This window comes from Rhipicephalus microplus, unplaced genomic scaffold (assembly GCF_043290135.1).
Source record: "Rhipicephalus microplus isolate Deutch F79 unplaced genomic scaffold, USDA_Rmic scaffold_15, whole genome shotgun sequence".
Lineage (NCBI taxonomy): Eukaryota > Metazoa > Arthropoda > Arachnida > Ixodida > Ixodidae > Rhipicephalus > Rhipicephalus microplus.
This window is the reverse complement of record NW_027464588.1, coordinates 11,881,006-11,950,407: the sequence shown is the minus strand read 5'-3', so window position 1 is coordinate 11,950,407 and position 69,402 is coordinate 11,881,006. Positions and strand designations below refer to the sequence as shown.

The following is a 69,402-nucleotide window of genomic DNA, read 5'->3' as shown; positions in this document are numbered from 1 at the left end:
GTGTGCGTCCGTTCATTCGTGCATCACTCCTTTCATGCGTCCGCCCGTCCGTCTGTCCATGCGTCCGTTCATGCGTCTGTTCGTGCGTGCTTCCATTTGTCCGTTTGTGTGTCTACCCGTCAGTCCGTGTGTGCCTCCTTCCATCCGTGTGTTCGTCCGCTCATTCGTGAGTCCCACTCATCATCAGTCACCTCGTGGATATGCTGTCATTTTTTTTTCATTTTTGGGAGTGGCATCACCAGATGGAAACGTTGACCGCAAGCCGAACCTAATGAATTTCCTAAACATTCCGAGAGGAGAACCGACTCATATATATATATATATATTTATATATATATATATATATTTAAAGTTTGAGTGCACCGCACCCACGGCTCGTAGAGCTTCCCCGGCTGGATTGGTTAATCACGACGACATTTAGAACTCGAAGCGTGCAGGTATGTCAAATGTGAAAATTGTCGTAGCAGACTTCTCTTTCAGAGTAATAAACAATTAGTGCAAGAACGTATCTTGGAGCCATTGTATCTTAGGGCCAGCCCATATCTTAGGGCCAGGCGGTTGCAATTTATGTTGCATTATATATTTTCTTTATTGGTGTACATGCTGTATCACATGTTTTGTTTTCCTAAGTATGGCCGCCTCATGGTCCATCACACACTCAGTTCAAACTCTTGAGGACATTGTGTTCCTGCAGCTTCTACACGAACCAATTTTTTGTGGGCTGAGCACTCAAATGCTAACTTAGAGTCAGAACGTCATGAGTGCTTCATCACAAATTTTCCCATAGTCATGCAAGACTACATGTGGATCTTCACCTGGTTTTATTCTACCAATTTTTTCAGGCAGCATCATGGTCGTGATAAGAACCACACTATCAGAAAGGCTGGTGGTTCAGTATCGCGATGCGCCAGACATTGAGAACTTAGTCGACGCACTACAGCGCTACCTGAAGTGCTGCGGAATGACACACCAGAATTTTCGCGACTGGGAAAATAACATGTAGGTGTCACATTTTGCAGTCCCTAATTGATTGCCGTAAGTGCTGTTTGCAAGCCGTGAAAAGTGCAAAGCTTATAACACAACGATGCTCTTGTTGCTTTATATTGGCAATAAGTGGTCATGCACTCCACTAAAATCCCTGAGAAAGGCTTCAAAATGCCACTACACGAAAAACATAATGTGGCGGTTATTGTTCCTAAAAACTAAATATGGTATGCTGGGTGCACCTTTTTTATTATTGCTGGTGGACAATAGTGCAAACGCATTTGGTAAAACGTCCTTCTAATCTTAACCCCAAGCAACCGAGTTGTTTCTCATTTTACGGGGAAGGTGTTAAGGCGAGGAACGTGTATAAGCTCTGAAACTTTACCCAGATGAAAATGTGACGGGTAGAGTGACAGTGGGGCTGGTCTATGGGGAGAATACGTACTAGTTATATATTTCTGTAAAACCTGACGAATAGCAAGGCCGGATATTATATCCGACGATGTCGTAATTTTTCACACAGTTCCTAAATAGAAGCTCCTAAGTCTACAGAAGAAACTTTTGTATTCCTTCACCCCCATGAAGGCAGAAAATGTAGACGGGGAAACAAACTACATCAACTTCGGTTCGTTTGGCGGAGTGACACTGCGCTGCAGCGGAAAATTACCACCATAACTGATCTCAAATTCAATAGCACTATATATTTACGTGCCCGGGGCTCAAAACTTCTAGACTATTAGAACATAAGTAGGTGGGACAAGCTTTTGGCCGCAAGCAGGCGATTCTGTGATAAATAAATGAAAAATAAGCAAGAAAAATTATAAGTAAAATATAAGTAAAAGAAACGGTTCCGGTTATAAACAGAAGAAACTCATTATAAAATTTCAGTAAAACTGCAGCATAGCAATAAAAACTGCAACGCTTTCCTGGACAATTGTTCTTCGCTTTTTATAAACACATGGGCTTCATCGCAGATTATTACACACTTGCGCAGCCACGCAGTTAGTGGGACGACACTGTTATTTTACCATAATAGTCCACAGTATCTCTGAACTTATGACAATGAGTATTTTTAGCAACTAGCAGTTTTTGTCAAATATGATTGTTTTCGTCTATTTTCTGTTCAGTTACGGCAAGGCACTGCTGTTGCCGATGACGCTTCATTCGCATGTCCTCATATTATAGCCATGAGTAGGCATGAAGCCTGTGAATGTTCTGCAGCTGTATAGCAAAATCATACGAGTTGTGAAACTGCCCACAGGCTCTGTGTATCGAAATTTGAGCACGCCGTTGGCTGAGATGGCTGGACTGCGCTCATTGTCGTGTCACTCGTTGATCAGCAAGCCGACAATTGACCGCTATATTTTGTGTTTTACGTTGCCGCTACCAGATGACGCGACAGTCTGCTAGTTTACGTAGGATTGGCCAATTGCGTGTGCAGCTTTTGGAACGCAGTTTCGCAACTGGTGTGATTGAATAAATCTGGCTGAATAGTGCAGTGCCTAATTTTACGCTCAGTTGGAGCCACTTACCCGTTTCATGGACTGCAACAATTGCGTAGGCACAAAATTTCGTGCTGCGCTGTCTCATCACTGGCTGAGGGCCCACGTACCTTATATAGCAGGGTGAACAGCTATTAAAACAGGATGTACCCGCCACCTCCGCAACACACGCGCTCATCATTTCCCCCTTCATACACACGTGTTTTGGCGGTAGCTCTGTCGTTGATTTTTTTTGTCGCCTGTGAAGCTGACGGGGAAAAGTGACATTGTAGTGCCATCATCATCACCATCATTTTCTTGATCACTGCGCCGCGCCTCTCGCGCTGCTGATGCTAGCTTGAGCTGCGCGAGGTAGAGAACGAGCTTCTGGCCTGGCGGTTTGGACTTGGACAGCCACCGCGGCTCCGCTTCAGGCCTGGAATAAAGTGGCGAGATCGGCACGGCCCCATCGGCCGCCTTCGACGTCGTCTCACGTCTCTCTTCTCTCGTCGCTACATTGGTGACCCGGAGAACACGCCCTTCGCCGAGCGGCCCGCTGCCATGTTCCCGCAACTCTGCCCGCCAGTGCCGCCGTTCCAATCGACCTACCCTAAGGTATGGTTTATGCAGCTCGACGCCGTTCTTGCGGTGAATGGGACACGACCTGTGGTGGGACACCACGTCGGACAGGCCGAGTAGGCGCCTGCGCCGTCTTCAGGGCCGTGACCGCAACCCGTGGCCGCGCAGCAGGGCGGCCCAAAAGTTGCCGCAATGTGTGACGCCAAGCACGCCGTCATCGCCGACGTAGGGCAACGGGTGGCAGACACGCATGAAGCATGAGCGCCGTCGCGGTTGTGACACACGAGCTGGCATTGTGGACACACGTCTGGCCGTTGCCGTCCGGAGGCAAAGGCTCCGGAGAATGGCGGTGGTGGAACCCAGCCAGCGTGGGCTCTCCCGGAGCACTGGACGGGACACCTGTGCTCGTGCAATGACCTCCGGCAGTCCGCGCACGAGGGCCGGCGTGCAGGTCTGCACAATTGATGGCCGCCTCCAGCCAACACCCCCCAGACTGCCCCACCGCAGGCGCTGCATGCCCGGTGAGCCCCGTCCGAAGCGGACCGGGCACGTCGTCCTCAAGCGCGTCAGTCACAGTCGCAGCGTCTTGGAAGCCTGGCCGTGGTTGATGGCTGGCGGCCTCAACCTCAGCTGCGGGAAACTGCGAGGACGATGGTGGTCGTTGCCGGCAGGACGTGCAGAACACTGAGGTTGCTTGACAGTCGCCTTCGGACATCGGGGAGAGTGAAGGCTCCGCAACCGCGAGGTGAATAGCAGGCAGATGGACGTCAGCGCCATGTGAATAATACTGACTCTTGTAAACTGGACTGGATGTGACTGATTGATGGTAACCAGAATCATGGAAGCTGGAGCTTGCAATGGAAGACAATGACAGTCTCCGAGATATATATGGGTCCCTCACATGAACCACTTGGCCAAAATGCTTGATTTCTCTTTCAATCTTCTCTTTGGTGTAAACAAACCTTGCTGTTTTGCTCAGCTCTTCATCATATTTACGTTCAACTACAAAATGCTTAATGTCATCTCGTAGCTCAGCCAAGCTCTGCTCAGAGAGTGAGGGTGCAGTATCACTACGTGCCTTCAGCGCAGCTACATCATTTGAAGGCAGGGTGCTATGAAGACATTCAAAGCCCACCTCTGGAGGGCAAAGCAGCTACGACAACGAGAACGCGTCTGATGGGGTGTGTGTTCCCATTGTTTCCAGGCACCTTGCTATCCAGTATGTGATTCTGATGATTGTCACATAGTTTTATTCGTAAAAATGAACAGTGAGCTCTATATGCTGTATGTCTTTTGCAAAATTTTTTTCCAAATCTGCGTGTTACACCGCAAATGTAGTCGAAAGACGATAGTCTTGCGTCTGGAGAGAGTGAACAAAACGTTTATTTGATGTTCTGAACAAGAAAACCTGTGAAGGTTATTCTAGAGGAGCTACGTTAGAGTGCTTCGAGCGTGCAGCAAAGGCGAATGAGCGCATCGAGGCACGTTAGACACGAGCGCCATCTGGCCCAACGCATTCTTCGAAAAGGAAGGCGTGCAGCCCGCGGATAAAGGTGCGCGCCAGACCCGGAGGTGATAAGGTGTAGAACGCAAAGCGACGGGCAGGTGCCACCACCATGACGTCGTAGCAAAGCGTTGGAAATACCTTTTTGAGCATCACGTTGCACTTTCGGCGCAGCGCCATAAACGCTAACTTGTGTTGTGCCTCTTTTAGTATAAAGCAGACATACAAAACTTCGAAGTGTTGTTATGGCGCCTCAGATGTACGCAATAATTGCTATTCAATTGATTGCACAAACATGAACGCTAAACATTGAGCAATATTGGTGAGTGCTGTGAATGGGGTTGGCCGTTTGGTGCCGTTTGAGGTATCGTTAGGGCGGACAAACACACAAAAGTACAGACAAAAAGAACAAAATTTTTCCGTGGAAGGTCCCCAAGAAAGTCTTTAAAAAAGCAAAATATACCAATTGTATTTAATGTTTTATATGCTGTTTGGCCCCTAAACTACCCACAGAATAAAATTTATTCATGACGTTGCATTTACACAATAGTCTAAAGCTAACGCGTTCATCGGCTAATCTATCCACTTGTTCGAATAATTTTGCTCAGCGTTCGAGGTGAAGACGCCATGAGCTAGTGCATCTAGTAACAGAAAATGACGCTAGAGCGATCATTGTGGTAATTTAGGGGCTGAGCATTTTGTTTGTTTGTTTGTTTTTGCCCATAGAGACAAACTCATTGCGGGGCTAGAAGTACAGAGCTTCGGTGTAAGAATAGCTTGACGCGGTTGTGTTGCACTCAGTATATTAGTTCTTCAAACACATTGTTTCAGCAGCAACTTCCACTGTAACTTGTCCAACCCGAGCCACGAGCGCTGCTCGGTGCCGCCATCGTGCTGCCGCGCGGACTCCAGTTACCCGGGCATCTTCTGCGGACGCGATGTGCTGAACCTGCCCGACCACGAGGCTTGGCTCCGCGTGCACACAGGAAGCTGCCCGGACGCAGCTAATCGCTTTCTGAAGGAGCACGTCATGATCATTGGCGGCGCCTGTCTAATCGCCGTCATCGTGTTGGCCTTCATCGATATGGTCACAAACGCCGTGATCGATGAGATCGACATCATCCGCAAGTTATACGACCACGTGAGGTCTGCTTACAGTGGGACGCCGTATAGCAAACAATCTGAATTGCAAAACCAGGAATTCGTTTAAGATCCATTTTTCTTCCCGGAGCTTTCTAATAAACTAATGTGGCGTTATTCTGTGAACTCAAGGTTAAATTTTCTTAGAGTTTTGAAGTGACCACTCTCAAACCTATATAAAGAAGAAAACCATATATTGTATAATGGCGCAGAGAACAGACATACATTGTCATGTGTGTAGTATTTTGGTGTCTATGCTCTGTCTTTAAAAAAATAGGCAGATCCGACGTACCTGACGAATCGGTGTTATGCGAAATATGCAGGCGGAAGGGGAATACGTTTTAGTTCTTTTATTGACCGAGACGTTATCAAGCAGCGGTAAATATATGTACAAATATACGCTCACACATACGTTAAACAGCCGCAAAAGTTTCATATTAGCAGTTGTTTACAGTAATGCCAAAAGCAACATGGATCTTAGCAACACCGGAAGATGGTAAGCTGATATGAAGCGCTGGTGTTTGTGATGGTGCGCGCGAGGATGATCTATCTCAACACTGCTACACAAATCAAGTTCAGCGAATGGCGGCTGACTACAATTTACGTTGATTGATTGGTTTGTGGGGTTTAACGTCCCAAAACCACCATATGATTATGAGAGATGCCGTAGTGGAGGGCTACGGAAATTTTGACCAGCTGGGGTTCTTTAACGTGCACCCAATTAACGTTAACCCGACATCACGGCTGTATTATAGGAGTACATATGTATAAAAGGGAATAGCCAGTACTGCACCCACAATTTACGCTACACGAACCTTAGGGCCTATTTGAAAAAGTATACTCGACACCTGATGTGGCTCTGTGTAGGATACTTTGTTGCCACGCTGAATGCTAGAGTCCGATTGCAGCTGGGACCCTAACATTTACTGTTCAAATTGATTCGATAAACGCTGTATATGGCAGGTTTTCTTAAATCTCAAGCGTAAATCTCAAGCGTTAAAGCTACCCTTGTGTGTTCACAGAGTTCGTGAGTAGATATAAAACATCTATCATCATTCGAGCAAACCCGCATCCCAGTGCACATACGCGTCCCTCGATACGTGCTACTGTTTTTCGGAAAGTGACGGCGTACGTGACGAGATTGTGACGAGATTCTGTGTTGCGTGTGAAGCGCTAGCCCGTAGCAGCCTTCGTACTCATGTGCTTGATCTTCGACGTCCACAGTCTGTGCTAGACGTTGTAGTTTTACTGTGAGTGCTGCTTGTAGTAAAGTGCAAGTGTTTGTACAATAAAATGCCACTTTTCTAAATTTACCTTTGGTGTTTTTGTTCTTAGACACTGCAATTCGTATATTATTCTGGGTCTCTATTGATATTTTGCAGGAAAAAGCGCACAAGAAACGAAGACGAAGTTGGAGGGAAGGCACATAGCACTGTTTAAATTTTTCTTTTTTTGTCATCTTTTTTTTGTCTGTTCCAAAATTGACTACGCACCAACTTACCGTTTAACATAGTAAGGTCAGTGGCAGCAGTGTAGCCGTGGCACATTGAGCTCCTTAACACCCCCGCATCGCGAACAATCTATATTTGCCATGGCATCATGAAATCACACGCGACCACAAGTTCAAGCCCCACTTCAAGAGAGGCAGGTGCCTTCCCCGAGCCCTTGTCCCCCTCCCCCCTTAAAATATTATTCCGCCAACGCTCCCGGTAAGCGGTGCCATCGTTTCGGTAGGCTGTACAAGTGACAATTCGTAAACATATAAATATGAATGGAACGATGTACAGATAAAAACGAGGGCGTGTGATATTACCGATACCATTTTGCTGTTGAAGCGAAGACAGCTTCTCTGCTATTTCGGCCACTACACGCGCAAAATGATGTTCATCAGCAAGGTCCCTGGAAACTTGAACGAGTATGGCGCAAGATAAGTTTAGTGATAAGCAACTTTCAGCGGCGCGACCACTGCGAAATGGGATTAAAGATTCTGTGTGGTGCCTGAATGCTGTCGATCCATCAAGCACCACTCAAGAATATCGCAAGGCGCTGTGTAGAGCACACAGATAAAAAGAAAAAATGACCCGCCCCCCTCCCTAATGGGGATCTTCTATACGGCCAAATGGCCTCTTGTTTACGACGCTTTGACATCTTGCTGCCCTCCCTAACTCAATATGCCGGTGAAACCATCGCGTGAGCCGACAACGCACGCCAGTTCACCTGCAACCGTCTAAAGGCCTCACAGGAGCACCAAAGGCAGCTCGACGATTCTCATCGTAAAAACGTGCACTTTTCACCGTGTTCTCTTGTCCTTCTGTTGTCACCCACTCGGCGCGTTGGTCTCTCAAAAACTGCTCGCTAAACTGGACCATACCGTGTCGTTTGCCAGGTGACTGACATTACATAAGACATCGTTCCACCCGATCGAAGTTTGTCATCGTCCACTTCGAGCAACATCATGCACATAGCTTGACTCAAGCCTTATCACCATCCTTCGACTCATCATCATCATCAGCCTGACTACGTCCACTGCAGGACAAAGGCCTCTCCCATGTTCCGCCAGTTAACCCGGTCCTGTGCTTGCTGCTGCCAATTTATACCCGCAAACTTCTTAATCTCATCTGCCCACCCAACCTTCTGTCTCCCCCTAACCCGCTTCCCTTCTCTGGGAATCCAGTCAGTTACCCTTAATGACCAGCGGTTATCCTGTCTACGCTCTACATGCCCTTCCCATGTCAATTTCTTCTTCTTGATTTCAGGTGTGATATCCTTAACCCCCGTTTGTTCCGTAATCCAATCTGCTCTCTTCTTGTCTCTTAAGGTTACACCTACCATTTTTCGTTCCATTGCTTGCTGCGTCGTTCTCAATTCAAGCTGAACCCTCTTTGTAAGTCTCCAGGTTTCTGCTCCGTAGCTAAGTACCGGCAAGATACAGCTGTTATATACCTTCCTCTTGAGGTATAGTGGCAATCTACCTGTCATAATTTGAGAGTGCTTGCCGAATGTGCTCCACCCCATTCTTATTCTTCTAGTTACTTCAATCTCGTGGTTCGACTCTGCGGTTATTACCTGCCCTAAGTAGACATAGTCTTTTACAACTTCAAGTGCACTATTACCTATTTCGAAGTGCTGCTCCTTGCCGAGGTTGTTGTACATTACTTTCGTTTTCTGCAGATTAATTTTAAGACCCACCTTTCTGCTCTCCTTGTCTAACTCCGTAATCATTAATTGCAATTCGTCCCCCGAGTTACTCAGCAATGCAATGTCATCGGCGAAGCGCAGGTTACTAAGGTATTCTCCATTGACTCTTATCCCTAACTGTTCCCATTCTAGGCTTCTGAAAACCTCGTGTAAGCACGCGGTAAACAGCATTGGGGCAATTGTGTCCCCCTGCCTTACACACTTCTTGATTGGTATTCTGTTTCTTTCTTTATGAAGCACTATGGTAGCAGTTTATCCCCTGTAGATTTCTTCCAGCATGTTTATGTATACTTCATCTACGCCCTGATTCCGCAGTGTTTGCATGACGGCTGATATTTCTACTGAATCAAACGCCTTCTCGTAATCTATGAAGGCTATGTATAGTGGTTGGTTATACTCTGAGCATTTCTCATTACCTGATTGATAGTATGAATGTGAAGAGACCTCCCACATGCTTTCGTCAAATAACTCACGGCCCTCAGTCCCCAGCAGCTGCGAAGCAACTGACCACGGCGGCGGTCAGATCTGCAACGCAGCAGAGGGTGCTAAGAATCTCAGGATCCGGACAGGCCGCCATTGGAACCTGAACTTGGCAACGTTTACCGCTAGAACCTTATCTAGTGAGGGAAGTCTAGCTGTACTATTCGAGGAGCTAGAGGGTGTTAAATGGGATATAATAGGGCTCAGTGAGGTTAGGAGGACAGATGAGGCCTATGCGGTGCTACAAAATGGGCACGTCCTTTGCTACAGGGGCTTGGCAGACAGAAGAGAACTGGGAGTGGGGTTCCTAATTCACAGAAACATAGCTGGCAACATAGAGGAATACTATAGCATTAATGAAAGGGTGGTAGGTATTGTAATTAAACTATCCTTCGACTGCATGCATGTAGATCAAGCACTGAAACGGAGCTTATGCCGTGGGCGAGAAGAGGGTTGATACAGAACAGCTGTCGCAGCTTTAATACATGAAAGTGAAGGACAACGACTGTTGCTGGTTTTTGTTGGGCTGTTGCCATCTCGTTCACCCATGACTCCGAAAAATAAATGACCTACCTGTAACATTATTATAGAAATACCCTAAACTTCAAGTGGCTTTGAACAAAACCACATACTTTATACGCTATAAAAATATGGCTTTTATATCTTCCACTGTCCTCTCAGAGCTTTGTTGGCAAAGTGCAGTAATCCATGAAGTAGTTCATTTGATAAGTTCCTTCTAAGGTTCCTTTCTAATTGTCCGTCCCGTTTATCATGTTTCCAGTAGCAGAAGAGCAACTTTTTTGACGTCTTAACACTTCACCTGTTGGGGGCCTTACCACGAGCATCGACATCGTTCATAGCATCCATTCATACAAAGAAAGCTGTGCAACCTCTAGAACGCTCTTCTTCCGCCAGGATGTGGCTACACATTACCCACTTTCGTTGTTCCCACGAATAATTGCGGCGGGCTAAAGGGAACACACGACGCGTGTTGTGTTTACCACTGGTCAGGTAGTAGGGTTTGATAACTGTAATATGCCACAACAGGGCGACCTTAAGCCAAGTTCGGCTACCAATGAGTGACGCTCTTCTGGCTGCCGCATCACTTTTTCTGGTAACACACTCACTGTTAGTATGCGCCTTAGAGTCCCGCGGATATCCGCGGGATGCCGATCGGCGATTTGCGGACGAACAGTGGACGACCGAGACATCCTGAAGCGGTTGTCCAGTGGACGTCCATCGGTGTTTAAATGCCCATTGGGTAACTACTACAGCTGCCACACGCATCTGTCACCACAGAGGTTTTATTATTTCTTAATCATTGACGTTATTCTGCGAGAGGTAGAAGAATGACTAGGCGTTATTGTGAATGCATCCACGTTAAAAAATAATTTAGCTGCCTAACATTAATCGACATTGCGCATGCTCTTTTATATCATTGTATATTGAACTACTTCTGTAAAGACACGTTTTACTTTTGTGTTTTCTCGATTCCTTTCAGGGAGGGATAAATCATGTTTTTTTTTTCTCAGGTTGGTACCATATATCACCTAACCCCTTCGCGGCGCCACTGATAAATAGCGGATGCATATTGTCTCGCTGGCGAAGTGCAGCGTCCGTGGTCAGTCAAGTTCACCAGCACGGTTATATAGATGAACGCGTCTTTCAAAGTAAACCTCAAAGTTCACTGTGTCAACGAAGAACGTACCATTTCATCATCATAAGTGTGAGCACTGTTCCCTTTGAAAAAAATTGGCAACATATCCACGGAGTGAATGATGGAGAGTGGGGCGAAGCATTCGTCCGACCATTCGTTCTTGCTTCCTTCTGTCTGTGCGACCGTCCATGCGTCCATCCGCCCGTCCCTGCGTGCGTCCGTTCCTGCGTTCGTCCATGCATCCGCCCCTGCGTCTGTTCATGAGTCCATTCATGCATCTGTCTGTGTGTCCGTTCGTCCATCTATTCAACACTCCAAGTACCGCCATCTCGCAATTTTTCATCATGTATTCCCCATATAGAAACACCACCATCCAGCGGACATTCCAAGGACTAAACGAGAGGTGGCACACGCATACTTTCTAACAGCTTGCGCTTCGGGTCTACTTCCCACGTTTAACCACCTCGATCTCATGGTATATACTAGTTCACTGTCTTCATGGCACTGCGGCTCATAACTCGCTAAACCTTTCTAAAACCAAGGAGGTTACGCCCAGCGAGTATAACGTAGCAATCTTTTCCTGTCAGATAGAGCTCAATGTACATGCCAATGGCTGCATGGGAAATGAGAGACAGCGAAATTCCGCTTTTACTTTCTTACGGCTTGCACTTCGTACCTACTTCCCACATTTAACTACCTCGAGTTCATTCATGGTATATACTAGTTCATTGTATTCATGGCACTGCGGCTCAACGCTCGCTAAACCTTTCTAAAACTAAGGTGGTTACACCCAGCGGGTATAACGTAGCAACCCTTTCCCTTCAGATAGTGCTCAATGTACATGCAATGGCTGCTAATGGGGATCGCAGCGTGCACGTTAACTAATAGCCGAATGCTTCTGTCTCTCATACCTTATTATCAGCTATTGGCATGTACATTGAGCACCATTTTTTGTTGTTCAACAACGCACAGAAGGAATCTCTCACTGGCACCACCTTGGAGGTCAAAATGTTTGCAGGTCAAAGCGTAAGACTGGTTACATACTACGCGGGACGAACGAGTGCCGCTATAAGGAACTTCGCCCCTAAAACAGATGGGGAGGGGGGCGAAAGCAAAGTGCAACAACCCCTTAATGCTGATGTATCAGGCCAACTTTGTGCCCCCTGCCCTCTCAAGTGACTTTGACAGACGTCCGTCCCTGTACTGCTTCCCCACATGCAGTCACCTATGTGCATGTTCGTAAACTACATCTACTGCATGGCGCCATTGTAAAGCGCTTGCTTCATATGCCACCCACAACAATAGAAAAAATATCCTGAAATGCAGAACGTTCGATGTGGTGCATCAGCCACAGAGCCAAGCTAAGTTTGAATGTCGACGTATTCGGCAGTTGCCTACGCTTTCGCTCGTAGTATAGTATACTTGCTTAGTATAAAAAATAATTTGTTTTCTTCCGAAGGCGAAAAGCGCCGCACCGGCTGTTTCGCTGAGAGCAGTCAATCGAGCTCATGGCCTGCCACTACAGGAAATGCCTCAAGATCAAAGATAAATTTTAAAAAAGTATTGTTTCAGCCGCGTCAATTTAAAATGAACCCCTCTTCTCAGCTCTCATTACAATGTATTTCACAAATGCCAAATCAGGAGCTTACGCGACAATCGTAAATTTTTAAGGGTGAAGCTCCTTAGGCCATGGATAGTTGCCTCGTCCGTATGTAGTATGCCACCTGTAGATTATGCCTACCTAAATAGTCGGCGTTGCGTGTATATGTCCCCTGGAATATAACTAGATGTCGTTATAGTTTTCACAGCATATCCACAGAGTGAAAGATGATGAGTGGGGCGAAGCGTCCGTCCATCGATCCATCTTTCCGACCGTCCGATCGCCCGTCCATCCGTGTTTTCTGTCCGCCCGTCCATGCGTACGTCCTTCCGTCTGTCCATGCATGATTACGTGCATACGTCCATCCATGTGTCCGTACTTCTGGCCGTTCATCTGTCGGTTCGTTCGTTCTTGCTTCCGTCCGGCCGTGCGTCAATCTATTCATGCGTGCATTCATTCGTCTGTGCGTCCATTCATTCGGATGCACGGACAAACGAATGGGAGAACGAGTGGACGAACAGATGAATGAAGGCTTCGCCCCACTCGTCATCATTCTCTCTTTGGATATGCTGCGATTTTTTATTCACTAATCACGCCCCTCTTAAGAGAACCAAGCATCCTAAGCTGGCTGTGTTAGAGTTTCTGGACGCCTAGAACATACACTTTTGTTGATTATTTTTCACGTTCTGGGCTGGGACAAGGAAACGAGAAAGAAGAAGAGCGCGAGCGAGGGACGCGGGGACGCTCAAGTGACAGCAGAGCGCTTCCGAACGCAGTTAAATAAACAAGTATTTTTGCCTTATACCTTAAAGACGGAGTTGAGTCTGATCGCATTGTCTGGAACGCCATCATCTAAACACTTTACTTAATTTGCCAGCTGCGTTGTCAAAGTAATATATTTTTGAAACTATTTCTAACCAGGAGTATATCGCCTTCTTGATTATTACAAGAAATAAATGTATAGCCTCCGTGACGTGAGTGCCAGGTCAGGCAGCACACCACACCGTACCGCTCGCAACACAACAGTAGGGCCTGTAAATGTTTGTCACTCAGTATCTGCCCATAGATCTGTTACGTCCATTTTCTAAAGGCAAAGGCATTGTTGTTCGATGATTCATAGTTGTAGAAGGTTACATCTGGTGAAGCCGGCAAATCCAATAAATTGCAATACAACCCGTTGCAATCTCTGAGGCCGTTGCTAGCTGCCCTGTGTGACGCTGCTGTATTTTCTTGCTTGTGGTTCGAAACGTGGTCAGTCTAATGAAAACATGCATTAGTTAGCACCCGTCAACGAAACAAGAAATTGCCACCCGCACCTTCCCACAAGGGGAACTTGAGTAAATGCGTCATATAGTGGGGGGGGGGGGGGTATCGCATGAATTTTGCGTAGTTGGTATGGTTTCGGAATGTTTTATTGTTATTTCGCCGCTATTATCCTTCTGTATTGAATGAAGAAAAAGCGTTGCCTTCAACGTTAAGGTAAATCTAAGTAATGACGCCCTTGACTGAAGTTCGAACGCACGATCTAGTGGTCAGTGCACAGTTGTGCACCATCAGCAGTCTTATTTTTTTTGACTATCATACGCTGCCTCCATTGGCCTTGGGAGGAGAGAGAGGAAGAGGGGAGCGGCAGCTTTGCGGGTGTCTTGCTGGGCCGGCGGGAGACTAGTGCATGCGCAGTTTGGGTGGAGATGACGCCCTGGCGTCGCCGCCGACGCTGAAGTGTGGCATCGTGCGACTAAGAAATGCTCCGCATTGAAAACACTTTGAACCGAGCTTAACCCATCGCAAGCAAAGAGTAGTAACGTCGGATGGCTAAATATATCGACTCTTGGCAACTGTTCGTTCAAACATTGTTGTGTGCTGCGCGAGTGACACCGCTGAAGTTTGTGCCATGTTCGTGTTCTGCTGAGAGCCTGACTACGTCCGGAAACCTTCATTCTACTGTCCTCGGCTCTGAATGCGCGCTTGTTAGACACGAATATGTTAAGTCCACGACATGTCACTATTTGTCGTACGCGTAGCGCAGAGTCTTATTCTTTTGGTTTTAGTGAGCGTGGCAAACCATAATATTTTCCACCTACCTATGTGATAGTAATGACAGGAAAAATGGCGCGAGGGCATCTGACAAATTGGTGAGGGACCAAGATATGCTGCTGCCACTAGGTGTATTTTCGACGCCATCGTGGCGTAGTGTTTGTGTGTAAGCCTGACGACAACAGGCTTCGACACAACCTGGTGTCATCACCGGGCTGTTTTTTTTGAGCGGTGGAGTATGGCGGGAATCTCTAAGTTTTATATCGTTGTCAGCAATCAGCATGGTTAAACGGTATATAAAATTTAGGTAATGTAGGTGGGCTTGACCGTGCCATGATCAATTCGACATGCTTAGTGGAAATTGTTGTACGGAAATCAGCGACCAACATTAACTCTCGACTACAATTTTACCGCATCAACTTGTCACAGTATTGTAGTGGTTACAGCGCTCGACTGTTGCTCCGCAGGTCGTGGGATTTAATCACGGACACGCCGGACCTATTTAGATTAAGGCACAATCCTAGAGGCTTGTGCACTCCTATTCAGCTGCACTTCAGTATTTGGGTGCAGGCCGTCCATAATTATGGAGCCCTCTATACGGCGTCCCTCATAATATTGTTACGAGAAAGAGACCGACTCGGAGGGGTAGCCATAGATGTATTTTCTGCCGGTTACGTGAGCAGCGCTAGCCACAGAGATTAGCGCGCGACAGTCTGTATGCTTTGTCTTCTTCATCTTCATGTACTTGCACGTAGCATGACCCCCGGTGGCAGAGGCACCGTCCCGGTGCCTTAAAGGTCATTATCTGACGCATTCTTGTAGGGCTTGATCAGCGAAACAAGTACAATATCACTGGACCACACAGCAGATGATGATGGATAGATGATGCGGCTGATCTCGTAGGTGACAGGTGTTACTTGACGCAATATAGCGTAGGGTCCCATGTAATGAGACAAAAATATTTCCGATAGGGCCAGCCGACAATAACGGGACCAGAGTGAAACGAGAATACCGGAAGCGAAATGTACGTCTCCATGTTTCGCATCGTACCGACGGCATTGGTTGGTTTAAGATGCCACCAGCCGAGTACGAGCGAGCTGACGGGCATGATCGGCAAGCGCAATCGCGTCACGGGCATACTCGCTTGTTGACGAGGTGTGAACTGAGATGACTAAGTCCAGTGGTAAAGTCGACTCTCTTCCGTATACAACAAGTAGAACGGCGAAAAGTCCGCTGTGTCGTGACGGGATGAATCATACGCGAAAGTTGCGTAGCGTAAGACAAGGACCCAGTCTCAGTGGTCGGGCGACACGTACATAGCGAGTATATTTGTTATAGCACGGTTAAATCGTTCCGTGAAGCCGTTTGTTTAAAGGTGGTAAGCTGTTGTCAGTGTGTGTTGCGTGGAAGAAGAACGCAGCATGTCGGCGATGACTTGGAATAGAAATGTACGGCCATGGTCTGTGAGGAGTTGTCTCGGAGCACCGTAAATCAAAAGAACGTCCCGTAACAAGAAGTCAGCTACGTCGGTTGCACAGCTGGTCGGTAGAGCTCGCGTAATAGCGTAGCCTGTAGCACAGTCTGTAATCACGGCTGTCTTTTGTTTCCCAACGTTGATGAGGGAAAAGGACCAAGCAGGTCTAACCCAACACGGCAAAATGGTTCCGAGGGTATGTCGATTGGTTGAAGATGGCCAGCGGGTAGTAGCGACGGTGTTTTACGGCGTTCGTATAGGTCACACGTCGCGACGTATCGGCGTACTGAGCGAGCAAGGCCTGGCCAGAAGAAACGGTGCCAGACGCGCTCGTACGTGCGGGATACGCCAAGGTGTCCAGCCGTGCGAGCGTCGTGAAGTTCTGTGAGAACAGAGCAGCGCAAGTGCTTAGGCACAACCATCAGAAGGTTAGGCCTGTCTGGTCAGAAATTGCGGCGGTATAGCACACCCTTTTAAATAACAAATTAGTGGATGGAAGCATCATTTGGGGGAGATTCCGCACGGCTGATGATGTCAAGCAGCACTGGATTGTGCTTGTGTTTTTCCCCAGTGTTAAGGAAGTCGGACACTAACAAGATGGAGTTCTCCGTGGGCTCGTCAGTGTTCTCAGGATCGTCGACCGCGTACCGGGAGAGGCAACCGGCACCATGGTGTAGGCGGCCAGATTTTTAGACCGCCGAATAAAAAAACTCTTGCAGGCGCAAAGCCCAGCGACCAAGCCGGCCTGATGAATCTTTCAGAGAGTTGAGCCAGAAGAGCGCGTGGTGTTGGTAACTACCGAAAATAGGCGTCCGTATAGGTAAGGTCGGCATTTCACCACCACCCATACAAGAGCCAAGCACTCACGCTCTGTGAACGAATAGTTACGTTCATGGGCGGATAGGAGACGGCTGGCATATGCAATAACGCAATCATGACCATGTTGTTTCTGAGTCAGTACTGCACCAATACCATGTCCACTTGCACCTGTACGGATTTCCGAAGGGGCAGCATGGTTGAAGTATGCCAGAATTGGAGGAGTAGTGAGAAGAGCGATGCGAGTGGAGAACGCAGAAGCCTCTTTGGAGCCCAGTAAAAACGAGACGTCTTTCTTAAGAAGCTGCGTAAGCGGTCCCGCTATGTGTGCAAAATTTTTCACGAAGCTTTGGAAGGCGGAACATAGTCCGATAAAGCTGCGTACTATCTTCGCAGGTCACGGTACAGAAAAATTTTTGCCGGCGCTGATTTTTGTCTCGTCTGGTTGTACACCGTTGGCGTCTACTAAATGGCAAAGTACTGTAAATTTATGGCATTCAAAGTGACATTTGGACAAGTTGAGCTGCAGGCCAGCATTACGGAAGATGCCTAAGATGGCTGAGAGGAGCTCTATATGAGTTTCAAATGTTGGTGAAAAGACGTTGACGTCGTCCAAGTAGCACAAACAGGTGGACCATTTGAATCTATTGAGCAGCGAGTCCATCATTCGTTCGAGGGTGGCTGGAGCGTTACAAAGGCCAAAGGGCAAGATCTTGAACTGATATAGGTCATCGGTGGGAATGAATGCTGTGTTTTCGTGGTTCATTTCAATTACCTTTATCTGCCAATAGCCGGAGCGTAGGTCTATGGAGCAAAAATAGTGGGACTCATAGAGGCAATCTAGTGCATCATCTATTCGTGGCAGAGGGTACATTTCTTCTTGTGGTAATTTTGTTTAAATGTCGATAATAAACGCATAAATGCCATGCACCGTCTTTCTTGCGGAGTAGCATTACAGGAGAAGCCCAAGGACTGCAGGATGGCTCAATGATGTCCTTGGCGAGCATTTTGTCGACCTGACTTTGGATAATGTGACGCTGGCCGCCGACACCCGATATGGATGGTTATGAATAGGATGCTCATAACCAGTGTTTACGCGGTGAGTTATATCTGCAGCTTACCCCAACTTACAGCCGCTGAGGTCAAAAACGTCGATGTAGGAAAGCAGAACCCGGTGGAGCTCGTCAGTCTGCTGCGGCGTTAAGTTCGAAGCGATCATCGATGTAATAGCGCTGTCGGAGCAAGTGTCAGATTGATGTTGAGCGTGGGGGTCAAAAGGAGCGGCCATCGTGAAAACATCTACCGAATTGTCTTCTAAGGTTCAGATATACGCCAAAAAGATCGCTTGTGGCAACATTTGAGGTGTCAAGCTAAAGTTGACAACTGGGAGGCTAGTAGAATTTCCTGCGATGCACAGAATGGTGTGTGGTTATGTAATGCCGTGGTTTATGATTACATTGGTGATAGGGGTCAGAACATAGTCACCATCGGGAACTGGTTGTTTTGAGACGAGCTCTACGTAAGTCATTGTCTGAGGAGGAAGGCACGCATATCCCGTTGTGCAGAGGCGACTCGGCCGTTGTGCAAGAGGTTCTGTTGCAGGAAAGTGTAGACTGAGCGTACTGGTCGAACAGTTTATGAGGGCAGATTGTACGGACAGGAACTTGAGGCCTAAAATTACGTCGTGAGGCATTTATCAAGGACGGTGAAGAGAACAACTGTGTGTCGATCCGCAATGCTTACACGAGGGGAGCACATTCAAACGATAGATGCTGTTCCGTCATCCGCATATGCATGAACTTTGTGGTTGCACGTGTGAGACCTTGAGCTTGCGGCGAAAATCACTCATCATCACGAAAAGTTGAGCGCCGGTATAGACAAGAGCAGCGACATGTACACCGTCTACTTGTAGGCCTGCAAGGTACCATTTTGTCTGTATTGTCAAGAGACGGTTTTCTGTAAGTCCTAGCAATGCAGTGCCACCACCGGGGGCTGCAACACTAATTTTTTTATCGGGTAATCTCGTGGAAAGGCGGGGGAACATGGTCGGTGAGGCTATGGAGAACGCGACTGGCGACGTTGGGGCGATGGAGAGCAGGAGTTGTGGTGTTCAGTAGAAGAGGTTCCTGGGCAAAATGGTCACGGCTGGTCTCATAGCGATAGGCAGCACAAGTATGGAAGAGACGAGATGAGGCTTGTGGAGGAGGACCCCAGCGACTTCTGCAATGGCGAGAAATGTGCCTTATTCGGTGACACGAGAAGCAGATCGGTTTGCCACCGTGTGTTCGCAATGCGGATGGATTAGGGAACGTTGAGGGAGAGCCGGTCTGGAAGGGACGTGCCAGCGTGTATTAGGGCTGGAAGTCGGTGTGAGGGAGTGTTGAAATAGAGTAAATTCCCAAGCTGGCGATTTCCTGCCGGACGACTGCTTGAATGAGGGGCAATGTAATCGAAGGGGAGGGGCCAGGAGACGTTGGTCCCATCTTTGCTGGAGCAGCCGCTTCAAGTTCCTGCCTGACGGGTCGTATCAAGTTGTCACAGGTGTCTGGTAGACGATATGTGTCGAGGCACGAGGACGTCACAGCGGCGTTTGGAAGACGCTGGAACTGATGGAAGATGCGCCTGCTTTTAGCTTGTTGGAACCGGCGGCATTCTTGAATAATCGCATAAACAGATCACACATTGTTGAATACCAACAGGTTGAACGCATCGTCAGCAATATCCTTTAGAATATGCGCAACTTTGTCAGGCTTGAACTTGTTTTCGTCAGCTTGGTGGCATAGTGAGAGGACAGCCTGAATGTAACTGGTGTAGGACTTTGTGGAACATTGTGCGCCAGTCGATAACTCCTTCTTCGCAGCTTCACGGCGACCAAAGGGGGTTGCCAAAAAGCTCACGTATATTTTCTTGAAGCTGTCCCTCCTTGTAATGTATGGCTCGTGGTTGTCAAACCAAACACGGGGAGTTCTGTCAAGATAAAAGATGACGTTTGGGAGCATAAGTGTGGGATCCAACGTGTAAGTGGCGCTGACGCGTTCGTAGAGGCGTAGCCACTGGTCGACGCCGGAACTATCGCGGCTGGAGAACACGCCAGGGTCTTTGAGGGTGGGAAGCGTCATGAAAGTTGTGGCGGGCACTGAGTTGACAGGCCGGGCAGAAGGGCGGGCGACCAGAGAGAATGTATCCGAGTCTTGAGAGGTCATGTTGAAAGCCGTGAGGGAGCGTTCTGTTCGGAGTTCCATGGCAAGGAAGGGGATCGCACAACTCCACCAAATATGTTACGAAAAGGAGACCGACTCAGCAGGGTAGTAACAGGTGTATTTTCAGCCCATTAGGCAAGCAGCGCCAGCCACAGAGATTGGCTCGCGCCAGTCTATAAGCTTTGTCTTCTTCTACATTATGTACTGGGAAATAGCAATTTTTATAGTTACCAGAACTAAAGTCACCAGAGAGCATGATTTTTATTTTAAATGTTTTATTTATATACCTAGCGAAGAGGACAGTAGATATTATTTTTATGGTACTTGACAAATCGCCATGCACACGTCCAAATTTTCCAGCTCGTTCAGGGTTAACCAAGACACCGTACTGTGAATAACGCTCAACTCAACATGTCGGATTTTATGGCACCACGCTTTCTCGCATGCGCATGAATCATATATCTACCAGTGCAATTGTACGTAGTTTTTGTAAGTATACCATCGCATCGTTGTTATCGGTTAAGAAAGAGTACACTTACGCATCAACGGCAGCGCTGAGCACGTTATTACTGAACGAACTCTCGAGAAGGCAACAAATGCTGCCTTCCTAGTTATTCATTTCCAGACTCAGATGTTCGAATTCAAGGAAGAAAAGCTTAGCTTTTAGCCTCTATGACCTGCCTCAAGAACTCAAGCACACAATTTTTTTTCTACTGCTATCTCTTCGAAGCGATTTAATACGCTTCCAGGTTGAGTTTCGGCAACTTCGGGGAAATCTCCCCCTCCTTTCTGCGCAAACAAACTTTCGTTTTCTTCTGATGTAAACTGTCTCGGTGCGGCTAATGAACACCACACGCAGGGAGGCTCTTTGCGACCACCTTTATTTGAAACCAGAGTCTGATAGCGCCACAGTGTACGCCGCCCTGCCGAAAACAAGACTCCGGCATTCTGCTCTCGCCGAAACATTTGTGGCACTCACTGTAGCGGGAGAGAATGCGACACGGGCACCAAAAGAGCCTTCGTTAATCGCTGTAGTCACTCACTAGAAACAAGGCGCGACAGACCGTGGCTCAATGCAACTGCGCGTACGCTGTCGAAAGTCCCTGTCACCCCGATTGATGACAAGCACAGCGTTCTCACAGCAAGCTCATTTGAGGACTAAACTGTACGAAATGCACAAGAACTTTGGCTCGCATGACGACTTGAGGCCTGTTTTACGCGGAAACGACCCCCTTAATGTTTGCAATGAGGGGATCATTGTTTACATGAAATCGCACCCTGATGATAGAGTCATGTATGAAAGCAAAGCATAAATCCAAGTATTGAAGCCGCTTTATAGACGATGAGGTGCGTTCGTAGAATGCCACGAAGCCGCGGTTGTGACAGACGAAGAAGGCAGGAACGCTTTTACACATTCGTACTTGAAATGTGGCGCAACATTAAAGATGAGGTCAGAAAAAAGTCATCATTATGGCAGGAAGAGAATGAGTTGAGGCAATTGATTTGCGTTCGTTGTCGAAAGTTTTTGGTAAGTGCACCAGTGTGCGGGACGGAAGTTTCTGGAAATTAAGGCTCAGTATGGTTTCAACAGTGTAAAGCTATGACGAATTGCATATAAATTACTTACCTTCAATTTTTTTCTTACAGTTAATTGCTATAACGTTCTTATTTACGTTAAAATGGTCCATATAATCAGATGATACCAGAATTTGTGCGACGAATAACCTTCGCAGCGTGCACTGGAAGGTAATATTTTTCTTCTATAAAACAATACAGGCAATTTTTCTTGTTCCACTGTAGAGACATCAATTTGATACTTCTTAAGGTGGAATTACAGTCTTGCTTCTCACTACGGAGAAAATGCAGCTCGTAGTGAATGTAAAACTAGTAAGTCAAGCGAGAAATGATGCAACAACACGTTACTAGACTGATTGTTGGCCTCGTTGGCACTTGGTTCATGACATAACTTGGCCGCAAATATCAAGAACACAGAGTAAAGGAACACACAACTTGTGTAAGAGATTCTTAAAAGAGAGAAAACAAGATAAAAGTGAGCCCCGTAACTGTCTGCGTCATGTGTGAAACCTCAACAGAGGCTCACAAGGAAAGGGGGTAAGGAGTAATTAAAACGTGAGATTTAAAGGTATTGAGATTAAGATAAGAGGAAGGAGAGAGTGTTGTGCAGGGAGAGCGACACCGAGAAGCAAGGAGAAAATAAAGATGGACACGGTCGCAGAAGTCCAAGGCGGGGTACCACTAAGCGAGAGATTTCTTCGGCGTCAGGAGATAGCGTAGAGCGATCCAATCGGCCATAGATGCGCTCAGGCCGACTGGCTCGCCCTACGCCACCGGTCGCAGAACCGGTCGGCGCGAAATCCAGCGAGCGAGTCCCCAAAACTTGTGCTTATCATAGTGTGTTCTTTGTTTGTGATATTTGCGGAAGAAGTATGTCAATAACCACGTTACTACTTGAAACATGGCCATCATTGAGAAAGCATGCATTGAATTTTATGGGCTAAGCTCCTCTAGCCGTGGCTAGAGAACAGTGGGCCACCAATATTGCTTTTTCTATAGTTTTGATTGTCATACACAAGAATGACTCACCACCACCTCTCGAGTTAGCAGCTGTAGAGGCTACCGTTCTCGTCTAAGAATAGTTCACTTCGTTTGTTGAGGCACGCACCACAGTTACGAAATAAAACAAGACTCTGGCGCCAACCATTTTCGAAGAGGTGGTCATGAGCTATCTTAAAAACAGTTTTCGATCTCTAGCGATATAATGTAAACTCGCAGCCGTGAAGACCAAGGCTCACTGTAGGCTTCTCACACATTGCATCAACCTTGAAGTGCGATAGCTGCACAAAAATGCACATTCAGTACTCCAGCCACTATCAACAACGCGGTCATACGCCTGGTGCTGCAGACGACATGACATGGCGGCGTGCCCAACTAATTCCACAGCCCCCCTAGAAAAGCACGTGACGGCCGCCACACAATAAGCTGTGTTGTTCGCATTGCGAGGGCGTCTCCTTCGCTTTCCTTTCACTATGCGGCGCGGCACAAACTCGCACTCCCCAGCTCCACACACTCCACTGCACACTCGGCGTACTCGTTAGCTATTCATCACCCCAGAGGCGAACAAGCACACCGGGTTTGCAAAGCAGCAGCAACGTCTGCTCGCCGCCAAGACGCTGCGGGAGATCTCGGGAGACCCAAGCCAACAGGATGCATTCGCGAGTCCACCTGGCTCTGAGAGCCAGTGAAGCAGAGGCGCCACGTAAGCTACGGCAAGCGGACCTGAGCTGAGAGCTCGCGAGGCCGATGACACGGAAAAGCGCCGACAAGCTAACATGGAAGCGGAAAGGGCGCGGGATGCAGCAGCCAAGCGCCTGAAAAGGTCGTTACCTGTCTGGAGGCGCCGAAGCGTGCTTCAAGCGCGACTTCCGAGACCACTCACTCTGCCGCATCTGTAAGATATGCGACCGCTTGTGGTTCGATAATAAACACACCACAATTTCCTCTTATATACTCCTCTTCTGTATATATATTCTTCGACGTTTAAATAATAAAAATTGTATACATACAGTCACCCTATTACAACATACCACGTTTTTAAATGTGTGGGGCGAATGTTTGACGATTTTACCGATAAGCGTTGGAGCTTCACCCCACTCATCAGCATTCAATTCGTGGAGATGACATGGTTTATTTTGCGCATATATTTCATGCAAATAAAGAAGGGATATGCCTCTGACGACAGCGATGTTTTCGGTATACGCCGGTGAGTGTGGCACATTCAGAAAGATAACCATGTTTTTCGCCAACAACATTCTGTATAGAAAGCACACTATGATCTCGCTGGAACGGTGCGTCCACAAAGAAAGCGGGAAAATGGAGCACGCCTTCGAGTCCCTGACGAAAGAATTGCACAGAGCACAAATTCTCTCTGTTCCAGGTGAGAGGCCACACGTCACCACGATTTGATTCCTGCCCACGGCACGTTATCTTTTCACCCACTTTTCTTTTTTTCCAGTCACAATAGAATTAGGTCGAATAACTTCCCTTATATTTTACTTGGCAACATTCCTGTTAAATCTCTTCAATGTTGTGTCAAACAGGACAAAACGAGCCCTCCTTATATTCACACTTCTCTCCTGAAAAACTATATATATATATATATATATATATATATATATATATATATATAGTCCAGTAGATCCTCCGTGTGCGGTCACAACGTGGTTTATTTCGACGTTTCGGCCTAGAGTCTGGCCTTCATCAGGATTAAAGATACAGTTTGTTGGTGCTCAGCTTTATACAATCTCAAATCGGAGGGCAAGGAAAGAGGAAAAAAATACATTAAAGAAAAAAAGAAAAAAGAAAAAGAAAAGAAAAAGAAGAAAAAACCGAAGAAGAAGAGAAAAATAGTATACGGTGGACGCCCCTCGGGTGCCCCTCTTCCACTCTTTCTCCACTTCCCCCCTCATCTTTCCCCCCCTCTCCCCTTCACCTTTCTGATGTCAGCGATCTGTGTATGTTTCCGTTCAGCAACGCATTCCTTCCGATCAGACGGTCCCTCCTGGCACTGGCGGTTCGGTGTGGGGCAAAAAAGAGCTTTTTAGGAAGTCCTAAGCCTTTAACTACTCGGGGTCCCGTAAACGATTCGTCGTAGAAGGAGGGGTGCCGCGTATTGTGGCAGAGGCTGGTAAGCGAGCATTTTAGGAAGTTCTAAGCCTTTAGCTACTCCGTGCCCTGTCAACATTTCGTCGTAAAAAGAGCGGTGCTCCGTATTGCGGTAGGCTGTGCAAGCGGGTGCAATGCGAATTCCTTGCCCGCTTCTAGATTACGCGTGTAGTGGGGGCCTCCCGGCTGTGCACAGTGTTGCTGTTGGGCATGTCATGCATGGCACAATTGATTGGGTAGTAAAATAAAACAGAAAACAGACGACAGCTGCACTTAAGAAGAGTAGTTACACTCGGAATTGTTTTTGGGTTGTCCAGTGCCCTTCGCAACTGCAGTGCTGTGAAGTCAGTTACTATTTTAATTGTTGCGGTTATTTTTTTCTAATGCTTTAATTGCTGCAAGTGTACCAGGATTCTCATTTATTCCTCTATCGAGGGTGTTAAATCGGTGGATAAGGTGTGACTCTCGTTGTTCGCGTTCTCGATTTGATTTAAATTCCGTCTCTAGGAGCGTTACTGATAGTTTGTCGAATGCATGGTCGGGAAGATTGAGATGTTTTGATAGAGGTAGACTTGGGGCTGATTTCGCATGGGCTCTGTGATTATTGAAGCGAATCCTAAATGGTGTTTCTGTTTGTCTGATGTACTCTATACTACACACGTTGCATTCGAGGAGGTAATGTGGTGTACAATAGAGGAATCACATGTTAGGTTTCCTCGTATGTTAATCAAAAACTTGGATTGCGTGCTGGTTGCTTTGTCTGTTTCTCACATCGCCTTACATACAAGACATCGTGGCTTTAAACAAGGCCGGCATGAATTATTGGGGGGTGATGTGTTAATTTGGGAATGGACAAGGGTGTCTTTGAGGTTACGTGGTCGTCGGTAAACGACGCCTGGAGCGGATGGGAATGCGCGTTTTAGACATTCACTTTGTTCCAGAATGTTGTAATGTCGTTTAAGGATTTTGTTTACATTGGGGAAGTTTGTGCTGTAAGTCAAGCAGAGGTTTGCTCGTTGTGGGTCTTCTCGTGGTGGTCGTTTCATAAGTAAGTCTTCACGCTTTTGTTTTCTCGCTTTTTGAACAGCGTCAATAATTACATGTGGGGGGTATTTTTGTTTCTCGAGCATAAATTTTAGCCTCTGTGAGCTCGTGTCAAAGTCAGCGTCTCTAGAGCAGATTCGCTTAAACCGGTGATCCTGGCTGTATGGAATGCTGTTTTTACAGTGGCGTGGGTGATCGCTTTGGTAATGGAGGTATTGTTGTCGATCCGTTGCTTTGCGATATAGGGTTGTAGAGAGCTTCTGTTCTTCTATCGTTATGGTAACATCAAGAAAATTTACGGTAACTTGCGAGTATGTGTGTGTTAAGTGTATGTTGGAATGTACAGCATTGTAAGTGTCGATAAAGCTGAGAAGTTCGTCCTCGCTGTGGGTCAAAATAAGAAAGATGTCGTCTATGTATCTTCTGTATAACATTGGTTTCAAGGAACTTTGTGCAAGAAATTCAGATTCTAGCTTTCCCATAAATATGTTGGCATAATTAGGTGCCATTTTGGTGCCCATAGCGGTCCCGCTGATTTGTCGAAAATACTCTTGGTTAAACTCGAATGAATTTAATTCGAGGACCATTCTCGTCAAAGTTGCAACGGCAGAGAAATCTGGGGTGTTAGATTGTCTATTGTTTGTGTACATGTTTTGTAATGCAGCTATGCCATCATCGTGAGGAATATTTGTATATAATGAAGAGACATCAAGAGTAACCAAGTACGAGTTTTTCGGCACACAGATACCTGCAATGTCTCGAAGAAAATGTGAGGTGTTTTTTATGTACGACGTGAGGGTGCATGGAATGTGGCTTATGAGTTTGTCAACGTACCCTGATATGGGTTCAGTTATTGTACCGATGCCTGATATGATTGGTCGACCTGGGTTACCGGGTTTATGAATTTTTGGGAGGATGTAGAAGCGACCTGGACGAGGGTATGCTGCTTGCATCAGTTTGTGGTCAGTGTTGGTTATCTTTTCTGCATCCAACAGTTTCTTTAGTTCTGTTGATACGATACGTTTGTATTCGTGTGTCGGATCACCTGGGAGGCGTTCGTAAAATCTTGAGTCGTCTAGTTGGCGGTAGGCTTCTTGTGAGTAGTTGGTTGTATTAAACTCTACAATTGCTCCTCCTTTGTCAGCGGGTTTTATTGTTATGTCTGTCCTAGATGCCAAATTTTTCATAATTATTTTTTCAGATTTTGTCAAGTTTTCTCGGTTTCCTTTCTCTCTGTGGTATTCGTGTACTATATCTTTCTGTACTGCTCTGACATGAAGGTCCAAGCACTTGTCTTGATTACTGTTCGGTGTCCAATCATTTGATTTACGACGGTGAATTGTTTCGTGGTTAGAAGGCCTGTCCAAGAAATATTCCCGCAACCTTAAGCTTCGAGCGAAGTGGTCGAGGTCTCGAAGCAAGTGGAATTCATCGAAAGATTTTGTGGTTGGGCAGAAGCTTAGTCCCTTAGATAGCAGTTTTTCTTCGTCAGGTGACAAGCTCGCGTCCGATAAGTTTACAACCACAGTGTGACAGGGTGTGTTTCTAGATGGGTGCTCGTTTGTACCATTAGTGATTTCCTGGGTGGTGGTGTTGTAGTGGTAAGGAACTATAGCAGGCAACGCGGGTTTGGGGACATGGTCTCTTTTGAGTTTATGAGTTTTTGTGGTCATGATGGCTTGGTATTTATTCTGTTCAAATTCTGTTAATCACGTGATTTCTTCGTTCGATAAAGTGTTGTGGCGGAGAATGGTGTTGGTCATAGCAACCAGTTTTTTTACCTGCTTATCACTGTGATTATGAGCGATTTTTGTTAATTTAAGATATGCCTCAAGGAGGACGTTTTTTCATGTTGTTTGGTCGTGTTCATCTAGATTTGTAGCGGCTGGTGTGAGGGAGAGTGTCATACCCTTGGTGGCTATTCTAGCACGAAGGTACACTTGGAACGTTAATTTATGCATTTCATGTCTAATTCGTTTGTCAGCAAGTTTTCGTACTTTAAGGAAAGTGGCACTGCAACTGGAAGCGATGAGCTGGACTTACATTTCAGAAGTCAATCTTCTTTTGGGTGCGGGGATGGCACTGATGAGGTGCGCAGGTTGTAGTTATGTCCGGCAGGCCTTCGTCGTTGTGGGGAGGATTTCGGCGTTGGGCTCCCGGCGAACGTGTTTGTTGGCAGTTCCGGGGTCCGCAATAGGGGGACGCGGTTTCCTAGTTCGGCAGGCTTCCCTTTGAGGAGTGGTGTAGTGGTGCTGTCGTGTAGTGCTTTTCGTCTCGACATCCGCAATGGAGGGACGCGTGTTGGCTGTTCTGAAGACTTCGCCCCTAGTAGTGGGGCGCTGTTGATGATGGTGAGGGGGTGCTTGTGGCCCGCGGGAGTTACAGTTTGGCTGATCGTCGGGAACTCATCTGTGATGTTGGGTGGGTGTGGGGCTCCTGGTGTATGTTGATATGCAGAAGTCTTCTCATGGGTGCCTTGTTGTGTTAAACGTATATTCACGGGAGCTGCTGGTTGAGTCGACCACCCCGTGGTAGCTTCGAAATCTCCACGACCGAGTGCTTCCTTGAGGGTTTCGGCAATCAAAACGACACCCATAAAACTCGGATGAAGCCCATCCGCAGCAAGAAAGCGTCTTGGTGGCAACTGCTCGAATTGGTAGTCAATGTATGACACCTTGCTGGGCCTTCGGCAGTAGGCCTTGACTGTCTCGTTGAAAGGACGAGCGTCCCGGTTGAAGCGGTGCACGAATTGTTCGTTCGATCTAAACACAACCTAAACACACCAAGTCTGCCAGTACGAGACCCTCGTTCAATGAAATAAGGGAAAGAAATGTATACCTAAGGGCTCGTTTTTCCGTGTTTTAACACAATAACATTGAGATCTAACAGACAGTAATGCCAAGGAATGTACAGGGGAAGTTATTATAACCAATTGAATGTAAATAAGAAGAAAGAAAAGTGGATGAAAAAATAACCAGCCGTGGGCAGGAATCGAACCCACTTGGTGTGTTTAGGTTGTATAAGAGAGACAATTAATCAGCTGCTTACTCAGAATAAGTTTACGTGCTACGTGACGCCAAACATGCGCATAGGAGTGTTTTCACACTCGCCGTTTTGCTTATAGATGGCGCTGACTGTCACTCCTACTTCTAAATTCACATATAAACCCAAAAAAGTGGATGGAGGGAAGGCCGCTGTTGTAGCTCAGTGGTTAGAGCATCGAACGCGTTATTCGAAGGTCGTAGATTCGATTCCTGCCCACGGCTGGTTATTTTTTTATCCACTTTTCTTTCTTCTTATTTACATTCCATTGGTTATAATAACTTCCCCTGTACATTCCTTGGCATTACTGTTAGATCTCAATATTATTGTGTTAAAACACGGAAAAACGAGCCCTTAGGTATACACTTCTTTCCCATATATATATATATATATATATATATATATATATATATTGTTGTAGTTTCATGAAACCACACATTAGAATTATTGAACAAGCAGTAGTTCGGAGATCTGCGTCGCATATCTCGCGCGACAGGTCATGATCGAAAAAAACCCCTTTCTCTGTGCATCTCTTGCAAAAATGAGAATAACAAAGCATGTACTTGACTACGCATGACATGTGGGCGTAGCATGTAAGCATCCCTACGTTATTTATGGTGCTTTGGTTGACGTTTGTCTCCATCCCTTCTTCTCCTTCTGTTTCTCTACGTTGAATGTTGCCTAACGTCTTACCAACAAGACCAGATTTGCTCCCTTGTCCGCAGGGGTTGATTGTACTGTGTACTGTAAAACCTGAAATGACTGGAGCGCTTTCCGCAGGCGGCACCCAGCCAAATCAATAAGCGTAAAAAAGTATCCCCCCCCACGCACACTACAATTCAGGACTTATACCGAGAGAGTAACAAAGCAGTCCTACAACTTATTACGATCAAGGCACAAATAGGGCTGAAGATAATGGTGAAAACATAGGTGTATACAATTAGTAACAATTCATTGGAGTCTAAACATGTATATGCATAGCTAGGACACGTATACAACAGGACAGCCTATTGAAAAAAAAAATTATTATTAACGAATAAAAATGGGCTAGTGCATTTGGCAGCTACTTCCAAAGAATGTGAAGAAGTCAGCCAATGTCATTTAGGTGAAATGCATGCAATCACTGCGTGCTGTCATCTTTAAAGCTTGGGCCTGGAACACTAAGGCAAAAACAAAAGCAAAACAAAGACGAGAAGTTCAGTACGAGGCAGCGAGCGATGAAACGAAAAATTGATAGCAGTACATCAAGCGAGTGAAGGTGGCTGAGTGGATCAGGGGAAAATTAGGCAATGGAGGCAGCCAAGTAACATCGTCAAAAATTGCATCTGGGGTGTTCACAAAATACGTAGCCGGTGGAGAGTACGAAATACGGTAACAAGTGGACAGTAACACCCAGTGTGTGGTTACCACTGGACGGTAAGCGCAACCAAGAAAGGGAGAGAATTAGATAGTGTGAGAAAATCGACGTTTTAGGTATAAAATAAATAGCTCACCCTGGATAGGGCGAAATAGAAGCCATTGTGTGGGTCTTCATATCCTCCAGTACAGTCAAACAGGTTTATAGTGAGGGTTATAATAATAAGCGACGACGTCCTACACGACAGTAGCAAGGTCATACATTAATGCAGCCTCACGAGGCCCAACTGAGACAGGACGCCTGACCAACAATGATGATGATTACAAATGTTTGTATGTACAGATGAAAATGACACGCTCAGTGTCAGCACCCACACTGTCTTCCCCCATTCATGAAAGTGGGCATCAAATTATCACTTTGAACAAATTAGCGATTAGCAGTTAGCAATGACCTGGGATCGGTCCTCACTTGGACCCAGAGGTGTCTTTTTTTTCAATATATTGGCACCTTTCTAGATCCTTCTGTCATGGACAGAAATATGATATTTCACTGCTAACCAACGACGTCTAATGCCAACGCGGACGCCGATGTTTCCGAAAAACGAGGTCTTTAACGCTATCGCGTTGAGATAAGAGAAAATGACAGTCGGTCCAACAAACGGTTGTGTGGCAATGAAATCTTTTCAGCCTACCCGAAAGGTACCATGATCAACAACTAATATGTGCTACAAATAATAGCCCATTCCCAATACTCATGACTGCTCTAATAAAAATGAAGCAGACAGCAGTTAGCCCTAAGCTAGGGAACGGGAAAGCCAACGGCGGAGGCAAAAAAACCCGAAGTGATTGCAGGTACAATCTCAACGACGACCTGCCCGTCGATCTTCGAGAGGTGCGAATGCTTGGTTTCGGAGTGAGACTCTGTCCATCGAGTTTAGACGTCCGGCATGTGTCCGTGACCTTTTGCGGCTTACCTATGTTCTTGGTATGTCTCGCTTTTATCGAACATTGTTTAAAGTTTGTATTCTACTGTATTTTCCCTAACTTTTCGCTTTCATGATTGTTCTTCAGGTCCATTTCAGCAAATTAAATTGTGATTCGGAGTATGTCCTGCATCATGCCCAGTGTCTCAAAAATGTTGTTTGTTGATTACAGGACAATAACGCACAACATGGCAAGAGGAGGAGACCAGATGAAGTGACTGTCATTGGTTCAAGTGGTAATTCATTTCAACTACTCACCAAAAACATAAAAGTACAGGCTTTAAAGCTTTCACATGATACGTTTTGCAATTTTGTTGTATAGTCGCTTTCCAGAAACAAATATTATTTTAGGGAGGTGGTGTATGACGGCATATTTTAAATTCTTTCCACGCAAGTGATTGGATACCGGTTACTCAAAGCTTTTACACTCCTTTCTTCATTAACATTGTAGATCAGCCACTGAAAATTGAGAACTGTCATGCCAGTACTCTTTTAGGAGGACGGAACGCGGCATACTGAGCTCACTGCCTTCAATCACACGTACTAACGTTTCAAAATGTGGTTCTGACAACGGAGTTGATAAAAGACGGAGTGGTTTAGGCAGTTCTTTTTTTTGCGCATTGACGCAGTTAGATTACATAGAAGTTGTGACCTCGCCAAGATAAGTATTTGGGCTTGTTGCTTCATGCTTGCTTTAAAACAGCACCAGTTATATCTAGAGATTAGAGGATGAGAAACTACAACTACACAGGGCACAATGTCAACTGAATATTCATTGAGTAGTTACGCAAAAGGAATATTGGCTGCACGTAAATAAGAGAAGACAGATAATGGCGATACGTATCGCCGCACACGCCTATTACTTTTTCAGCAGAATAAAAGAACACAATATCATGTTTCTACTTCATTTATTGATCTATATGTGGGGTTTAACATCCCAAAACCACCATATGACTATGAGAGACGTCGTGGTGGAAGCACAGTTTTGGGCACAGTTTCGTCCAAATAAAAACAAAAACGCGGCATATTCACGGAGTGAATAATCATGAGCGGGGCGAAGCGTCTATCAGTCCGTTCATGCTTCCATCCATCCGTTCTTTCTTGCTTTCGTCCGTCCATGCGTCCATCGATCTTTGCGACTGTTTGTCCATCTGTCCTTTCATTCATCCGCCTCTATGTCAGTCCACGCGTCCGTCCGTACGTCCGATCATCTGTCTGTCTGTTCGTCCATCTGTGCATATGTCTGTCTGCCTCTGGCTGTCTGTCTGTTCATCCGTCCATCCGTCCGACCATTCGTCCGTCCATCCGAACATTCATTCGTTCATCAACTGAGCACTACAAGTACAGCCATGTCGCATCCCTTCCTCGTTCTGTCGTGGTTCACCGTAAGCAGATCACCGAGACAATGAGTCCAGGAACCCACGGCGTGTGTTTTTATGCCGGAGCCAAGAGCAAAGGACATAAACAAAAGCACGTGGTATTCTTCTGTGTCCCTTTTTCACGAGATCGTTGGCGCGCAAATTCTTCGTTCCCTGTCTATTTCGAGTGAGGCATTTGCTTCCCTTTAAAAGAGTATCGTCCCGATCCTATAGCTGAGCCTGTCATTCGCGTATAAAGTCACTTTGTACAAGCGACGGTGCTTCGCAGAGTCACTCGCTGACGAATGGCTTAATGCGCCCTACGTGCACAAGTTCAGGTCGGTGCTGGCGACGCCTTGTACAGTTTGGACTATCTTGTCGACTTCGTAGGTAACGTCACTTAGTCGTCGCAGCACTCGATAAGGTCCGAAATATCTTCTGAGCAACTCTTTGGATAGTCCCCATCTTTGTACAGGCGTTCACACCTATACTCTGTCCCCGGTTTCGTACGTTACAGGTGTATGACGTTGGTTATAGCGACCTGCGTCGTACTCTTGCTGTTGGTATATTCGGAGACGTGCGAGCTGCCTGGCTTTCTCTGCGCGTTGAGTGAACGCGTCAGCACTTGTTTTGTTGTCATCGCATTCGTGTTGCAGCATCGCGTGCAACATCGTCTATACTTCTCGTCCATGAACAAGGCTGAATGGGGTCATCCGTGTGGTTTCTTGTTTAGCAATATTGTATGCAAATGTTACGTAAGGGAGAATCTCGTCCCATTCTTTGTGCTCGATGTCCGCATACATTGAAAGCCTGTCTTTCAGAGTTTTGTTGAGCCGCTCAGTCAACCCGTTCGTTTGTGGATGGTAGGCTGTCGACTTACGATGAATAGTATCACTGAGCACCTTGACGCGATCTAAAAGCGCGGCCATGAATAGGGTTTCGCGATCTGTTATAACAATTTACGGTGCACCGTGTCTCAGCAAAATGTTCTCTATGAAAAATCAGGCCACTTCTTCAGCTGTGCCTCTCTGGATGGCTTTTGTCTCGGCGTAGCGAGTAAGGTAGTCGGTCGCCACTATAACCTAGTGGTTACCTACAATACAGGTTGGAAGTGGGCCCAAAAGGTTTATTCCAATTTAGTCAAACGGCGTTGTTGAGATCTGGACAGGGTGTAGCAACCCGGCTAGTTTCGTCGGAGGTAACTTGCTCCGCTGGCAATCGAGGCAGGTTCGAACATGGTGCTTCACGGCAGCGGTGAGTCAAGGCCATTGATACCTCTCTCGAACTCTGCTCAGTGTGCGCGTGTAGCCTAAATGTCCAGACGTGACCCCGTTGTGGCACGCTTGCAACACCTCAGAATGAAGAGTGGTAGGCACTACAAGCAGGTAGGTGGACCCGTCTGGCGAGAAAATCATTTTGTAAAGGACATTGTTTCGCAGACAGAACGACGATAGTCTTCTTGCGAATGCTTTGGGCGCGTTCAGACTTCGTCCTTCTAAATAATTAATCAAGCCAAGTAGCTCAAGGTCGTCATGCTGGTGATCTGCGATGGTTAATGGGTCGAGTATTCCGACGAATGCTTTATCTTCCTTAAGGAAATCAGCCGACTCTATTCATGATCGAGACAGGCAGTCGGCGCCCGTGTGTCGTTTTCCCGACTTGTACACCATCATTGTATCAAATTCCTGTAGTCTAAGGCTCCAACGTGCCAATCGCCCGGAAGGTTCTTTCAGAGTTGTCAACCAACACAACGGATGGTGGTCCCAAGTAACCTTGAATGGGCGGCCGTACAAGTGTGGGCAAAATTTCATAACTTCCCACACCACGGTGAGGCTTTCCTATCCTTTCCAGTGGTCGAGTAATCTGCTTCTGTGCGTGACAGAGTTCTGCTTGCGTAAGCGAACAGTCTTTCCTCGTAGTCCTGGCACTGCACAAGCACAGCTCTGAGGCCAAACTTGCTGGCATATTTGGGGCAATGTAGGGGCTGCCTCTTTAAAATGGGCAAGCATGGGGGTGATGTGTACACGTGGCCGCAAGTCATTAAAAGCAGCTTCCTGTTTGTTGCCCCAAACAAGTGCAACATCATCCTTCGTGAGACGAGTTAAAGACGACGCACTGCGCGTGAAACTGGAATAAACCGCTGATAATATGCACAGAGACCCAGAAAAATGCCTGAATGCCGTTTTATCTGATGGTGTTGAAAATGTTACGGCAGCCACTTTCTCGGGGTCTGGACGAACTCTTGTGTAACTGAAGACATGACCTAGAAACTGTATTTCCTCAAAGCTGAAGTGACACTTCTCCGGCTTGAGCGTCAGGCCTGTGGCCCGTATGGCCTGCAAGACCCTCTGATCGTTCAAGGTGTTCGTCAAACGTTGTAGAAAACACAATGACGTCGTCAAGTTATACAAAGCAGGTTCTCTATTTAAGCCCAGAGAGCATGGTATCCATAAGACGCTGAAAAGGAGCAGGTGCGGAGCACAAGTCAAATGGTAAGACCTTAAATTCGTACAGTCCATCCGGCGTCACGAAAGTGGCTTTTTCACGATTCCTGGGGTCGACTTCCATTTGCCAACATCCACTCTTTAGGTCCATGGAAGCAAAGTAACGTGCGTTTCGAAGCCTGTCGATCGAATCATCTATGCGGGGAGGCGGTTACACGTCTTTTTTTGTAACCTGATTTGGCTTTCGATAGTCCACACAGAAACGCAGGCTGCCGTCCTTTTCCTTGACTAGAAAAACAGGTGACGCCCAAGGGCTTTTCGTCGGTTGATTAACGTCGTCTTCAAGCACTTTTGTTACCTGCTGTTCTATCGCTTTTCATTGTTTTGAAGCCACACGGTACGAATTTTGATGAATTCGTCTAGCCGTTTTCTCTGTGATGATTCGGTGCTTGTTCAAGAACGTCAGGCAAACTTTCGAGGTTGACGCAAAACAGTCGTGGAACTCGGCCAGCAGCCAAAGCAGGCGTTCCCGCTGTTGCTGAAGTAAAGTAGGGCTGACGTCAAGGTTACGTGCTAGGTCATGTGGGTCTTGTGCAGGCGTTGCTTCGAGTGCTGAGAAGCAGTCACAAGCATCTGCTATCTCATCAAAATATGCCAAAGTTGTGCCTTTCGGAGGGTGCCACCGCTCGGAGGTGAAATTGGTCAACAGCAAGTTCGTTCAGCCGTTGGTGACATTGATTATTCCACATGCTCAGAGTCCCGTGAGTTGAAAAGCCGCGAGGTTAGTCGGTCGGTGATTCTTTCACCGTCGAACGGTACGTCACATGCTACTGAAACGAGGATACTTGATTGAGGCGGCACAGCTATATTGTGGTCTTTGAGACGAAATGATTTGTTGTCCGGTGATCAAGAATCAATCAGACGAGCACTCTCGTAAAGCAAAACCACGTGGTCTAAGATATTGATTATTGCGCCATGTTCCCTGAGAAAGTCTATTCCTATGATTGAATCTTTGCAGCCCTCTAAGAGAACGATGAAAGTCGCGACAAAATAAGAGTCTCCTATGCTAGTTCTTGCTGTGCATCTCGCAGTAGGGAGCAGCAGTTGACCACCCACTGTTCTTATATGTGGTCCTGTCCACGGCGTTTTTACTTTTCTATGACGACTGCCAGCTTGCGACAATGTGAAAAAATCAGCACCCGTATTGACTAAGGCCGTCACTTGCTCTCCATCAATAATTAAAATGAGGTCGGCGCTCACCATTTCGTCGTTGGTTTGGGCGCGTTCAGACTTCGTCCTTCTAAATAATTAATCAAGCCAAGTAGCTCAAGGTCGTCATGCTGGTGATTCGTCGGTGTCGAGTCGTTCTGTAGTGGCAGTACTGGGCACTTTTTATCGTCTTGTGGTTGGGCATCGAGCTTACCCCGAGAGGTTGCCGCCTTAAGTTTCCCCGGTAAAGGCTAAGCGACCTTGTTCCCTGAAGGTCAGCAGAAGTACGTCGATTCAGTGACGATGTCCGAGCAAGCGATGGACCGCGCGACCTGTGGGCGGAGTTGGGCTGGCAATCGGGAAGTGACTCGTGCTAGGGGGACACGTTTTTGGAGGTCCTAGAAAACCAGGGTCATCATGACGAACAATGTAGTCGGCGTTGGCACGGCGACCGTCGTACCCTGGCCGAGACGGGTGAAGCGATGTGTCGCGGAACCAACAATAGCGAGCTACATGGCCGGCGCCACCACAGTTAAAGCAAAGCGGGCGCCGATCGACAGTGCCCCAAGCGTCCGTTTTGCGAAATTGTGGGCGTCCCATGTCCTCTTGTGGTGGTGAGTAAGACGCGGAAAGTGGTGGCTGGTGGCATGAAAATATGGGAGACACGGGCCGATGTCTGAAAGCCTCCTGCAAAGGTAGCGACGGAGGTGTGGCTGTAGGCAGCTGGTAGTATGACGTAATAGGTGGGACGGGTGGTGGACGGTAGAGAGCGTCGGCGTAACTCATTTGACGCTGCTCGCGCGGAGATCAGCGGCTGAAAAAGCATGCCTAAGTTCGTCACAAACGACTGCGGCAACGGCATTCACTGGCATATTCACTAGAGGAGTCCAAAGCTTCGGAATTGCTTCTCAAACAATATCTCTGATCAGGTCACGTAGGGAGCCCTGATTGTCCAGAGTAACTGAATCTGCGTTGATTCGGGTAGTAGTGGACGAGCGATCATACTGCCTCGATATTTGGTGCAGAGCACGCTCAACGGCAGTGGCTTCTTTTATAAAATCCGCCACGGTAGTTGGGGCATTGCGCACAAGTCCGGCGAACAGTTGTTCCGTCACGCTGTGCATAAGGTAGTGCAACTTCTTTTCCTCGGACATATTTGGATCAGCCCGACGACGCAGGCGTGTCACGTCTTCAGCAAACCTTGCCTCAGTTTCGTTAGGTTTTTGAAGTCTTGGCTCGAGCAACTGCTGAGCCCGCTCTCGACGGTCGACGCTAGCAAAAATGTCAATCAGCTGCGGACGAAACTCATTCCATGTCGATATACGGCCTTCTCGATTCTCAAGCCACGTGTGAGCGCTGTCATCGAGAGTGAAGTACGTGCGGGCGAACTTGGGTTGAGCATTTCACTGGTTGATGTCCGCAACGCGTTAGTAATGCTCAAGCCAATCTTCAGCATCGTCATGTGGGGCACCACTGAAGCGATCGGGTACAATTGGCTGAAGAAGTGTTAGTTGAGTTGGATTGAAAACGGGGCTGCTTTGTGTCCTTTGGACCACTTGTGGCTGGCTGGCGAAGGCCATTGGCAGAGGTACGAAATGCCTGGTAGAATTTTCGTCCAAGGAGGTCAGCTCAGGAGAGAGGCCTACCCACTGCCGACTCAAGTGGTGCACTGGTGTCGTAACAGGTGGCTGCATGTCTGGACTTTATGAACCCTGCTCTACACCCCCAGATGGGGTGTAGAGCATCGGCAGACTTGCAGTACAGCACCTCCACCAGTGTCGCAGTTTAACGTAAGCAGATCACTGAGACGTTCAGTCCGAAAACCGACGGCGTGTGTTTTTATGCCGGAGCCAAGAGCGAAGGACATAAGCAAAAGCACATCGTCGTCTTCAGTGTCTCTTTTTCCTGAGACTGTTAATGCGCAAATCCTCTTCGTTGCCTGTCTATTTTGAGCACGGCAATGTATTCATCTTATACAAGTACCGCCATGCAGCGGTGCTTTTAAAGACTAAACGAGAGGTGCCTACTACTACATACTATAAAAATCGGACGCACAGGCCATATCGTAAGGAGTTTGCCACCATCAACGAAGACTGCCGCCTTCGTCGACGTAACGACACAATGACAATGTGACAGAGTGTCACGAGGTCCCGTATTGCACGGGGAAAGTTATATTTTGAAAAAACCTGACATTTTTTCTTTCAGACAGCATGACAGGATTTCCAGAGTCTATATTGACTTTAGTGCCTCAACAACCTCTGTTGTAAATCTTTCAGCTGATTTTAACATGATTGTAATGTTTTCAAACTGACATGCGGAACCATAGTGCCTACAATGAAATTTCTGGTCGTCCCGATACTGATTTCGGGACGTTTAATTTCTGCTATTTTATTCTGTCATTGCAGCTCTCCCCTGTTCGGCCAGACTATGACGATCTTCAAAAAAAAAGAATTGTGTAAAGCACATATTCAGAGCACTGTAAAAATATGTCGTGGCGGTTTAAGTGCGCACAGGTTTCCGACTTCCGCCATTAACTACCAGAAAGTTCGAACGTTCCCCAGCTGCTGCTAGATGCTGTCCTGCTAGATAGGATGGTCGCAAGAAAGATGGGAAGATAAGATATGACACTGTGATGACATATGAGATGTCAATCAAAATCTTCAGCCCCAGAAAATAGTCGAAACGATCCAGTGGAGCGCAATACGCTTTGACCTGCTTTGGTTATATACAAGAAGCCTAATAATGCAGGATTGTGAAGCATTCACGTGTTATTTAATTACTTGTATCATTGTTTTGCATTTGCACAACTTTTTGTCGACTAAGTTATATCACATGAGAGTAAATGAATAAATCGGGCGACTTTCTGCGCCCACACAGCATTACAGTTCAGTTTATTTAAATGCACTGGAATGGCACTGTGCGGGCTTGTTCTGCGGAAGGACTTGTTGTCCAAGTTAATGACTGCTGGAAATTGTATTGTAGCGCAAGAAAGTTGCTCCTAAGTTGTTATTGGTACTGTCTTTCGCGCTGTAACATGCTTTTTGTGTTTGTTATTTCAGGGCATGCTAGTACCTCCCTTCACTCACTGACGCTTTGGCAGTATCTGTCATATAGTGGGAGTACGCCTTCGAACGCGAAGCTTTGCACATTGCTAGGGTATTGTCCCATATACAGTGATATTAAGCTTATGTGTGTTTTCCCATATCACAACCTTCTTTGATAACAACTATAATTTTAAAAAATACAGATATTTATTTGAAGCCTCAATTTCATTTTGATGAGTTTCTATTGCCAGTTCACTTTAAAACCTCTACTATTTTGACATGCGCACATTATGCGTATGGTGATGATTTCAGTGAAGTTAGAATTGGCGTTCACCTATCAAAAAATGATGGTAAACGGAAACATTTTCCTAAATAGAAATAAGAAAGCTTAGTAGAATAAAAAAAGAAAGTTAAAAAAGTAAAGCCACGCCTGACCGTGACAGAAAAACCGGAAATCGGGTTTAAAATATTATCTCTTTTACACCCCAATCCACCGTATGATTAAGAGAGATGCCATAGTGGCAAGCTCCAGAAGTTGCCTGGGGTTCTTTAACGTGCACTGATATCACACAATATACGGGCCGCCGGCATATCACCTCCATTGAAATGCGGCCACAGTGGCCGGAATCAATCCAACCACGTTTGGTTTATCCGACCAGCCCACAATCATTGCTGCGCTGCTGTGGATTCAATGACCTTGGTACACATACACGGTCAATGGTATACACGCTATACAATGACTGTATTATACAGAGCAAATCCGGGTATGTGCCAAATATTGGGTACTATCGTCCCACTGATCACCATACGTATAAATACTAGCATGCTTAGCAGCCACTTCTGTGGTACTATGCACAGCATATCTGTCTGTGTACACATCACGATGAGAAGTTCTCATGCGAGTGCTGTTTGACTGCCCGGTTCATGTTAGTTCCATTGCCAATACGAAATCTTTCTTAGTGAACAAAAGTTGATTATGTCTGTCTGTCCATCCGTCCGTCCATTCGTACGTCCGTCTGCCTGTTCATTCGTCCGTCCGTCCGTCCGTCCGTCTGTCCATCCGTCTGTCTGTCTGCCTGTCTATCTGTTTGTCTGTTCATCCATCCGTCCCGTCCGTCCGTCCGTCTGTCTGTCTGTCTGCCTGTCTGTCTGTTTGTCTGTTTGTCTTTCTGTCTATCCGTCTGTCTGCTGTCTGTTTGTCTGTTTGTCTGTAAGTCCATCTGTCTTTCTGTCTGTCTGTCTGTCTGTCTGTCTGTCTGTCTGTCTGTCTGTCTGTCTGTCTGTCTGTCTGTCTGTCTGGTCTCGGGATCACCTCCACAGCTTAGTGTGAACGAAAGTTTGTGTAGGTGGGACAAATAAGCTTTACTCCTGTCGTGCGCTCCTGTCGTGCACGTCATCAAATCCCTTCCTCTACATACGTGTGGCCGTGGTATATGGGTTCGCAGTTCATATTTTCCAAGAAACGCTGACAGCGTACATCGGGAAATAAATGCGAGTACGTAAAAAAAACCTACATCAGCAATATTTACTCGGCGAGTGCAAAAAAATAATTATCAAAATCTCCGCAAGAAACCAAGCCAAGCATTCCTTGTGGCAGTTAAATATTCTACCACACAGCCTAGCCATTTTTGACACTGCTGAGGAAGAAGACTCTATGAAGGTGTCACGTTGGTGTGACGAGAGTTGTTGTTGCAGTGCTGGGACTTTATTTTCGGAACGCCCAGTATGAACTGCAATGACGGTGGCATCCAATCGAGTTAATTGTGGCTCTAGTGTGAGCTCTGCTTCTGTAACAGTCTCACAATACATTTCTATTCCTGTGATTCAGCAAGATACATTCAAGCTTTGCTCGACGCAGGAGGAGTACGCTCACAAAAGTTGACTATCATATTCAAGTAGTCGCATCTTTGAGTTCACTTCGTTGTGACCTTGCAGCTGTGCTCTAGCTTGATTACTGACGTTGCGTTCCACCATAACATTCACTTTACACGCCAATGCAGCTAATATGCCCGGGAAGCCGACGATGTGCTCTCAGCCAGCGCACTGTAAAAAAAACATTAAGGAGTTAAATACGAAAGCGATGTCGTCTCACTATAGTGCGTATTTTAACTACTTATTACAATGTTTTTAATGAATTATGTTAATCGAGAAGTTCAAATTGTGCCTTGCTGCTATGTAATTGGCAAAGGTGAAAGAGCTTTGTCTCGGAAAGAGAGTCAAACAACCTTTATTGCTAATAAATAGGTCATTAGAGGTTGGGCCTTCTAGTCCGGAAGATCATAAGCTCTTGCTGCCGTCTGGGCTCGGTCAACCAAGGCCTGTTGGGGCACTGGGTCAATCCTAGACAGGGTCACCTCCCTCTTGACTTTTGTAGGACTATGATTCACCATTACACCGGGACGCTTTGGCGATCCCAGGCCATGAATGTTTCCGCATAAGGCTGCATTCTGTGCAACGGGTGGCCTACTTCAAACCACGACTAGTCATGCGCGTGAAATGTTTTCGAACTTGGTGTCCACCCACTAAGTGGTCTTTGTGAAATACTGGAAGTACACGTGTGCGCATTTTATAATGGGTAGCCGACTTTGAACCACAAAGTCACTGCGGCGTAGTCATAAGGTAGCACACAGAGTCCGTGCCCCTTCCGCCTGGCCCCATGTGAAGTTATCCTAAGTGCATGTTCTGACGCACGATGGCAAATGTACGCTTGTACAACGAAGCGTTACTGTGCGACTACATGTTGCAATGTGAGGTCTGTATGCAGAATTGATGTGTTCGGAAACCATTAAAGCTATATTCACTGCATTTCGAAGCAGATGAAGTTATTTTCACTGTCAATCCAAGAAGACGCCTGGCTTTTTGTAGAACATCCGTTTGTCAAGCAAGCGGCCTGGTTTTGATCTTCACTCGGAACTAATAATATTTATTATTTTTATTGGCAAATTTCTCAGTTTTTTGGTCATGAAAAAAAACTGACTATTTTTCGCTCACAGCCACGGACGCCATCGCTGGTGCTCTCACTAACACCGACACCGGCATTTCTGCAAAACAAGCTCTTTAATGTTTTTGCGTTATAGACACGTCGGTCCACGTAGCAATTCTTGGCTGAAAGCCAAAAAGTGCAGCACAGAAAGATTACTCACTGGCTGCTTCGCATGAAATCAATTTCCACAAAACAATAGATCTGTCGAATTGTTATTTAGAGCATAAAAAGATTTAAATATTTATCTAATCATTACATGTGAACAAGCCCTGCAATACGTTCTACATATCTTCTGCTGTAATGCTCTATTTATTTTTCAGATCCTGACAATCCTTTTACAGCAACCGTTCCTTACACTGACTACAGGAAGTGCTTCATTCTGAAAAGTGGAGATCTCGGAGGCCGTAAGGAAGTTTAAAATATTCATTTTGCAGCTCCTGTTGCTGACTCCGATACATCACATCTATCTAGTGCGATTTCTTGACATTTCTTTCAAGAGAACCGTATTCATGTATTTTCGGGCCTAAGCGTGATTCACATAAATATACGCGGGTGCCTCAAATTGACGCACATGATGTACGACTAAAACCCTTAAATGGCAGCAGTTAGGCGGGCATATTATTAGTCAAGGCTTTTATATTTATTAGCTAATAGTATACAATCAAGTGAACAGGCATATGCGACTGGTGCAAGTGCTATCCCCTGTGGCTAACCAACAAAAAATTGAGCTAATATCACAGGCACAAGATAGTAATCCCCCATACCCGCGAAGCAAACAGTAGCCCCTGTGTTGCTCCTAAGGCTATAGTTCTGATTTGGCATTAGGTCACTACACGCAAGTGTATTGCACAAGTCTGATGAATTGTATTACTACGCACTCGTGCAAGCCGTTTCACAAGCTTACTGTGAAACGGCTCACAACAAGCGTTATATCAACGGGCTCTGACATATACTTCTTTAACCCTGTTTTCTCTCCATAATTTTCTAACCTTCTGCAATTGCAACCAATTAGCAGTGTCCACGCACTCATGATGAAGCAGTAGATCTTAGGAAATGTACAGTGAGAAATATATGAAAGTAATGGCATGGCCTAGGCGTCTGCTTCCTTCTTTCGTTGAACGTGTCACAATTTCTGCTAATTTAGTACGTTCCTTTTTCTTTCAGAGTGCATGCTATGGGTCAACAATGCATATAAGGACAACTATCCTCGTAAGTGCGTACGAAAATACAAGAAATTCTGCGACGGCGGAGTCTTGATCTACGACAAGCAGATTTGCTCTGAACAACAAGGTGCATAGCATGCTACCAAATGAGACAGCTGCGTAGGCGGCACTCTCATATCACCAAATATGATTCGTAGTAATATGCCATTGAATCACGCAGGCATGCGAAGGAAGGAAAATAAATTTCACTGTGAATGCCTCTGCTGAATCTCAGTAAGTCAATCTTAGATCATCAATACATGGCTATACAGAGATTGGTGGCTGTATGAGCGTGACTCATCAGCTCCTTATCGTAGAACAAGCTTGCACCAAGCAGCGCAGCCTCCTAGGCATTAAAGCTTAATGGTGATTTATATGGGAAGAAGTACTGAATTTCACTTACACCTTCATGGTATGGGCAAGATTGATTGGGCACTTACTCATGATATTGAGCAAGATGAGGTGTTCCTTAAACACAAAAACGTGGATGATGCTCTAGCTTCACCTTCATGGCCATATTGCACAATCTGGTACTTAAACAAGTAGACCAAAGGTGCAATATCATGAATCGTGCACATCACCGTCTGTATACAGCTAGCCTGCTCAGGTTCTCGGTGCATGCCTCAGCCCTATCGTAAGGACACAAAGAACTGTGCCTTAGCACTGTCCGTTTCGAAGTATCATTGAATGTATACAGCAAGCCCAGAGGTGAAGTGCTTACTGTACCACAATTATCTTTTTTTGCAAATAACTGAAAGAGCCACAACCCATGCGTAGGGCAACACGACAACCTACGTGGCTGCTCCCGTTGTTAATGGGTCTGGTGCCGACGACGACTGAATAAATATGATTGAGCGTTTTGTTCCGACAAGGTATTTGAAACACGCACATGTTGCTTAAATCACACTTCAGAACACCTGGTGGTATTCTATGCTTATGCCACGCAACATATGATGTGTTAAGCAGACTCCCACTTCAAAATGATATTCAGATAGTGTCTTTCTTTTTCCTTTTCTTGCGAAGCAGTTTTAACAAGTCACGTAGCCCTAAGACAGAACACCTGTTTGTAACGCATACCGTCTCGGTGCAATTCTCACTCACATCTAATCATTTTTAATGTTTGTTTTACTTTAGCCCGTTAGCACGTTAAAACTGCCAGAATTACTACACTGCCCGGGGTAACGCATATCTCCAAGACCAACGCACATGTGTACTGATTGTGGCCGCTATTTGATAGGCTCAGTGTCTGTTATTTCATTATGAGATGAGGCTGTGTTGTTTTTCTTAATTAGCCATATATTACTTATTTGGATTGAATAAGTGTAGCTGAGGTACCCTTCCCTTATGCCGCGATGTGTGTCAGCTCTTGGCACTTGCAAATTTTCCAGCATATACCCACAGAACAAATATTTAAGGTAACATCGATGATGTACGATGAAGATTATTTCGAAACATTTTGAGGTTACTAGATTCATACACTTGTGCGACCCTAATGTTCGGTCGCCACTCAGTAGCAGAGCACCCTCTGAGGCTTGTGTCCAATGTTGCTGAGTGCCGGCTTGCACAGTTCACTCAGAAAGCGACTCGGTCCACACAAGAGCACGAGAGTATCGTTGTTCGGCGGAGGAAGGTATTCAGCCATCATGCCAGCAGTCAGGGGGCCAGGCACGTACCCAGTAGCACCCTCACCTGCTGGAGGCTTGCTCAGTACGTGACAGAGGCTGCAGAAAAATGAATGTAATAAGTTCAGAATTGTGTGCGCAATGCACCTGTACAACTAGATTGTACTATTAAGGAAGGAGGCTGATAACACAACACTTACGACTGCTAACTAATATTGTGTCCAATACGTATTTGGGAAACTCCTAATATATAGGGCCTTATGATCCGAAACTCCTATGTTGATATGATAGAGTTTTAGTAAAACATCATTTTGGTCTGGTTAGTACGCATATCTGAATTAAAATTAACAGCTCAATGACAGAAGAAGCCCTAGAGAGAAAGGAAATGAAACGCACGTGTTCCGTGTTTGTACTGGTAATTTCCATTCAGGGACCATAAGAGGTGCCGTAGTAGAGGGTTCCGGTAATCACCACCTTCTGCTGTTCCACGAGCACTTCCACTGCACAGTACACAAGCCTCTGGCATTTGGCCTCCATCAAAATTGTATCGCCACGACTGGAAACGAACCCGTGACCGAGCGCAATAGCCACTGTTCCACCAAGGTGGACATGTTTGGGAAAAACTCAACGATTAAAGAGTGCTAACAAGCCTCCATAACAACTTAAATATTTGTATTTGATTTATTTTATCAATCATTTCGAATGCCTGAAGGCACTACGCAGATACTCTATATTCACACGAATAAGGATTGCCTTCTTTTGTTGTGAGCCAAAAGTATTGTGACCACGTGATCTTAGAAAATCGGTTTGCTTTCGTTCTTATTGCTTGCTCAATCCTGCGCGACTGCAGATGAGCACACAAGAAGTACCGAGCCAAGTGGTTCAGCACCCTGCACACTGACCAAGCGTGTCGGTTGTGCTGTGGTTACCCCTCGCTTATCGAAATAACACGGCTCAGCTGCTCACCTGAATTGCTCGGCATGGGCCTTGGTGTAGTGGTCTAGCTCCCGACGCGCGATGATGTCGTCTTCCGTGCTGTTCACGTCGATCATCTTGATTTTAGTTTCGTCTTTTCGATCCACCAGAGCGTGACGCAGAACTGCAGCATTGGCGTGATGCCACTTCCCGCTGCGATCAGCCCAATCCAGGTTGCTTTCGGCAGTCGGCTTCCGTCGACCGTCACGAAACGGCCCTTGCCTTCGTAAAGTAAGCTGCCTCGTGGGCCCTGAATCTGTGGTTAAATGTAAAAACGCGAAAATAATAAATCATACGTCCGGTTCGTGTACACGCCAAATATAAGATTGCATCTACGATCAATTTTCAATTATTTCTGATTTTGTATCATTGCAGGAGCAAAAAGTATCAACGTAGCTTCAGGTTGTCTGTCTCTGTTTACACTTTTGAGCAAGTTTATTGAATAGCATTGCAGCGACAAATTCGTATTTTTATGTTGGTAAATTTGCCACTTTTGTCCTTCAATCTATCGTATGTACCTAATGCACAAAGAACACAAAGTGCACGGACTCTCAATTAGAGAATGCCACTCAGAGAATATCTTAAAATCATTTTTGTTAAACGGTTTGACTGCAGCCAATCAAATTTCTATGAACAGCCGGAGCAGTGAAGGTAACTAACGGTCGCATGAGAGGATGTTCAAAACAGATATCATTTTGAGTTATATGAACAACGTATATATTTTAGGTTGCGGCGTGAAGGAACCATCCTTCAAATCATGCAACTATAATCACACAAAGCTAAATTCAATCTTCTGTGCTGGCTACAATTGCAGCATCGCACATAGTTCGTGGATGAGTGTCTATACGAGATGAAGGGAAATGGTGAGAAACAGTGAGACGGGTGAGTCACAGGAAGAAAAATGTTTAAAATGGTATTTTTACTGCTTCACGTGTAATTTTGTCTGTACCTTGGAGGAAGAAATACATTGAAGGAAGACGCCTACTTCCACTGATCTCCCAAAGGAGACCTCATACCTTCTGCATGAACACCTGCTTTTTTATTCATGTTGCAAGAAACAGCAGAAAACATTCATAATGCTTTGGAACTATGAATGTCGGAAAGAATGCAATACTTATGCATAGTGCATGCGAACCCTACGTGCTACATTTTTACTTTCATATAACTGTTGACGAAGCAGTGAACAAGCAGGCATTTATGTAGAAAATATGAGGTCATCGAGCAATGAATGCAAGTTTGCGTAATCTCATTTCTTTTACCTAAAAACTGTCGCATATGTTGCAGATATATGTTTTTTTGTCAAGCCTTTTGGGGTGAAAAGAAAAAGATAACACCAAGAACGGCTTCAAATTTTCTGTTTCTGCAAATTTTTTCAGGAAAACTGCTGATCATGTAAAGAAGCCAATTTTAATTTTATAGGCAGCAGCGACCAGAAATATTCATAGGAGTTTTTAATGTTCCTAATTCAACGGGCCGAGGACGCTGTCAGAGCCCAAAGGCTCCTGGCTGACACCTAGGCGTGGAATTCGCCTCACCAATGTCGTCGGATTTTTAATAAATATTGTCTTCTCCTTCTCCTTGTGATGCGTCTTTTTTTACATGTTCTCTGTTGCACTTTTTCGTAATGATTCTGACTCGGCCTTTTCAGTTTTCATTGATTATAAGTTGATGCTGGCCAAACCACTTTTATGCTTTTCATTGTCATACAGGAGATTCTACTTCCGATAGCTAAAAATTTCTGTCTCCGCGTCAGAAGCACCTAACTACAACAAAAAAAGTTATCATATGCTTCCCAGAAATGACCCCCTGTTTTTCTCGTGCCTGAAATTTGACCGGTAGGTTTACTGAACTCGTCTCACTCGTGAAAGAATAATAAAGCCAAGCATCTTTTGTAGTCCCTGTAAAATTGCAGCCCTAATCTGATTTTACACGTGTCATCATCATAATCATGATCCCCATCAACAGCATGAGCACGCTATGTCTAATGCAGGATTAATTTTTTAATATTGATCTCCCACTCACCTCAACTTGCTCGATAGGATACCGTATTAGTTATGGAGGTTTTTAAGAAGATGGCTGCAGCTATCTTCTGCCTTAATCAGCGGTGCTTCATGTCACTTGGTACAGAAGAATAAACAATACAAGGGCTCATTTTTTTAGTTAAACGTAACATAATTCAGAACTAACTGACAAGAAAGACAAGGAACGTAATGGGAATGTCAACCGTAGTACGCTCTTAACTAGGTAATGAATAGATGCGATTTAGCTTACCTTTATTAAGGGTTATTAGGTATAGAATGTATGACTTATTCTAAGAAAACCTTACCATAAGTGCACAAGATGACATCTATCTACTACCACGTTTAGAGTGTATTTATTAGGTAAAGGCTAAGGAAGCGGATGAAAATAATTTTGCCGCTTGCTTATGCCGAACCTGCTACCTTCGAATAATGCCTCCGATGAAACACCAATTGAGCTACAAAGCCGGTCATCCGCCGTCTGCTTTATGGGGTGTGCTAATTTACGCGCATGTATACCCCAGAGAATAAACGGGAGTATGACACACTATCACGTAGTTGTGACGTCGACAAAGACAGTGATGGCATCTCCCAGAATGAAAATCTTTATTTAGTGGTATTGTGGCTGGAAAATGGCAAATAAAACTACAGCAGGCAGTGCGGACTGTCACTGCAATCGGCCAATAGGACGTATGCCGTCTATAAACACATGCCATGCGCGTCAGCCTTTACACATGTATTATTGAGTAGTTCAGCATTATCTCTAGCGGTCACGCAAGTTCCAAAACTAACTGAAGTGCCCGTGTTGTGCTCGTAAACTCACCAGAAGGTTGTAACACTATCTAGACAATTGGCAGTCAATAGCCCAAGCCTTAGCAACGCAATGGTTATATTGTATTGGGAAAGTGACATGAAAAAATAAATTAAAAAAGGCAGATCCCTCGTACAGTGGGATTCAATGATATGCAAAGAACAAATGAAAAAAGGTTTATATGTCACTTTGAAGTCAGCAGCACGTTACGAGGTGGAGGCAAATGACGCCGTACATAATTTCCGTGTCAAGACTATTATGTATGGATGTGCCATTTATCTTCGTCATCTATTCACGTCACGTGATACCAGATTAGTATATGTGGAGCTAGTGAAACGGCCGCCAGCACGCTATGAGTGTGGTATGTTGTCATATTTTTAGATAACACGCGTGTCAGGGTTATCGTGTTTGCACCAGTCTTATACTTTCGTCATCCATTAAAGTCAAGTAACACCACAGTTGGTATATGTGGAGCTAACAAAATGGCCGCGAGTGCGTCATGAAGGGCCCAATATATTCCAATGGAGCGTTGAAGCGCGCGCACACTAGACACAGTGACGCTATACGTTAGAAAAACGCGAAAACTTTTTAGTCTGACGCCAGGTGCGACCGGCACGACCAGCCTCCGTCGACGCGGCCCAATGGCAACCGGCGCGAAATGTGACATGCTGCACTTCGCACCAATGCGTTACCCAGACAACACTGCACCTCCCTCTTTTCGTGACGGAGGGACGCAGGACGCGCTAGAAACGCGCATGAGTCAAAGCAACGCAGCGCGACGGGCGCCTGCGAGTATATGGCAGGAACGGCACCTGGAGTGGCAACGCCAGCGTTACGCGACAAAAGGGCCGTGCGCACATCGTAAGCGTAGCATGTAGTCATGTTACATAACAAGCATCTCACGTTTTTCATGTTTGCACCAGTATCATACCTTCGTGATTTCTTCACGTCCCGTAATACCAAATTTGGTATAAGTGAAGCTAGCGAAACGGCCACCAGTGCATCATGAGCGTGGCATGTAGTCATGTTGTTACATGACACGCATCTCATGATTATCAAGTTTGCACCAGTCACATACCTTCGTCATCCATTGGCGTCACGTAATACCGAATTTGGCATATGTTAAGCTAGCGAAATGGCCGCGAGTGCGTCATTAGTGTGCCATGCAGTCTTGTTGTGACATGACACACATGTCATGGTTATCATGTTTGGATGTGTCATTTACCTAAGTGTCCTTTTGCGTCCTGTAATACTGAGTTTGGTACATGTGAAGCTAGCGAAACGGCTATGAGCGTATCATGAGTTCAGCATGAAGCAATGTTGTTACATGACACGCATCTCATGATTATGATGTTTGCACCAGTCTTATACCTTCGTCATCTATTCGCGTCCCGTAATACCAAATGGGGAATATCTGACGCTAATGAAATGGCCGCAAGCGCATCATGAGCGTGGCATGTAGTCATGTTGTTACATGACACGCATGACACGATTATCATGTTTGCACCAGTATCATACCTTCATCATCCATTCCCGTCCCGTAATACCAAATTAGGAATATGTGACGCTAGTGAAACGACCGCGAGCGCATCATGAGCTTGGCATGCAGTCATGTTGTTACATAATACGCATGTAACGATTTTCATGTTAGGGTCGGTCGCTTGTGTTCGGCATGGAATCATGTCACACCGTACTAGTTTTGCAACGTGCTATGTGAATTAAACCACCGCAAGAGCAGCCAAGTTTGGTATAGATACCATTACCGAAACGGCCAAGACAGCTGAAAGTCGTAGGCGAATAGATAGATAGATAGATAGATAGATAGATAGATAGATAGATAGATAGATAGATAGATAGATAGATAGATAGATACGCTCAAAGTCGCCGAAGTTCGCTAAAAATTGCTTGACGTTAAAAAAGCATATATAGCAGTACGAACCCCATAAAGGCTACGGGCACATGACCTCTGCTGCAGCTGAGTTCGTAGAGCGTCGGACACATTATTGGAAGACCACATGTTCAGTCTTCAATGGCGGCAACTTTTCTTTTCACCCACTTTATTTTTTAACGTTCCAATTGTAACTCATACAAATGTCATGATCTATACTTTCCCTAGCAGATTTGTGAGCGAGTTATAAATGCTGGTGTTTCTAACACCTTTCAGTGGGAAAGACGTCCTCGTTGACCTGACGACCTGACCATCATGACCTGACCCTCATTACGTGATTTGTGTCGGCACCTTCCTTCCTTATAGCACGGTGTGGTAAGGTTCACTTTTCTCTCCTTATATTTGCCATCGGATATCGGTTATGAAGCGTGTTCCCTGCGTACTCGTGTGCCCTTCTTTCCTAATTGTTATATTTTGACAGTACACTGGGTGGTCACTGGGTGGTTCCTAAATTTTCTCAAGTGTCCTTGTTTCATTTTAGGCTTGGTCCCGATAAGTTAGAATTCGTACATTTAGGGGGTTAAGCACTATTTCTATTTTGTAGAGGCATTCCCATTGACTGAAGCAGTGGTTGAAAACTAGCGCGAAGTCTTACCCGGCACAAATACCTTAATTGCAAGATGTTTGAGCGCGCGAACAAAGGAAAAGGACAGGGTAGACAGAAAGAGCGTCGAGAACAGATGACGATGGAAAAAAAACAGCGCTCTTTCTGTCTACCCTGTCCTTTTTCTTTTAATCGTGCGCTGAAATATTTTACAGTAATGACTATGCACCAACAAGCCCGAGCTTCTACTCTTGTGAGAAATACCTTGATTGCTACCTTCAATTTCTTCCCTCGGCGCATTGAGTCCAGAAACTGGGACATGAGGCCCCCTTTTGGGTGTTCCTCGGACTCGCCCGTGCGGTACACCTTGACGATGATGTCAAAGTGGCCCGTTTGATCACACCGGATCACAGGAGTGTAATGTCTAGTCACCGGGCAGCCGTGAATACTCGCGCAGACAAGCAGGTGTTGACCGACGTGGATTCCCAGCCTCTGCACAGGGTCTTTGTAAGCAACATGCTGCTCGCCATCGTGGACCACCAATGATATACCTATCTATAATGAAGCGTAGCCTATACGTACGGCTCTCTATGATCGGCTTGTGACAACACGTGAGGTTACAAAAAGGCATTAGTCCAACGATCTGATTGGCTAGCGAGATCAAGGGATGTTGTGAAGCCAAGGATTACGAAAAAGTCAAAAGGGCGTAGCAATGAACGTAGGAACAACACATTCAATAATTTACGAAGCAAGGCTAGCATTTTTAGGATGAATATTATTTGTAATAAACATGCGCTTCCTTAGAAACCAAGTTTCCTGCGGTGTGGACACAGTAGATGACCACAACAAGGCTCGTTCGTAGTGGTGATGAAAAGCGTTGATGAGAAGCACCTCCTGTGGGCAGCGCATGCTGGTACTAAGGGCTATACGTCGTGTGCCGCCGCTTGTGGCAGTTCGTTATGTGTATAGCCCATGTATATGTGCACGGCCGCTCTAGGAACACTTTTGGCACAACTTTTTTGTGATGAGAGCACTGCCCATAAAAGCTGCCGGCCCCTGTGGTGGGAAGATCCGCTCGCCGATCGTTGCTGCGACAGCGCGGTAACCGCGACCGCCCCTCTCCCCTTGTTCGCTCACAAGATAGGCTTGTGCGCAGACGATGCTGGTCGGAAATGCGATGTTGGCTCCACATAAAGAGGAGGCTAGTGTATCCTTTTCTTTATATATAGATACATATACATATACGTCAATGACGGTGGCGGCAACGGCAGAAACCAGCCGAAACTTTTCATAAAATTGCTATTTCAATACTTAGGATGTTATGGTTACCCGGCGGATCTAGCCACGCCAAATTGCGAAATCAATGCTTTTCTAAAAGCATGTGGTTACACATTATTGTTGAATGAGAAATCTAGTGGCCTCCTAGCTCCGTCATTGACGCTTCGGCGCAGGTCTTCTACTACAATTACTAGTAGTACTCAACTACGGCGCATACTACGAAAAGACAGCTTTGTCGCAACATACATTTCATCCTTGGTTATTGTTTCAGTGACTTGCTGAAATTCTCGCCTGCTGCGACACATAGCTGCAACATTATTATGACGCAATGGCGGCAGGTATTTCGCTACAGCGTAAGCCGATTCTCATTTGGTCACGTTATTTGAGAACATTGCCTATACAAACGCCTTGTGCGGTCGTGCGCTGGGCGAGTGCGCATTTTGCCAGCCTAGACACGATACCCTACCACGTTTTTAGTCTATATTCTATAGAAAGCTGCTGTGTAGGTAGAAGCAGTGATTTTGAGCTTTAACCTGACCACTCACACCCTCTTCATATCATTTATGAACGGTCAGCTAACGAAAACAGAAAGTACTCGAATAACAAACCCGCATTTGCGGCATAGGTGGCACATGTATTTGAAAGTTTGCCGAAAACGCGAAACAACCCTTGTCTGACTGCGTACCTGGTAGCGGCTACGCAGAGAGAAACGCAGCAGGCGAACGTTGTGAGTGACAGGGATCTTGCGCTCAAGCCGCACCGTGTACCGGGCATTGGGGTCGACGAGCAGCACGTCACCGGAAATGTGGGCGCCTATCTTGCGTATGAGCAGCACAGCCAGCGTGATAGCTCCGAAGGTGGCCGCTGCAGAGGCTACGAAAATGAGCAGCTGTTGGGCCCGCCCATGCAACATTCTGCTTGTGTTGTCGTGGTGGCTGGTTGGTTTATTTTTCCTTCCGACCATCAATTGGCACGAATGCTTCTTGATGATGGTGATGATGATAATAATCTTTATTCTTGGCTAAGATCCACTCTGGAAAATTGGCAAAGAAAATGTATTTATAGATAAGATTGCTCACACTTGTAGTACATCACTACTGAATGAAATATTCAATGCTAATTTACCATAAAAAAGATTTTGATTTGAAATCGAAATTATTTATTGCTTTATTTCGCTTCAAAACACAACTATTTCATTGCCCAGCAGATGTGCTAAAACCACGCATCCCCACGAAGTGAGTAATCATGAGTGGGCTACGCTATCTCATAAAATTCATAATGTCTACGTTGAAGTCGCCGTCTTGTACAAAGGACGCCATATGGATGGACAGGTGGATGAACTGACGCACGGACGGCGCAGGTGATAGTGTATTGTGCTGTCTTATGCTAGATTTATTTACTTATGAAGTCAGGTTCCTTACACATATGGTTTTCAATTTTTGTTGTGAAGGTGTTCAGTTTCAATTTCGGTTTTATGTGGTGTGACAGACGCCAACAAGGCTACGCTTTAAGGAGCTTTGGCCTTAATAAAGTAATTCCACAAACATGCATATTTTATCATCGTAATCTATTCTGCATCTACACGGGCGCTGCGTCAGTGGCCTTCAGCGGAAGTGAAGAAATTCTAGAAAAAACTAAAGTTGCCTTCAAAGATGTTTAAAAGTTTGTGGAAGTTGAAGAGTTGGCTGAAACCCCAGCAGGCTTCAAAGCTGATATTTGACTAATGAAATGACAATTTCGTAAAATTTAAGTGCTTTACAAAACGCACAAAGCACATGCCTGTCACATCATATAACCATCAGTATATAATTTGAACGTGTTTTTACTTCCCAGCTAACTGAAAAAAATAGAATTGGTCCTACTAGAGTCCTTCAATACATTTACAGGTATAGTGATTCTGCGGCGGAACGTTGATGTACGGGCAGGAAAAACCACTAGGAGCGTTCTCGGGAGCGCGCGGGAATCGGAGCGGCCCCGGCGATCCGGCTGTACGGCACGCTTCAGAACTTTAAGTCGTCTTTAAGTGTTCCATGAACGCTCATTACATCTGCAGGGTCCCGTTACCTTCAACGAAACCCGAGGAAGCTCTACTTCAACGAAATTTGGCGTTGAATGAGGCCTTGAAGCCACAAATTTAATGGCAACAAGCGCATGCGGCTTCCGCTGTCAGATATGCTACACTTGTAAGAGCATGCTTATTTTGCATGGAGCATCTACTGAAAACTTGCGGACAATTCAAAATCTTTTATGTTTTGGTTTGCGTTGGTTTACTAGTAAAGAACTGTAGCGTGTTAAAAGTTGATTTGCTATTGCTCGGTAGTTTTTCAGTGCACCTCTAAACTGCTGTGTAGTTTACTCACGCCGGGTTTTGCCTTTTAAATTCGGAGTATTTCTTAGCGAACTTCGGTGACTTTGTGCGTATCTGTCTATCTATCTAGCCGCCTAGGACGTTTCGCTCGACTGGCCATTCCGATAATGGTATCATATCAAAACTGGTATGGTATAACATGACTGTAATATGAGCATAAGTGACTAGCCATAACATGAAAATCATGGCATGTATATCATCCAAAGTTTAGATAGCATTTGACAGATGGAAACACGTAGTGGGATAATCAGGGTGAACAGTGGAAGTGCCTCAGACAGACTGGCCGACGTTTCGATAGAAGAACCTATCTATGTCAAAGGCACCTTGTAATCCCTGGCGTGTTAGTTTGACGTCATCTTCTGGTGGTGGCGCGTGTCACTGTTGGCGATTTTCGTTTGAAAATAAATAAAAGACTCTAACGCAGCAGAGTGCAGTCTTTCCTTCATTTTAAGTCAGGTGATAGTGGTTCAAAATGTTATCTGAAAATTAAAAAAGGGACGAAGGAGAAAAAAAAGAAAAATAAAAGAAAGAAAAAAATTGCGCCATATCCACGAAGTGAATGATGATGAGTGGGCGAAGCTCCGGAGGTAAACCTGGTAAACCATGAATCCTTTGTACATTTTGCCCACTCGATTTTATTACATCGCTCCCCCTAGCGTACGTCACCGCACTAAATCGAACGATTGCCTTCAACCAATGACACGCGCTATGTGTGACATCATTCCTATTTTATAAGATCTCGCGTCTTTCATCAACTACAAGTACTGCTTTCTAGTTTATAACATGTTGCATCTTTTCATCATCAGCTACAAGTACCACCATCTAGTAAACACTACAAGAACTAAACGACAGGTGGCTACATACAGGAGACGGTACCGCCATCTAGTGAACACTGCAAGAACTAAACTAGAGGTGGCTACATACAGGGGACGGTACCGCCATCTAGTGAACACTGCAAGAACTAAACTAGAGGTGGCTACATACAGGGGACGCACAGCCCACGCCCTAAGGAGCTTCGCCCCTAAAAACACGCTTAGTAGTGGTTGGCCGCAAAGCGGTGTTTGCTAAAGAAACGAAAAAAGAAAAGAGCTTGAAAGTTTGAAGCCTGCAGACGGTTGCCGCGTCCGGCTATCACAAAGGGTGCCGACAAAAGCGGCTTGCGCCCGTTACCGAACACCCAACCACAAGTGGGACGCATAACAATAAAGCAGTTACAAAAATCGGCCCCGTATCTGCATGTTATTCTGCAAATTTCGTTGAAAGACGATAGTGTTGCGTCTGCAGAGAGTGAACTGAACGTTTTGATGTTCTGCGCAAGAAAATCAGTGAATGGTATTCTGGAGGCGCTGCGTTAGAGTGCTTCGAGCGTGCAGCGGAGGCGAACGAGTGCATCAAGGCACGTCGCACGTGATACATGAGCGCTAACTGGCAGTTATCTTGGAAAATTAAGCGTGCAGCTCTGAGACGGGCGTGAGCGCCCGTCTCAAAGGTGGTAAGGAGTAGAACGAAAGGTGACGGGTAGGTGCCACCACCGTGTCGTTTTAGCAAAGCGTTGGAAGCACTTGCCTTTTTGTGAAAGCATTGCACGGTCAGAGCAGCTTGATAAACACTACGGTCCTTAGAATTCTTTATGTATGCATTTTCTAGTAAAGACGCACATACAGATAACGCTACAGTCCTTGAAATTACTTACGTATGCTTTTCCTAGCAAAAGACGCGCACATACAAAATACATCCGGGTTGGTATGGTGCCTCAGATATGCGCAATAATTGCTTTTAAGGACAATAGTCTTTCTTGAGGACCTTCGACGCAAAACATTTGGTCTGTCTGTCTGTTTGTCTGTCTGTCTGTCTGTATGTCTGTATGCCTGTCTGTATGTACATTTGTATGTTTGTCTACCCTTAACAGTTCTCGGTATTTTAAACAGCACCACCCGATATCCCAAACGACCAACCCCATCCACATTGCCCACCAATGTTTCTCAAGGGTCAGCATTCGTACTTGTGCGATTGTCAAATAAAAGCAATTATTGCGCATATCTGAGGCACCATAACATGTAGATATTCTGTATGTGCGTCTTTTACTGGAAAAGACATACATAAATAATTCTAAGGACCGTAGCGTTTATCACGCGGCGCTGTCCATCAAACACTTCCACAAAAAGGCGAGTGTTTCCAACGTTCCGCTAAGACGACACGGTGGTTTCACCTACCCGTCGCCTTACGTTCTGCGCCTTATCAACTCTGAGGAGCCACACGCTTTGTTTTTTTAAGAAAACTGCCAGATAGCGCTCATGTCTCATGTTTGAAGTGACTTGATGCGTTCGTTTGCGTTCACCGCACGCTCGAGGCACTCTAACGCAACGCCTCCAGAATACCGTTCACCAATTTTCTTGCGCAGAACTTCAAATAAATGTTTTGTTCACTCTCTCCACACGCAAAACTATTGTCTTTTTATGACATTTTGAGATTAAAATGCGGAAAGTGGGCCGATTTTTTAAAGACGATAGTCTTTCCTGGGGACCTTCGACGGAAAAGTTTTGGTCTGTCTGTCTGTCTCTCTTTCTGTACATTTGTCTGTCCGTCCATACCGATCACTCAAACCGCACCAAACGGACAACCAATATTTTTCAAGGTGGAGTGTTCATACTTCTGTGATTGTCAATTAAAAAGCAGTTATTGCGCATATCTGAGGCGCCATAACAACACGTCGATGTTTTGTAGGTGTGGATTCATACTAGAGAATGCACACACAAGTAATTCTAAGGACCGTATTGTTTATCAGACTGCGCTGACAATGCAACGCGATGCTCAAAAAGGTAAGTGGTTCCAACGCTTTGCTAAGTGCTTCCGCGCATCCATTCGCCTGTCCGTGCGTGCATCTGTTAATGCTTCCGCACGTCCATCTGTACGTCCGTCCCTGCGTTCGTTCATGCATCGGCCCCTGCGTCCATCCATCCGTCCATACATCGGTGCAGCCATCCGTGAGTCCGTTCATGCATCTCTCTGTGTGTCAATTCGTGCATCTATTCAACACTCCAAGTACCACCATCTCGTATCTTTTCATCATATTGCCGCGACAGGTTGGCCCCGTTCAAGTAGCCGCCGCAATCATCATGGCAAGAGCACCAGCAAGACTCGGCTGGCATGCGTCACGCGTTCGTGCGCTCCAACAACGAGGAAGAGGAAGTTAGTTGACTCTGTGCCTCTCGGCTACTTGGACTCGACGACCATAGTCATTAGACTTGTGGGCACAAGTTCGCCCTAATAAAGTTGCTTGTTTTTTAGCCTGTCTGCTTCAGCATCGCTACATTTTTGGTGGAGTTGCTGGCTTATGAATCGAAGCCCCGCGAGCTCAAGACAGCGTAGCCCCGACGACCAGCGTATCAACCCCGTGGAAGTGACTCCTGTACACCAGAGGGCAAGTCGCCGTCTTCGAGGTGACTCACCTGAGTTCGGTCCTCTTCACTCCACACCAAGGGGAATTCGAACTATGGATGCCACCACTATGACTACCCAGGTAACACCGGCACAAGTGTTCATAAGCCAACCGCACCAGCCGCCAGTATTCCACGGCGACTCGTACGAGGATGTTGAAGATTGGCTGGACCTGTTCGAGAGAGTGGTGCGCTTGAATGGTTAGGACAAAAGAGAGAAGCTCCGTCGCGTATACTTCGCCCTAGAAGACTTCGCAAAGACATGGTTTGAGAACCATGAAACCTCGTTGTCTACCTGGGAGGTATTTCGTCGACAAGCGGTGGCTACGTTCGCGAACGTAGACCGAAAAGAAAAAGCGGAAGCTGCTCTTCAATCCAGTAACCAGCTCACAAACGAGAGTGCTGCCATGTACATCGAGGACATGGTCCGTCTGTTCAAGCGTGCGGATCACAACATGGCTGAAGATAAGAAGGTGCGCCATCTAATGCGCGGAGTGAAGCAAGAGCTGTTCGCCGTTCTCGTCCGCAACCCTCCAAGCACTGTTGCTCAGTTTTATTCGGAAGCGACGGCCATTGAAAAAACACTAGAACAGCGCGCTCGGCAGTACAACCGGAATCTTAACTTCGCATCTGCACAGGTATTTTCTGGAGGCGTGCGAAACGACGTTGAAGCCCTGCTAGAGCTCATTAAATCAGTTATTAGGGAAGAACTGAGCAGACTGCAAATGCCCCAGACTGCAACTGCACTATCTGTTATAGACGTTGTTCGTGACGAACTGAGGCAGGTCATACGAGAACCAGAGCGTGAGCTGCAGCCGGTTCGACCTATCCGAACGTACTCTGAAGTTCTCCGACAACCAACGGTACACAGCAATGCAGCAGTTGCGATGGCGACGACTCCTCTCCCATCTACAGCACGCAGCGCACCTCGTCCACGGGAACCAACGGCTACCTATCTGCCCCCAGGAGCACGTAGCACACATCACTATGTGGAGCGTAGGCCCAGGAAAAGTGACGTCTGGTGTGATCAAGAGCGCAGGCCTCTGTGTTTTCATTGTGGGGAAGCGGGTCATCTGTACAGATTCTGTCATTACCGACAGGCTGGATTAAGAGGCTTTCCGTCGTATGCACCGTGCCCCCGAAACGGCGAACGACCAGCGGAGATTGAGGAGTACTTGTCGACGCGTCAGAACTCGTCACCTCTACGCCAACGTCGGTCACGGTCACCATCGCCTATGCGCTATCGGTCATCCAGCCCACGTGCACCTTCAAGGCAGCCTGGTCATCGCTCTCCAAGTCCACTCCCGGAAAACTGAAGCAAGCGACCTGTGGAGGTGAGGCCGCTGATAACATCAATTACGAAGATCCTCCGAAATGGCTTGAGGGCGACGATGGTGTATTTCCGGTAAATGGGTGCAACCACGAAAGCGTTACTTCAGATTTGCGGTTGAGAATAGAAGGATGGGAGCTGAATGCCTTAGTCGACACCGGTGCTGATTATTCAGTGATAATTCACAAGATGGTGAAGAAGTTAAACAAAATTGTGACACAGTGGAGTGGATCGCAGATACGCACGGCAGGTGGTCACATTATTACGCCCCTTGGCAGATGCACCGCAAGACTTGAAATACGGGGCTTTATTTACGTTGCCGATTTCATTGTGCTACCAGAATGTTCAAGAGACCTCATTATAGGAATGGATTTTTTGCGAGCTAATGGCGCCGTAATTAACCTGCGTAGGTCTAGCGTGTCGTTTTCGACTGAACGAGCTATACCTGTAGAGGAATCTGAGGAGCGACGCCTAACTGCTCTACGCGTTGTTCATGATGACGTAACTGTGCCGCCACGCTGCAGTATAATGGTGCTCGTAGAGAATGACGCATCTTACAACCGTGAAGGCATAGCGGATACAAATGTAGGGCTGTTTTTGAAAAAAAGGTGTCTGCGTAGCTCGGGGTCTTGTTCACTTGACGAATGGCCGTGCAGATGTCCTACTTACGAATTTCTCCAATGAACTTCAACACATCGCCCAAGGCACGGCTATTGCTTACTTACACGACTTCTGTATGGCGACAGAACTATGCAGCTTAACCACGTCAACCACTCGACCAGTGGCCTGCAACATCGACACATCCGTGACCATCAACCAGAGCCTTCCGGACAGTCAAAAGAAACAGATTTACGCCTTAGTAAAAGAATTCTCTGATTGCTTTTCAATTGCCTCGAAGGTCCAGCGCACGTCAATTACGAAACACCGAATTATAACGCAAGACGACACGAGGTCTATATGCCAGCATCCATATCGAGTGTCACAGAAAGAACGGGAAATCAATAAGAAGCAAGTGGAGGAAATGCTTTCGGATGATGTCATCCAGCCTTCAAATAGTCCGTGGGCGTCCCCCGTAGTGCTCGTTAAGAAGAAAGACAACACGCTTAGATTCTGTGTCGACTACCGAAAACTCAACAGTGTAACTAAACGAGATGTCTACCCCTTGCCACGTATTGACGATACACTAGATCGGCTGCGATCCGCAAAGATTTTCTCCTCCTTGGATCTGAAAAGCGGATATTGGCAAATAGAGGTAGATGAGCGGGACCGTGAAAAAACGGCATTCGTAACACCAGATGGCCTCTATGAATTCAAAGCGCTTCCATTCGGCCTCTGTTCCGCGCCAGCGACGTTCCAGCGAATGATGGACACTGTCCTCGCGGGATTGAAATGGCAGTCATACCTGGTGTATTTCGATGACGTGGTGGTATTCTCTGCAACGTTCGACAAACATCTAGAGCGACTGCGCACTGTATTACAAGCCATCCGGTCAGCAAAGTTGACAATCAAACCTGAAAAATGCCACTTCTGCTTCGAAGAGCTGAGATTCCTTGGACATGTCATTAGTTCTGACGGTGTTCGTCCAGATCCAGAAAAGACAGCCGCTGTTCAGAGGTTCCCTACACCCAAAGACAAAACGTCAGTGCGCCGATTTTTGGGTTTATGTGCCTACTATAGGCGATTTGTGGTAAACTTTTCAACGATTACGGAACCTCTTACAAAACTAACGAAAGACGACGTGCCCTTCACATGGAAAAATGAACAACACAAAGCTTTTGATCAATTAAGAAAACGACGGCTACAGGGTTCACCAATACTTGCCCATTTTGATGAGACAGCCGACACTGAAGTCCACACTGATGCCAGCAATGTCGGCCTCGGCGCCATCCTGGTCCAGTGGCAAAATGGTCAAGAGAAAGTGTTAGCCTATGCCAGCCGCAAACTCTCAAAAACTGAGGCAAACTACTCTGCTACTGAAAAAGAGTGCCTCGCAGTCATCTGGGCAATAAATAAGTTTCGACCCTACCTTTATGGTAGGCCGTTCAGAGCTGTCAGTGACCACCATGCTCTATGCTGGCTAGCAAATCTCAAGGATCCGTCAGATCGACTAGCCAGATGGAGCCTTAGGCTGCAGGAGTATGACATTACGGTCGTATACAAATCTGGAAGGAAACACAGTCATGCCGACTGCTTGTCACGCTCTGCCGTCGATCCAAGTGTACCTGAAGAGGAAGACTTCCCGTTTCTAGGCGTTGTCAACGCATCCGCAATCGCTCAACAACAACGAGATGATCCGTATTTGCTGGCGCTTATACAACGCCTGCAGGGTCTCGACGTTCAAGTACCTCGCATATTCTCTAGAGGGCTCTCCACGTTCTGCCTTCGAGGAAGTGTCCTTTACAGGAGGAATTTTGAACCTAATGGCGAACTTTGAACCTAATGGCGAAACTTCTTTGTCGATACTTCGGCCCTTATGAAGTACTCAACCGTATCGGCGACGTCACTTATGAAGTGAGATCCGCGGGACACGTGAGCTCAAGACGCCGCAATACAACGGAAGTGGTACACGTAGTCCGCATGAAGCCCTATCATGACAGATCGTTGAAAAACGAGTGAGAGGGCGCATGTATCATTTTACTCTCTCAAGCATCGGTACGATGCGTCTGAAGGGGGGGATAATGCCGCGACAGGTTGGCCTCGTTCAAGTAGCCGCCGCAATCATCATGGCAAGAGCACCAGCAAGACCTGGCTGGCATGCGTCACGCGTTCGTGCGCTCCAACAACTAGGAAGAGGAAGTTAGTTGACTCTGTGCCTCTCGGCTACTTGGACTCGACGACCATAGTCATTAGACTTGTGGGCCCAAGTTCGCCCTAATAAAGTTGCTTGTTTTTTTTAGCCTGTCTGCCTCAGCATCGCTACAATATATTCCGAATATGCACCACCATCCGGCGGACATTCCAAGGACTAAGCGAAAGGTGGCACACGCACACTTTCTTACGGCTTGCGCTTCGTGACTACTTCCCACCTTTAACCACCTCGAGTTCATGGTATATACTAGTTCACTGTATTCATGGCAGTGCGGCCCAACGCTAGCTAAACCTTTCTAAAACCAAGGAGCTTATGCCCAGCGAGTATAACGTAGCAACCCTTTCCTGTCAGATAGTGCTCAATGTACATGCCGATGGCTGTTATGGGGGAATGAGAGACAGGAAAAATCGGCTTTTAGTCAACGGGCACGCTGATAATTTTTATTGTTCAACAAACAAAAAAAGAACCTATCACTGGCACCACCTTGGAGGTCAAAATGTAAGACTGGTTACACACTATGACTACTACTACGACTACGAGGGACGAACGGGTGCCGCTAAGATCAAAGTCCTTATATCAAAGTCCGAGCAAGCCGTTTCGCCGCACCAGTCGCACAACCGGACCCGGGGCCACGTCACGCTGACGTTGCCCCACCGGTCCCCTTCAAGGAAAAAGGAAGCAACCTGTGGCAGAGTCGTCGCGCCCTACCGCGAGCGGCCGCCGCCCCCTGGACTCGAACCTCTCGCCCGGAGCCCCCCTCCTACCCCCGTGCCAGGCATCGCAAGGTCTCCGGACGTCGTCTGCTGCCTCGGAAGCTTTCTGCCCTGGTGCCACCTGACGCTGAGCGGTCTCTTAGCCGCCCTGTGTACGAGAGTGCAGAGAAATCTGCACACTACCAGACCAACAAGTTGCCCTCCCTAGTCCCGCTGGCTGAGCGCCCGCGAGACCAGCGGACACGCCCCCTTCAGACATGGCAAATCCAAGCAACCTCCCGGTGAGGGGGAACTGTTTGCTGTTTACCGCCCCCGATGGGGACGTGTCGATTGACGACCTTATAGATGCAGTTGAAGAGACAGCCGGACCTGATAGTGTGTTAGTCTTGCAACACATGGGGGGCGCGAAGTTCCTTGTGTGTACCCGAAACGCGAGTCAGGCCACAAAGCTTATGGTCGCAGAGGGCTTCAAGGTTAACCGTAAGCACGTTACAGTAGAAGCGTTAGGACCCCCAGTTATGTTTGTTAACGTATACTGCTTTCCAGGATATTGCCATCAGCACGTAGTGGGTCGACAGCAAGAACGGCTCTCAATCTGGAGGAAAAAGAAGATCGCGTGCTTTTTTCTCTGCTCGAGAGCCAGCCACGACTGACGCATCGTCCTAGAGATTGCTACCCGGTGGTTTAACAAATCCCCCAGTACTTGTGACTCATCGTGACAAACTGGTGGACTTCTGGGTTGTCTCACGGATGCTACAGACCCCCCTCCTCAGGAAGCCGTGATACGAGTCCAGTGTCAATCAATACTCCCGTGCATCGGACCAGCCGCCGAATCAGGGGATTGCCTCTGGAAATCGACAATACTGCTCCAACCACGTCGACAAACATGACCAGCGCTTCGGTGCAAACCTCGTCAACAGGCACGGGAAGCACGACGTCGAACCGCTATACGTTGGAAAGCCCACGGGCACCGGTGACGTTCCATGGCAAGGAGCACGAGGGGGTTGAGTGCTGGTTGGCGGACTTCGAGCGTGTAGCCACCTTGAATCAGTGAGACGACGCGGTGAAACTGGGTCTTGTCTATTTCTATTTTGAAGACGGGGCACGTACGTGGTATCTAAACCGAGAGGAGCAGCTAACGACGTGGCCCGAATTCTCTCGTAGACTTTTGCAGACCTATGCCAGTGCTGATCGCCAACAACGAGCTGAACAAGCTATTCTGGCCCGCGTCCAGTTGCCAAACGAAACTGTGACCTCGTACATCGAAGACATGACGCGCCTCTTCCGACGGGCCGATTCAAGAATGACGGAGGACAACACGTTGCGTCACTTGATGCGCGGTGTCAAGGACCATCTTTTTGCCGGCCTCGTGCGCAGCCCTCCGAAGATGGTCGCGGAGTTCTTGTCCGAGGCCGTGACAATGGAAAAAATGCTGCAGCAGCGATCCAACCAATACGACAGGAGAGTCAGTGGCATGTCTACTGCCGACATTTTCACCGCCACTAGAACCAGCAACGACCGTCTACGTGAACTCATCCGTGATATAGTACTGAAGAGTTGCAAATGGCTGGTGCAACACCTCAGCCTACGGTTAGCTCAATTGCAACTGTAACCAAGGATGAGCTGCACCAGGCCCTCCGGAACACCTTGCCTCCTGATACATCTGCACCAGGTCCTGCTGAATACCGCCATGAGACGACCTACGCGGAAGCCTTGAAACGCCCTGCTGCATCGCCGCCATTACTCGTCCATGCTGTTCCTGCTGTTGCACTCCAGTCAGCACAGCACATACCGTACTACGAAGGAACATACACGCCACCGCCTTTGCCCTTTGTCCCTGGCGCTCCTGTCGCCCATCGTTCGGTGCCACCAGTTCAGTACATCGGCGCACGTCTCCTCGGAAGTCTGATGTTTGGCGCACACCTGATGGCCGGCCTCTGTGCTTTCACTGTTGAGAAGCTGACCACTTGTACCGCCAGTGCCCATATCGCCGTCTTGGGCTTCGCGGATTCTCTGCGTACTCACCGCCACCCCGTTACGGCCAGAGACCGCGCGAAATCGAAAACTCCCTCGCCCAGCAGCATGCACCACCGTCTGCCGGGCGCCAGTCACGCTCGCCATCACCGAGGCAATTTTCATCAACGCCCCAGCGGTATTCTACCTCACGATCTCCCAGCCCCCACCGGGAAAACTAGCCCAAGCGACCTCAGGAGGCGGGGTCGCTGAACGTCGAAGCGCTGAAGACCTCCTATTAACGCAGAACCGTACAGAAACCAGTCCGACGTCACATACTGCTCCAAAAGATGGCCGACCTTCACTCGACATGGCAGTGACAATTGATGGTTGTTCAGGTAATGCGTTAGTGGACACCAGCGCCGACTATTCCATACTGAGCGGGAAACTGACAACGCAGCTCAAGAAAGTGATCACGCCGTGGCACAACTCGCAGATTCGGACAGGTGGTGGCCACGTCGTTACTCCACTGGGTGCCTGCACAACAAGGGTATACATTCGTAGCAAGCTGCCTCCTCCTACGCGAATGTTCCCGTGACGTCATCCTGGGAGTTGACTTTCTACAGGAAAATGGAGCTATCATTGATCTGCAAGAGCGCCGCGTCACGTTCTCCGCCCAGCAAGCAATCATTGTGCAGGATGACGGAAAGCGTGTCGACGTACTCCGTATTTCTGAACAGAGCGTGACGCTTCTTCCACGAGCAAATGTTCTAGTCGACGTAACATGCTGTGGTTTCGGCGATGGCGATGTGGTGGCCGAGACAAATTTAGAACACCTCCTGCAGCAAGGCATTTGTGTAGCTAGAATTGTAATACACTTTCGTGATGGCCGATCTTATTTGCTCGTAACCAACTTTAACAACGAGCATAGACATCTGTTCCGTGGCACTTCGATAGCGTTTGCCCACGAAGTAGCAAACGTCACCAACTGTCTCACGTCAGAACTAGTTGATACCACCGACACGTCAATGAGTAATATTGACATCAATCCTGATCTGTCCACCGATAACCAGACTGCGCTATGAGCGGTCTTGTTCGAGTTCAGGTCTTGCTTCGCAAGTTCCTCAAAGATCCGCCAGACGTCTATCACTCAACACAGGATAATCACGTACGAGGACGCACGCCCGATACACCAGAACCCCTACTGCGTGTCGCCTAAAGAATGCGAAGTGGTACGTACGCAAGTCAGCGAGATGCTTGGCGATGGCGTTATTGAACCATCTAACAGCCTTTGGTCATCTCCAGTCGTACTTGTCAAAACGAAGGACGGATCGCTACGCTTCTGCGTCGACTACCGAAAGCTTAACAACGTGACCAAAAAGGATGTGTATCCGCTGCCACGTATCGACATGTCGCTGGATAGACTTCGTCGTGCCCATTATTTCACTTCTCTCGATCTCAAAAGCGGGTATTGGCAAATCGAGGTAGATCAGCGAGACCGCGAGAAAACAGCCTTCGTGACTCCAGACGACCTATACCAATTTCGAGTGCTCCCTTTTGGCTTGTGTTCAGCACCGACAACTTTCTAGCGAAAGATGGACACTGTCCTCACAGGACACAAGTGGCAGACTTGTCTTGTCTACCTTGATGATGTGGTGGTCTTCTCTACCACGTTCGAGCAGCACCTTCACCGCCTGCGCAGCGTGCTGGAGGTATCCGATCAGCGGACCTCACACTAAAGCCACAGAAGTGCCACTTCGGCTATAAAGAACTACAATTTTTTGACATGTATTCAACGCCGAAGGAATCCGGCCCGATCCGGACAAGCTTGCCGCTATTGCCTAATTACCAGCTCCTGTCAATAAGAAAGCCGTCCGGCGTTTCCTTGGTTTGTGTGCCTACTATCGCCGGTTCATTCATGCTTTTTAGGCATGAATGAACCGATAGCAGAACAGATAGCAGAACCTCTGACTCGTCTCACAAAGGACGACACGCCGTTTGGCTGGGAAAAAGAGCAACAAGCAGCTTTTGATGAGCCGCGCAAGCGCATGCAATCAGCGCCCGTTCTCGCTCATTTTGATGATGATGCTGACACGGAGGTCCATACCAACGCTAGTAACATTGCGCTTGGTGCAGTGCTCGTTCAGCGCCAAGAGGACGCTGAAAGAGTCATAGCCTACGCCAGCCGCTCTCTATCCCGTGCCGAGGCGAATTATTCCACTACGGAGAAAGAGTGCCGCGCAGTCGAGTGGGCAATCACAAAGTTTCGCCTGTACCTTTATGATCGTCCCTTCAAGATTGTCACGGACCATCACGCACTCTGTTGATTGGCAAGCATGCGTGACCCTTCAGGATGGCTAGCACGGTGGAGCTTGCGGCAGCAGGAACTCGATGTCACCATCGTCCATAAGTCCGGCCGTAAGCATGAAGACGCTGACACACTGTCACGCGCACCCCTTCATGTCATCAGTCAGGAATCAGAGGAAAACGAAGGCTTCCTGGGCGCCGTTAGCGCATCAGACTTGAGCAAACGGCAGCGAGATGACGCAGAGATTCGTTCAATCATTGATCATTTAGAGGGCCAGAACGCTATCATACCACGTCATTTATCCCGCTCGTTGACGTCGTTCTGCCTGCGAGACGGTGTGCTGTACAAGAAAAACGCTCGTTCGAACAGCCGTGCTTACCTCCTGGTGGTTCCTCGAGACATGCGAGACGACGTCCTCTACGCTTGCCATGATGAATCCACATGCGGTCATCTGGGCTACTAAAGGACACTTGCTAGAGTGAGCGAGAGGTACTATTGGCCGGGACTTTCAGCGAGCATCAAGAAGTACGTCAAAAGCTGTCGGGAATGTCAGCGCCGAAAGCAACCATCTGTTAAACCAGCCGGTTTGCTTCAGCCCATCGAAGCACCTTGCACGCCATTCGACCAAGTCGGCATGGACATTCTCGGGCCATTTCCCCTGTCTGCGGACAGCAACAAATGGGTGATCGTCGCGACCGACTATTTGACACGCTACGCTGAGACGCAGGCGATACCACGAGCCACGGCTTCTGAGGTAGCACAATTATTCATGCACCACATCGTGTTACGACACGGTACTCCTTCCAGTGTAATAACGGACAGAGGGACGGCATTCACGGCGCAGCTTACGGACGAAGTTTTCAAACTAAGCAACACAAGACACCAAAGGACAACTGCGTACCACCCGCAAACCAACGGACTTACCGAGCGACTGAATAAGACCCTCCCAGACATGATCTCAATGTACATCGACGTACAGCACAAAACATGGGACCGGATCCTACCTTACGTGACCTTCGCGTATAAAACCGCCGTGCAAGCGACCACGCGATTCACGCCATTTCGGCTTCTCTACGACCGCGAAGTGAAGACCATGCTAGACTCTATGCTACCGTGTCAAGACGAAGACGAGTTGGCAACTGACGTCGAAGAATTCGCAGAGCGTTCTGAGGAAGCCCGGCAACTCGCGCGACTGCACATCGGCCAGCAACAGCAGGCAGACGCACGACGCTATAACACCCGCCACAAAGAAGTGTTTTACAACCCTGGAGATCAAGTTTGGGTGTGGACGCCCGTCCGCCGCCATGGCCTTAGTGAAAAGTTACTGAGCCGGTCTTTGGTCAATATATAGTGTTACGCCGCGTCAGTGACGTGAACTACGAAGTGGTTCCGGACTCAACACCCCATGCACGGAGCAGGACACGACTGAGGCCGGACGTCGTTCATGTGTTGCGCATGAAACCATTTATTGCGCGTTGCTCGTAACTTTTCCTTTACCGTACAGCATTCTTTGTGTTTTTTGTTTATTTGTGTGAACTTGCTTTCTCGTTCATTGACGTTTCTTATACTGGCACGCTCTTTGATTTTTACTTTAACTTTATCCAAATTTCCAATTTATTTTTTACGTGCCTATGTAGTAGCATCGCGGTGATGCTATGTACTTTTCTTTCTTGTTTTTGGGACCTGTTTTTTTTCTTTTCGGAAGGGAGATAATGCCACCAGCACGTAGTGGGTTGACAGCAAGGGCGGCTCTCAATGTGGAGGAAAAAGAAGATCGCGTGTTTTTTTCT

General features: G+C 46.8%; 1 long non-coding RNA gene across 1 annotated transcript; it reads left to right on the top strand.

Annotated features, from left to right (window-relative positions):
- Positions 1–31,461: 31,461 nt before the first annotated feature.
- LOC119174277 (uncharacterized) lies at positions 31,462–43,624 on the top strand. The gene is made up of 3 exons (XR_012888702.1): positions 31,462–31,494; positions 42,617–42,700; positions 43,461–43,624. It is a non-coding gene; the product is annotated as an uncharacterized LOC119174277 (long non-coding RNA).
- Positions 43,625–69,402: the final 25,778 nt, after the last annotated feature.